The 72089-nt window shown below is 42.0% G+C and overlaps 1 protein-coding gene across 1 annotated transcript; it reads left to right on the forward strand.

Annotated features, from left to right (window-relative positions):
* Positions 1-862: 862 nt before the first annotated feature.
* On the forward strand, positions 863-57615 carry SLC7A14 (solute carrier family 7 member 14). Its single transcript, XM_069472934.1, has 7 exons — positions 863-1166; positions 24541-24777; positions 26683-26900; positions 40886-41032; positions 43457-43665; positions 45537-46414; positions 57293-57615. Exons 1-7 carry the CDS (start codon positions 863-865, stop codon positions 57613-57615), a joined length of 2316 nt encoding a protein of 771 aa, XP_069329035.1.
* Positions 57616-72089: the final 14474 nt, after the last annotated feature.

The raw sequence follows: 72089 nt of genomic DNA on the forward strand, positions 1-72089 counted from the left end.
CACTGTCCTACACATTCAGCATCTCAGAGTCCCCCTCCCTCAAATGCCAGGAGCACTCCCTGCCACTCCCAACTTTGAGCACAAAAGAATGACCAAAACCTTTTTCATTTCATTTGAAAGCCAAGTTCCAAAACAACCCCACGGGGTGGCATGGCCTCTTGAGACTTCTGGATCTAATTTTACATCTTATGTAAAAAATGAGGATGTTGTATCCCCTAAAACTATATCCAAGAATCACAGACCCAGTGCTCAGAGGGCCAAGTAAGAAGTACTTAGAGTTGAGTCAGAGGAGCATTTTCTATGTACCAGGCATTGTCTTAAGCTCCTTATAGACATATGCTCATTTAATCTTCACATCAACAATCGGAGGGAGGCTTCGTTATCCCATTGGACAGTTGAGACTGAAGCAAGAGAAGGGAAGTAGCTTACCTGAGGTCCCAGAGCAGTAAGTGGCAGAGCCCTGACTCAGATCATCCTTTTTAGAACGACTATGCAACACAGTGCAAGCTGCAGGCTGTCATTTAAGACTGAGGGGAAACACCAAGGGGAAATGGAACACATAGAACCCATCCATGTTATGAACACACAGGATAGACCAGTTTTACCAGTTCAGGACGTTAACCTCCAGTTAAGGACAGTAATTGTGCCTCCAAGTCATAGTTTGTTTCCCCTTGGTCTCATCTTCTCCTTTCTTGTGTTTTTCCTGCAGACATCCATGCCCAGGAGAAGGCTGCTTCAGGTCCCTCTGGACCTTTCCTAAGAGGGAGATCCCTGTTCACTAGATGAGTTCCAGAACCATCCATTAAGGCTTTTGTAGCCCTCTTCCATCAGCTGATCTCCACTGCAACCCCCATCTCTCAAGATGAGTGGCTTCCTGGCCTCACTGGATCCCCGGCGGGTGCAGTGGGGAGCTGCCTGGTATGCCATGCACTCCAGGATCCTGCGCACCAAACCGGTAGAGTCCATGCTAGAGGGAACTGGGGCCACCACAGCACACGGCACCAAGCTAGCCCAGGTGCTCACCACCGTGGACCTCATCTCCCTTGGCGTTGGCAGCTGTGTGGGCACTGGCATGTATGTGGTATCTGGCCTGGTGGCCAAGGAAATGGCAGGACCTGGTGTCATTGTGTCCTTCATCATTGCAGCCGTCGCATCCATATTATCAGGTGAGTGTCTCATGCAGGAAGTCCTGTGGACAGCAGCTTCCTGGACTGCTCGCTGTGCATCCCACTTTTCTAGAGTATTTAGTGGTGAGCTCTGTAAAGTGGCAGAGAATTGTTCATTATGTTCTCTGTTTTCCATGACTTCCAGGGAAATCAGGGCGAGGTTTTAACTCAATTATAGTAGCTTCCCTTTTTTTTTTTTTTTTTTTGGTTTTTCAATACAAATAATTATTCTGGTGTACAGACATCTCCCAACTTCTCATTCCCTGTCATGTTCTAATGGTTCTATTTTTATTTTAACTCTCCCTTTCACTGGAAGATAAGTCAATCCCTTTGGGGTAGGAGAAAGGACACCCTAGGATATAAATAATAAGGGATAGACAGAGTAGCAAAATGACAAGTCAATAAATCTGCTATGATTGGGATTTCATAAGCCTCAAGCTGGCATTGTACCTCCCAAGGAGAAGGAAGACAAGCTAGGAGATTTGAGGCCATTGTGAGAGTCACAAAGCACCATCTGTGGTGCCGTAGGTGCCCCAACAGACTGATATTCTGCAGAGGTAGGTCAACAGCTCCTTCTCTCCCCTTGAGAAAGAGTCATAAAACTCATTTTTTAAAAATAAGGTGCCGGGACTCCATGTTGATAATTTGTGAAAAGGCCCTCCTATGGCCTTTTCCTCTTCCCTCCCTTCTCTTGAGTTGGCATCCACAGTATCTTCCCAGAATTGCTGAAGTAGTCAATGGACAACTTGAAAAACACAAAATCTTCCTGATTTTTGATGACTGTATTGCAAAAGTGTGAGGCTTTGCTGGAGCTTTGGGTGGCAGATCATGTGGGTCAACGCAGGTACTGGCAGTGAATGTCTTGATCTCTTCAATTGTTTCAGGAGAAATAGAAATTCTAACTTATGTTGGGAGTTCTGTGTACTAGTGCATACTACCATAAGAAAAGCGCAAGATTAATATCATACATCCAGATTAAATAGCCCTCATCCATGTAAAGACAGATTGCAGATATGCAACCAGAAAGCATGCTGGTTTATAGTTGACATTGTTTTACTTTGATAAGGGAAATATTTCCAGACTGAGTTTATTAATCTCCAGTGGTGACTTACCCTCCCTGCTGGTTTTTACCACTATCCTCTTTTCCTGAAGTCACACTCTTGTATGTACTAATATCCTAATAATTGAGGTTTCTACAGAATAGAGGATTTTTCTCCTTTATAGATGAAAATAAATTATTGACATGAATGAATTTTATGGATACTTGAATTTCTATTAATATGATTGCAATTATTTCCAAACTTTTTTGACAAAAAAATTTACTTACCATGAGTTTATAGATCCAAACGTGTTATCCTATAGAATAGAATAGCAATGGTAGGAAAAAAGGCAGACGTATAACCAGGGGGTCCCACAGAGGGCACAGGGCAGATACATCAGGGTCCTGCCCAGTTAATGAAGACTACACAATTTTCTCTAGATCCCATCCTATTTTGACCCAGCCCCCATACCACAATGATTCCTGTGGATGAATCACTTCTGTCTTTTCCTTCACAGGATATATTATAGCTAGAAACCAGAACAAGGTCCAGTTGCATTCTGGGGACGTGCTCATAGGCACTGTATAGTCTAGACTTTTCCACTGCTCAGATGGAGAGCCCAAGATTGGCCCAACCAGTGTTGTGCTGGAGCCAGCTCGCAGCAGCTGCCAAGAGCCCTGATCGTTTCTACCTCTTTCCAACTTTACATTCAGCGATGTCATGTTGTTAACTTGAAGTCAGCTATGATGAGACTATGTGTTTGTTGTTGCGATTGCTGTCGTTGTTCGGAGAGTCAGTTGTTAAACATTTACAAGCACCTCATTAACCCAGCTCCACCAAAGACCCTGGTACTGCCAAGTAACTGGTGCCTTCACCACTACATCAGGCACCAGAAGAAAAAATGCTGCCTCTCCCCCAGTGCACATATGGCCACATCCATAACACTTCTCTATACTTTGTGACTGACTCATTTACCCACTGAAGCCAGCCAGAATCCTCCTATGGCCCCCAGCCAGGGCCAGGACCAAAATAACTTGTGCCAATGTTAGCATATGTAGACCAGGTTTCTTCAGCCAGGCCTCTCACTCTCATAATCCTTGGTCATTAAACTTAAGGAAGCTCCTCCACCCTCTTTTCTCCACGCCCACATCATCATCCCAGTATTGCCTCTCCCTTGGCCAAACTTCCCGCCGCTTCTCCATAGCACAGTAATCAAGCTCCCCTATATCTTACCCTTTCTAATACATGGTCCTTTTCTCCTGGTCTTAATTAAAACCTGGCCTGCCTGCCAGTTTCCACAGTCATGCATTTATCTCCAGCAATAATTGTTGCTTGGTTGCAAGAATGGAATAAAGAGAAAATTAGGATTTGCTAGATTTAGTTTTTTCTAAGCAGAAGGAGAAAAAAGCAATGGGGTTAAGGGTGTTTGCAAAGGAAGAGTAAACCATGCCGAACCACATAATCCAGGCTGAATAAGGAGGGAAGTGAAAACATGAGAGTGATGATGATTCATGAAAAGTGGGAGGATCTGTGGAAATTGGAGATTTCAATGAAGTCAGGAAATCATTGGGATAAAAATACTGAGAAAGTGAGATAGAGGCTAGGAAGTGACAGTTGAAGAGTGGGATGTTTGAAATATAGACTGCAGGAGTGGTGTAGTAATTAAGAATGCTCAGTTTGGACTTAGAACCTGGTTCAGCCACTGACCTTGAGCAAGTTCCATAACTTCACTGAGCCTCAATTTCTCCAATTTGAAAATAATAATATCTATTTCATAGAGTTGCTTATAAATGTACCTGCTATTAATATATTGCCTAGCACATAGCACTAAATAAGTGATATCATGAATATCATTTTGTGTCAAATCCTTTGTTAGGTGGTTGTCAGTATAACATTTAAAACTCATGATATCTCTTTAAGGGAGATTCTATTATCTCCAATTTTATGTATGTGGAAAATGAAGTTTAAATGACAGAGCCTAGATTCAAATCTGTTGTGCCAACAGTATCTCTCAACCCTGTGAATTTAAATCACTTGACAGCTTTTTTTCTGCAATAATGAATGAAATGGGGTTGGTTGTATTGAGTTATAATTACATATAGTAAAACACACCCTTTGTATATATAATGTGAGTTTTGACAAACACATACAGTCGTGTAACCTTCACCTCAGCCAAGATATAGAAGAGTTCCGTCACCCCCAAAGTAGTTCGCTCATGCTGCCTCTTTGTAGGTAACCCCTCCCCGACCCCGGCGCCTGGCAACCACTGATTTGTTCTTAGTCCCTATTGGTTTTCCTTTTCCAGAACATTATACCAATAGAAACATTCAATATGTAACCTTTTGAGTTTGCTTTCTTTCACTTAGTGAGATGCATTTGAAATTCATTCATGTTGTGTATCAGAGGTTTGTTCCATTTTACTGAGGAGCAGTATCCCACCATATGAACACACCAGTTTGCTTATCCATTTACCAGTTGGAAGACAACTGGCTTGTTTCCAGGGTGTGGCCAATATGAATAAAGTCACTGTACATATTCCCACACGGGTTTTTGTGTGAATACCAGTTATGATTTCTCTTGAGTAAATACCTAGGGGTGGAGTTGTTAGTGTGTATGGTAAGTGAATGTTTAACTTTATAATAAAAGACCAAATTTTTTTCCAAAGGGGCTATATTATTTTTTATTCACACCAGCTATATATGAGCATTCCTGTTGCTCCATTCCTTGCCAGCTCAGAGTCATCAGCTGTTGTTTTTTTGTTTGCCATTTTAGAAGGTATATAATGATATTTCAATGTTATTTTAATTTGCATTTCTCTAATTACTAATGATACTGAACATCTTTTTATGGGTTTATTTGCCATTCCTGGGTCTTCCTTAGTGAAGTGTCTATTTTTTTTTCATTTTTTTATTGATACATAAATAATTGTACATATTCATGGGGTACATGTCACATCTTGATACAAGCACACAACATACAATGAGCAAGTCAGGGTAACTGGGACATGATTCACCTGAAACTGAAGTGTCTATTTAAATCTTTTGTCCATTTTTAAATTAGGTTCTTTGCTTTCTTATTATTAACTTTTAAGAGTTCTTTATACATTTTGGATACAAGTCCTTTATTAGACACATGTTTTTGCAAATACTTTCTCCCTGTATGTGGCTTGCATGTTAATTTTCTTTTAATTTCTGTCTATTTCTTTATAGAAACACTGATGCCCAGGCTCCACTCCCAGATTCTAATTCAGATGGACCGGGGTGGAGCCTCGCATTGGTACTGGTTTAAAGTTCCCTAGGGACTTCCATTGTGGGGCCAGCTTGAGAACCGCTGTGTTACAGGAACCGGAACCTATCTTTTGCTGCAGCCATGCCCTATGAGAAGAAGAATCATGCTAAAATAGAAACTATTTGGACAGAAGACTCTTCGGAGATTTTTCTTGGCCTTATGGCATCATCCCCCACGCTATGCAAACCTGTTTATAATGTGAAACAAATCTGACTCAGAGAGAAACAGAGGAAAGAGAGAGAGGAAACACACTCTTTTCTTTACAATTTGACAAGACTCAAAGTTACGGCAACTTCCCAAGCTCCTCCTACCAGTCCTGCCCCAGCACCAGAATTGCCCACAGCCCTGTCACAGGTGGAGGGAAACTTATCAGAGGAAGCAGCTGTGTTTTGTCCGAAAGGCCTTATCTACTCTTTCATAGCTCAGGAGGCCACAACCGGACCCCATGCCCAAGCCAAACCTAAAAAACCCTTTTGTGTATGGCAGGTTATATAAACCACATAGAGGAAATCATTTTTTTCTTCCTGGTTTCCGCCTACAGCCTTGTGAAGAGACTGAGGGGTGGAGGCAGGATGGCTTACAGAGGGTCTCTGATTGAGTTGGCTGGGGATGAAACGAAGCAGGGACATCATGCCAGGGACATTGGGCCATTCAAAGCCCCAAGAGGCTCCTATGAATTTGAATGGCAGAAGAGTGGCAGGTTTGACTTTTTTCTAAGTTTATATCCAGTTCCCTTTTAATATTATTAAAATTGAATCTCAAACAGAATATAGGTCTGACTGTCTCCTAATCTTGTGCACTTTCTGTAATTACCCTTTAAGTCCATATCTCAAATGGTTTTTTGTAAGGATTAAATGACAAGGTCCATATGCAGCATCAGTCCCCTGCCTGGTACACAATACCCACAATACCAGTGATTTTTATCATCTACTTACAAAAAAAAATGGCAAAAATATAATAAGATATGGATCAGTAAAAATGTATTGGATTCCCACCATATACCAGTCCTGGGGCAGTTACTACAAACAGGCAAGAAATGGTCTCTATCCTAATGGACCCATTGCTTACTGATGGAGATGAATGCCAAACTTGATAAGTAGCTATCCCAGTAATAGTAGTAATAATAGTAATAGTAGCAGCAGGTACCATTTATTGAAGCACTTACTGTATACTGAAAGAGCTTGAAATGCTTAACACATTTTACTTAATCCTCACAACATCGTATGTGGTAAGTAGTGTTACACTTCTCAAATATTACAGGTGAGAAAACTGAAGCTTCTGAAAGGTTTGGTAACTTGCTTAAGGCTCCTCCTGCTTAAGAGGTGACAGAGTAAGGAATGGAGTAAAAGCTGTCTAACACCAGAGCTCGCTTCTTAATCATTTTGCTATTCTGCTACTGTATTAGCAGATTACGATTAGATTCAATCGCAGACAACAGAGAACCACAAATAAGAGATACTTTCATTTCTCCCCTGTGTGAAAGAAAGCTGGCGGGAGGCTGCTACTGTGGCCCAGCAGCCAGGGGACGCAGGGCCCTTCATGCTTCTGCTCCACTATCCAGACACTTGGCTTCCAGTGCAAGGTGTCTTCAAGGCCCAAGATGGATGCCAGAGCTCCAGTCAGTACGTCTGCATTACAAAGGCAGGGAGAAGAAGGGAAAGTTGAGGAAGGTCATTCTCCACCCTTCTGTCCCCTTTTGAAGAAGCTTTCTTGTAAGTTGTTCCCTATAGCTTCTTACATCGGCCAAAGCCTAGACAACTGGCCACCATGAATGAGGCTGAGGAATGGAATCTTCCACCTGGACATTCTGCTCACCCCACTATTACAGAGCTCTGTTGATAGGAAAGAAAGGAAAACTGGCTGTCACTGCCACATCTATAATGGATGCATAACCCCTAAGCCCTCCAGTTTGCTGAGGTCAATTTGTTCTGACATATTTAAATAAATTTGGCTCTGATTTCTAGTCAATTTACAACTGGAAAACCTAAAGCCCCCCGCAATAAATCCAGGACATCGTGAAGCCCACCTTTCCCTTATCCTCCCAGCTCTAAACCACTGCTTCCACAGTCTGTCTCTGCGTTTCTTTACCTGCTGCCCCCTTTTCTTTACCTCTTCACCAAACTAGAAGCCACCCAATCCCTCCTCCCCTCGAAGCATCAGTAGCACAAGGCAGTGTGTGCAGTGAACTGTATGGAAAATTTGTACCAGAGACGGGGGGCATAATACAGTCAGCCCCCATGGACAGCAAGCTCACACCCAACTATAGGGCACCCAGTTCTCCCTGCCTTTGGGGAGCTCTCTCTCTTGGTCTTGGCTTCAGCCTCCAGCCCCACTGATGGGCAGCCTTTCTCCTTCAACCTTACCTTCTATTACCTGGTCTGCTCACTGTCAAGCCCTAAAACTCTTGTCCATATCTTATTCAAGTAGTTTACTTATTTCTTCATCACCCTCCAAGTTCATCCTGGCCATTCTCCAAAAACTATCTTTCCCCAATCAAAATGGTCCTTCAGGATAATTCACTAAACAAAGAGGGTTCTTAAAGGAGGGCTTTGAGGGCCAAGCCAGGAAGGTTGGGTATCATTCTGTAGGCATTGAGCAGTTCAGGGACATGACCAGTTATACACATTAGTAACACAGTGCAGAGAGAGAACAGAAGTGGAAAACTGGTTGTGCCCATATTGTATAAAACAGGCAAGAGATGATGAGGCCTTCATCCCTGACAATGAAGGTTGAAAGGAAGCTTGGGGTGGAGAGGATTTGGGCATGGGTGGATGAGGGACAGCGAGGGAGAGGGAGAAATACTCTTTCCAGCCAAGAAAAGACACGTAATAAATGAGAATGATTCTGAAATAATGTCATTAGAATAGTGGATTTTACAACACAGTTCTCGTGACAGAAAGTGAAAGTAGAAACAGAGAACTCTAGCAAAGACGACCACCACAGAACACCATGGGGGACACAGGACTCATCTCTGTGTGCAGAGCACTACAGAGGTGCTTTATGTAGCACCTCCTTCCCGTCTCACCACCCCGGGAGGAGGGTGACTTTAGTTCTGCTCTACAGATGAGGAGCCAGAGGGTCAGAGGTTAGAGCAACTTCCTGAAAGTGGCACAGCTATTTAGTGCAGAGTCAGAGCTCAAATCTAAGACTATAGGACTCTGAAGCTCACACTCCTCCGTTTCAGCCTGCTATCTCTGAGATCTTTGAATCCAGGAAATCTGTCTCATTGATGTGGACTAATAAATTGCAATCAATTCTTGTTGGTTGGGTCTAAAAGGCAATAAAAAGCCATCACATTGAGTAGTGTTTTCTTGGCACCCTTAGTTTGTGGTTTAGCATTACGGTTTGTAAGTTGTATTTCCTGCCATTGTCGCTTGCTCTTCAGCACTCTCTGCTCCATCATCACGTGAGCCCTTCGAAACAAATCCTGGGGAGGTGGTGGGGGCAGAGCTCTGCCCAGCAAATGCCTTTCTGCAGGGATGCTCCTGGCCTCTCCACACTCCAGGCTCTGCAGACGCTTGCAGAACGCAAACATAGGCTCCCCGTTCCGGTACTCATCTCAGGTTGGAGTCTCATGACCAAGGAAAGATTTCTAAAGATTGGGAGTCTATATAGATAATCTGACAAGTTCCCTTTTTTTTTTTTTTTGTAGAACAATAAACCATTTTCCCTCCTCAACTCGAAGTCAGACTTGAGAGGTGAACCGAGAGAATTGGTCCTTTACAGTCCTTCTCAGTGAGCTAAGATCACTCATTCACTCCACAAACTTGCATTTGTTTGCTCCCACAACACTTCTTAACCACAGTGGGGGGTTGGAGAGGCAGAAATATTGAGAGGGTGGGGAAGAAATGTGAAGATGAACAAATGCATGCCAGTCCTCAAACCTCCAGAAGACTAGCTCTCCAAAATGTTGCCCAAATACACAGCCATATGTTAAAATCTTAATAATGATAGCAGCTACCCCTGATGTTTATAAAGTCAGGTGGGTGTTAGTGTCCCTGTTTTATGACTCATCACAATAACTAAACTCTTGAGGACTTTGATGTGCCTGGCACTAGCTGAACACTATTTGCATAATCCTTCCAACAAACCCTACAAAATAAATGTCACTAGTATCTCATTTTGCAGATTACAAAACTGAGGCTCAAACAGGCTAGGTGACTTGTCCAAGGCCACAAGGCAGTCAGCGCCAAAGGCTAAGTCTGAATATGATTCTGCCTGGCTCCAGGGACCATTACCCTCAATCTGCTTAATGCAGACACACACCTCCAAATTTAAAAACTCACTGAGGAGAATCAAATGATTCAAGGAAACCCTCACTCTTATTGGGGTTTCAAAAGAGCCTGTACCTCACCTATTCTATTGATTAGGAGAACACTTTTCTAGATCAAAACTTCTGTAAATCAGGTCATGAAAATGAATTCTAAGTTCAGCTTCTTTCTGTCACCTGTCAGCAGTGAGGAGAAAGCTGTTGTGAAGTTCATGTAGCTCTTCTATATAGGGCTCCCTTGACAGCCCTGTAGGAAGGATGTCAGTTACCAGTTCAGAGAAGGTGAGCACATGTAATAGAAATTTGCAAGTTTCTCAAACTGCTGGTGGTGAAAATGAGTTTCCTCTAGCAAAGCCAGGAAAACCTGGGCTTCTTTTTCATCTTCTGAAGCACCTGGAAGATTGGGACATGAATACCAAGAGTACCTAGTGTGACGGTGGGAGGGACTGATCACTTTCTCTGGGCTCAGCATGGCAGAAAGTGCTGCAGAACACAGGAAAGAACTCTGAGACAAAGAGCTTGGCGTCGGTGCAAAGGAACAAGACATGCACACGTGAAATAGTTGTGAGCACTACAAGAGACAACTAGGCCTGGGTCAGAAGTCAGAGCTTCCAAGCTCTAGTTCCAGCTCTGATCCTCAGCAGCTCAGGGCCCTTGGGCAAGTCGTTTACATCTCTTGACTTTGTTTTCCTCCTCTGTAAAATGAAGAGTTTGAATTAGATTGCCTGTAACTTGAGTTAGTAAGAAAAAGAACCTGGGGAGGGGAAAGGTTTATAAAGAAAGGCCTATTGTCTCAACTCCCGCCCACAAACACACACACACACATCCCAACCCCATCTAGCATCTGGGAACCAGATGCAATTAGTTCCCCTAGCTGAACTGCCTCAGTTCAAGCCCTGCCATTTACTTGTTATGTGACTTGGGAAATATACCTAACCTAGAGCTTCCCAAACAGGTTGCTGAAAGTTATAGCAAGGGATGGATCCCTCAGCCCTCAAGACACCTGGGAAGTGGCCCCAGGCTAGTCACCTCCACCTGTGAGCAGCCTCAGCTTTTTACACATTACCTCCTTCCCTTTCCATACAAATAGTATCATTTTCTAGGTGTGTTATTGGAAAAGGTCGGAAAGTCCTGTTAACCTGTTGAGATCTTGGGTTCGTCAACTGCAAATGGAAATAACAATAATTTCTGCATCATAACCATCTTGTGAAGACTAAGATTGTGTATGTAAAGTGCCTAATCTTGCCTATGCACAAAGCAAATGTTGTGTAGTGTTTGCTGTTATTGTTGTCACTACTACCACTATTATTGGCCAGTCTCCAACCTAACAAGCCTAAGTTCTTTCTTAATGCAAATGAACAGTTCCGATTCTGAAGCCCCTCAGCCCCTAGCAAAAAGATCCAGTAGGCCCACCTCCTACTCTCCCTTTCTCCAGATAAACCTTGTGCAAAGAGCATACTTTTAGCTCTGAAGGTATTTGCCAAAAAGAATTCTCTTCTTTACAGGAACAGCCTCCTATAATAAGGCTTAAAAAGGCTGTGCTTCAATTGTGAATTGTGCTGCAATGAACATTCGAGTATAGGTGTCTTTTTCATAAAATGACTTCATTCCCTTTGGGTAGATAACCAGTAGAGAGATTACTGGGTCAAATGGTAAGTCTATATTTATTTCTTTGAGGAATCTCCATCCTGTTTTCCATAGAGGTTGTACTAATTTGCAGTCCCACCAATAGTTTATTAGTGTTCCTTTCTTTCTGCATCCACACTGGCATCTATTGTTTTTTGACTTTTTAGTAATAGCCATTCTGACAGAGGTAAGGTGATATCTCATTGTGGTTTTGATTTGCATTTCCCTGATGATTAGTGATGTTGAGTATTTTTTCATAAGTTTGTTGGCCATTTGTCTATCTTCTTTTGAAAAACTTCTGTTTGTGTCTTTTGCCCACTTTTTAATGGGGTTATTTGTTTTTTTCTAGCTGATTTTTATTTGAGTTCTTTGTAGATTCTGGATACTAGCCCTTTATCAGATGTATAGTTTGTGAATATTTTCTCCCATTTTGTAGGTTGTCTATTTACTCTTTTGATTATTTCCTTTGCTTTGCAGAAACTTTTTAATTTAATCAGGTCCCATTTATATATTTTCATTGTTGCTGTAATCGTCTTAGGGTCTTAGTCATAAATTCTTTGCCTAGGCTGATGTTTAGAAGAGTTTTTCCTACATATTCTTCTAGAATTTCTATAGTTTCATGCCTTACATTTAAGTCTTTTATCCATCTTCAATTAATTTTTGAGTGGTGAGAGATAGGAGTCTTGTTTCATTCTTCTACATGTGGCTATCCAATTTTCCCAGTGCCATTTATTGAATAAGACTTCCTTTCCCTGGTGTATGTTGCTGTCTGCTTCGTCAAAGATCAGTTGGTTGTAAGTAGATGGTTTTATATCTGGGTTCTCTGTTCTGTTCCATTGGCCTATGTCTCTATTTTTGTACCAGTACCATGCTATTTTGGTTATTATAGCCTTGTGGTATAATTTGAAGTCTGGAAATGTGATGCCTCCAGATTTGTTCTTTTTGTGTAAGTTTGTTTTGGCTATTCAGGCTCTTTTCTGGTTCCAAATGAAGCATAGAATTATTTTTCCTAGATCTGTGAAATATGACATTGGTATTTTGATGGGGATTGTGTTGAATCTGTAAATCACTTTGGTCAGTATGGACATTGTAACAATGTCAATTCTACCAATCAATGAGCATGATATGTTTTTTCGTTTGTTTGTGTCATCTGCGATTGCTTTCCTCAGCATTTTGCAGTTCTCCTCATAGAGATCTTTCACCTCCTAGGTTAAGTATATTTCTAAGTATTTTATTTTATTAGCAGCTATTGTGAATGGCATTGAGTCTTTGATTTGACTCTCAACTTGACTGTTATTAGTATATAGAAATGCTACTGATCACAAAATAAGCTGTGCCTCAGAACACAAGTAAATAAATACATATAATAATTATAAATCATAGTAAGTGCCATAAAGGAAAACAAACAGGGTACCATGACAAAGTTCTCTCTCTGTCTCTCTTTCTCTCTCTCTCTCTGAAGTGATATTTAAGCAGCCTCAACTCTATGCACTGAAATAGGTGCTAGAGATCCAGAGGTATGTAAGGCACGGTACCTGCTGATAACCATGGGATAAACACCTGAGAGAAGAGTATTGATGGAAACTCATGAAGAGGAGTTATGCCAAGTGCCAGCCCTTGTCCTCAGAGGCCTATGCAAGGCAAACTTTATGTGTGGAGTCTAATCAGCTGACCACAGCAGCTCAGGAACTTTGCACGTGCCAGGCCATCTGCTTTGAACACTCTGGCCCACTCCTCACATTGCTAGTTCACAGAGGCTGGTACTAAGGAGCCACAGCCACCTGAGTGAATCAAAGGGCCCTGGCACTTGCCCTGGCAAGGAAGTGAGCTCACCAAAGCAGGGGGTGGAAGGAGAGAAAAGAGCTGAAGGCAGAACTTTGTGAAATGGCTACACACAGATGGAAATGGAAGCAACAATGGAAAGCAAAGAAATGGGCAGAGAAGAAGAAATAGAACTTAAGGAAGAACAGATTTTTACACAAGGCAACAAAAAGGGCATGAGCATTTATATCACAAACTGCAGACATGCTGATAAGAGGCCAATCCTACTGACAGCTTGTGGGTTGGAGAGGGCAATTTCTGGGATGCAGGGAAGGCAAACACCACAATGTAAAGAGTAAGGTGGCATGAAGAAGAGGGAAAAGCAAGCAATAGAATGGATTCTTTATTTAATAACCCAAGGAATGCATTGTCCATGATGCAAACTGTGCCTGGCTTTATTAAAAGCCATGAGTGTATGTGTGGAAAGCATTGATTTGCTAAGATGCATCACAAACATTTCGCACTATACATCACCACTGGCCATTTTCATAGATCTGACTCCAAAAAGTCCCTTGCAAAGTAATGGAAAACATATATATAATGTACACATTTATGTACATAAGCATATAGACACATACACACATACACCTTTAGATCCCATTCATTAACTCTTTAGGCATTTCCTACATTGGAATAAATTCAATAATAGCCCTTGGATATATTTATTTATCTTAAGACTTTGTTTATAAATACACCAGCTTATAATTTCTTAGACTTTAAAAAAATAACCAATATAATGAATTTCTCTTATATGTGAAACATAAATACAATTGCTTGCTCCCTTGAAAACATTTCTGAGACTGTTTTAATTATGAGAGTGTTCATGTGTCTGAATACTATAAATCCAGCCGAGAGCACCTGAAATTTTTGTTGGCAGGAATGCCTCTTTCAAGAAGCCACCAATGTATCCAAGAGAGTCACTGTTCCATTCACTGAGTTCCCTTGTACAAAATTCAGCTAAAAACCCACCATTGTCACTGCACTCGGTAGGGACTGCCTCGTTGGAAACACTCCACCAGGACCATCTAGGTGAGACTCTTAGGAAGGACAGTTCTTAAGAGTCTTGTCAGCTGTGCACAGAAGATACTGCGGCCACAGCTTACCAAGCACAGGCCACCCTTCCTTCCTTGTAGACAAGCAGGTGGCTACACTGACCCCTTAAAATACAAATGTAATAGTTAGGCCCTATGGCAGGTGGAATCCTCCTGGAGCTCTGAGGGCCACGCAGTAGAAAGGGGGAGGGAAGAAGGAGGAAGGAGAACATGGTAGGTGTTTGTATCACAAGGGGAGGAGAACTTTTGGATGGGGGAGAATCCCCACACCCAAAGATTCTCTCCTGAGTCTCTTAAATCCTGAGACTCTGGCCTTGCTCCTTTTCTCCCTGCGTGTTAGCCCAGTTTGGGAAAAGTTGAGCTGACATTGCTCTCATGAGGGGTCTCTCATGTCTTTGGGAAGGTCCTCCACAGAGAGGGCGTCCAGGCCCATGAGAGACCTGCTGTGTCTTACCCGCCCCCCAGCCTCCCTGGGCATCTGCTGAGACTGTGTCCCCTTTCAGTGAGGCCTCGGTCTCACTTCCTCCTCACCTGGGCTGAGGGGGGCCACAGCAGGGCTCAGGCGGGTCCCCTTGACACTCACCTTGAACCCTGTCTGTTATATTCCCAAGGTGAGGGGGCAGTGGCCTGGCCCCCCATGGAAGCCTCTCAGATCTGTCATCTCTGCCAGTGCCACGTTCATCTGCTGTAGAAATGGGACCCTGCCTACCTCCTGAGAGCGATGAGCTGAGAAATATTTGGGTGGGGGAGAATTGCTGGTTGTCATGTCAGCCCCCACTCTCCTTTCCTGACCTGCACAAAGTCTTTTAGCCCTGTTTTCGGAGTCACCTGGATGAGGGGCAGTAGTTCTCACGAAGAGAGGCGGAGTGAAAAAAACAAAACTTTCTCTTCACTCTCACAATTTCTAAGAGTTGTGGGAGTTGTGGGATAGAACAAGAAGTTTCCAGATCAAAGATTTAAAATCTAGGAAGAAACTTTTCCAGGTTCTGTTTTAGAAATGCGTCAAGCACACATAGGTCTCAGTCTAACTAGATTTCTAATATTCCTGCCAACGCTGAGTCTCTAAAACCATCAGCCAACAGCACTTGCTTCCAACCTCTTTTCTCCCACCTCTGAGGCAAAGGCTTCTGTATAAATACTCCAAAGCCTGCTGCTAAATAAAGCTCTCTGAGATTCCTTTTCCTCACCAATAAGTAATAGCCATAGCTCCCACTGACAGAGTGCCTGCTATACACCAGGAACTATACACATGTCTTTGGAAGACCTATAACAACCTGCACAGTAGATATCACCTTTTTCCAGGTAGGGAAACTAAGGCTCAGTGAATTGGGTGACCTGCCCAACATCACAGATAGTAATAATTTTAGTTGTCCTTTGTTAAGCACTTACTGTGTGCCAGGCACTGGGCAAAGTGGATCTGTGTGTACCATTGTATTGAATCGTCATAACCACTGTCTGGGTCTCCCCAGAGGCCGTGTGAATTCTGTGACACCTCACTTCCTGTCCTAAAGCAGAGTGGTTGCTGGCGCTGGCCTCAGCATCCCCACAGCTTACCTGAGGAAGCATGTACAATGAGCCTGGCACAGGCAGATGCCAAAAAAACATGTGCCTTTGCCTTTCCTTTTGTAACATCTTTTCCCCTCCAAGACAGCCTTCAGTGCTAACCTGAGGCCACCCACATAAACATGATAGAGGCAGAGAAAAGAGCAGTCCCAGCCCACCTGCCACCTCAGCAGAGAAGAAGGACTAATCTGGGCTAGAAGATTGGCTCAGGGAGCAGCTAACCTTGTGGATTCTTTAGTTTAAAGCAACCACATGAGCATCATCATCATCATCATCACCATCATCGTCTCCATTTGATATAGTAATCAAGTAAAATAATATGCATAATGATGATTATTAAAAATAGCATGACAAGACAATATAATACTTGAATTCATCATATTATGGAAAATATGTACCTCCAATAACCTCTAAAATATTTTTATAGAGGAAGATCTAGAGAAAATAATAAATAGATGGGCTGGTCACATTTAATCAGCAAATTATTTCCTTGACCTGTTTTAGGAGTCACTTCTCTGACTATAAGGACAGCTTCTTTCCTGCCTGATTATATGTTGATATATTAGTGCTGTGGTTCGAGGGACTTGAGAGCTCTCTGTTCCCTACCCAACTTTAATTGGAGCCCTGTCAAGTTCAATAACTAATGGTGTCATACACCCACTGATTAATGATGCTCCCATCCCCTAAAAACGGACAGCTACTGTCCACCTGGAGCCTGCTCGGGCAGAGAAATCATAAGTCTCTTCTTAGACAGAAAGAAACATAGGTGTTCCCAGACAAATTGCTTTTCCTCCAGACACATTTGTAAAAGTGGCCTGGGCTCTACTGACAGGTGACAGAGTGGACAAGGTTGCTCAGGTGGAAGACAGAGCGGCAGTGAGGCGGGAGGGGAGGGTGCCTAACAGTCACTCCCCGAAAAAGAAACCCACAATTTTCTTGGCTAACCAAGAGCATCGGGATGAGGACATCAGTGCAGGTTCAGTGGGTCCAGCCGCATGTGACAGGGGACTGGATAGACGATCCTTGGGATCCAGCAACCTGCTTCTCAAGAGAGACAACAATGATGGAGACACTGCATTACCCACCATCTGGAATTTGGCGTCACAGAGAAAACAAACGCTTCAGAAAGAATCTACACTCCATTTCTCTCTGAGGTCTTGTGATTTCTCCTTATACCCCACTCCCAATCCACATTAAGCAAGACCAGCAACCATCGCAGTATATACATGTCCTAGCCCTGCTGTGACTTCATAAAAGGAAGAGAGATGTTATAAGAACACTAAGAAAATGAGATGTCGTATCACTGTTATTTCTTATAGCTGAGTAATATTCCATGGTATATATATATACCATAATTTACTAATCCAATCATGAATTGATGGGCATTTGGGTTGTTTCCACATCTTTGTGATTGTGAATTGTGCTGCTATAAACATTCAGGTACAGGTGTCTTTGTCATAGAATGACTTATGTTCCTTCGGGTAGATGCCCAATAATGGGATTGCTAGATCGAATGGTAGGTCTATTTGAATCTGTTTAAGGTATCTCCATAATGCTTTCCACAGGCGTTGCACTAGTTTGCAGTCCCACCAGCAGTGTATGAGTGTTCCTCTCTCTCCACATCCATGCCAACATGTATTGTTTTGGGACTTTTTGATAAAGGCCTGGAGAGAGTTGGAACCCATTATATTAAGTGAAGTATCCCAAGAATGGGAAAACAGGCATCACATGTACTCACCTGAAAATTGGTTTCCCTGATCATCACCTAAATGCACATTTGGGAATGATACCAATTGGATATCAGACTGAGGTGGGGGCTGGGGGGAGGGGATGGGTGTATGCCTACATGATGAGTGCGTTGAGCACCGTCTGGGGAATGGTCACGCTTGAAGGTGCTGACTCGGGGGGGGGGGTGCGAGGAGGGGATGGGTGTATACCTACATGATGAGTGCAATGCGCACTGTCTGGGGAATGGACACGCCTGGAGCTCTGACTTGAGGGGACAGGCGGTACATGGGCAACGTATGTAACCTGAACTTTTGTACCCCCATAATAAGCTGAAATAAAAAATAAAAAATAAAAAAAAACACTAAGAAAATGAGAAGGAAATGGGTAAAAACCTTCCCAGCAGAATGCTATATTTGGTGAGGACTTTCTTAAAGGCAGGTTTGGGCCTAAGCGGTGAGTTGTATAGCATAGCCCAACCAATCCCATCCTGTGTCTGAGAGACAGCAGGTAACGGGCACTTGGGAGGAACTGACTTCATGGATGAGGAATTGCTGACCTCAGCCATTTGCTGGTCAGCCCACCCCAGCCTTCCTATTTCCCTAGTATAAAGTATAATAGACACAGTATGATCAAAACCATTAATTGGGCCTGATATCTGCAACCATGGCCCACCATAGCAGCTCTGAGCAACATTCAAGTTGTTGCTGATCTCAGAGGCCTGGATGAAACTGCAGAGTTAGCAAATTATTTTCTGAGATGCTCCGCCATTCCCTCTTGTATTTCTTGATGCCTTCTTTCCCTTTGGACAGTCCTTTTGTCTGGTTGGTTTTCTACTCTGTTTTCTCCCCTAGACTTTAAGGACCTTCCCCCAGAAAAAAAGACTGTATTCTTCCTATTGACCTCTGAGTCCCTAAAATCTAACATAGATGCATAGAGATGGTACCTTATAAATGTTTTTGATGACTGAATGGGAGATTGGAAAGCTCCTAGAGCTGGGTGTCAGGAGACCTCCATTCTAGCCCCTGCTCTGTCATTAATTGAATATTCAACTTCAGGTCTGGGGCTCAGTCGCATCATCTGTAAAACAAAGGAACAACCCCAATGACAGTGGACACCCCTTCCCACTCCCATGGGGCCCTGGGGACCACAGAGGAGGGTCGGGGGCTTTGGGGAGGTGTGGGGTGAAGGAGATCCTGAGCAGACCAGCCTCAGTTCTCCTACCCCTTCAAACAGAGCCACGCTGCTTTTACTTATTTACGTAGTGGGCTCTCAAATAAGATTTTGTGTGAAAAAAGGATTCTACAACTAAGAAAGAGCTTTAAAGCTACAGGAGAAGATGAACTATACAGTCCTTTTCAGCCAGAATCAGCCAATCTACTAAAAAGGTCCCGCCCCTTCAATTACTTGATCCCAGTTCTCCTCTGCAGACCCATCTTCCCCAATCCCCAAAGTAGCCTGCATGTGTCATTCTAGCTGTGCCCTTTTGTCTGCCTGGAACCACCCTTCCCCATTTTTTGCTGACTGCCAAAGCCCAGCTCCCCTTCCAAGATGCAGCTCTAAAGCTCCCTCCTCCAGCCTTTCTGTTTTCACAGCAACCAAAGAACCATGTCCCTAAGGATCACACTCACCCAGTGGGCTCCAAGAGCACTTCATAGATGCTCTATGGTATTAAATAGTGGCTGCATGGAATAAGTTGTGTACTAAACTCTTTCCTGATTGGAATACAGTTGCTTCAAAGGTCAGGAAATCTGCCTGCCTTACTGTTTGTGTGTCTGGTATTCACTACAGTGCCTGATTTAACAATGTGTGTCAAATAGAAGAAGGAAATTAGGAAGTCAGAAGTTATTTAGGAAATTGCTAAATTAGTTGATAAGTAGGTTAAGAAATTAGTCAAAGTAAGGTAAGCTACATGTTAATGGGAAAACCTCTGTTTATCTGAGTAGAGTAATTGACATTTAAGTGTGAATAACTGCTAGATTTAATCCTTCCAAGTGAAAGTACATTTATTTAAAAGTACTTATTTATCTAATGACTTTCTTTGGTGGAATGTGAAGGGAAATATATTTCTTAAATGGAGAAGCCCTTTTCCACCTTTTGCCTACTTGCACCTGGGTCTTTCTCCTTTATACCCTCTTAAGATGGAGAATCTTTGTTCTTAGAGGGTCACAGGGAGCCAGGGTAGGCTGTGAGTGATGTAATAAAGTTGGGTGGGGGTTCATGAAGTGATTACCTTTACTATTGGGCAGCATTGTATGAAGCACAGTTTGGAACTTTCGATGTTGTTTGCAGGCTCTCTGAGAGCACTGCACCCAGGGCGGGCTCTTTATTCCTATATATGACAGAACCATAGACTCTGACTTGGAAAGAAATTCACGTTTGAAAAGACCATATTTTTCTGAACCCCAAATTACACAATGTCTGGAATACTCTGATACTCGGATACCCTTACTAAGAGGGGATTAATACAGAATATTTCAAATAGAGAATCTCCTGGTATCTTGTCCCGATCCTCTTTTCAATGTGTAAGTCCTCTCTAAGTCTAACTGCTTTTTAGTCTGGCAATCTTTCAATTTAATCACAAAAAGTTCTGGGTATAGAAATAAAACAAAACACTAGGAATATGACAAAATGTAAATAGGAATATGTTTACAATATACTTGTGTGGTGGACGATTGAAAAGGTGTCAGAGTTACAGGCTATGAGGAATCACTTCTATTCTATCTAGTTCTGCTGAAGTGAATTCTTTACATTTCTCAAGGATCTAGATTTTCCATTTCTCACCACCTCTAATGGGAAAAGTTCCTTCATGTGGTCTGCAGCATGCAGTTACTCATGGATGGCTGCCTGCACCCCAATATTGATATTCTCCAGCTATATCAATATATACTTTTGGAATCAGTATGCCTCTCCCTCTCCAATCACATGATGGGTAAGCACAAAATGCAAAATCACTTTGGTAATAGGATAAGGCAAATATGAATATGAAGGTAACTCTGAGGCAAGAATTTTTTAATGGATTACCAAATTAAGTAAAGATTATTTATACAGCTATCTCTCACTTAGAATAGTAATTCTTCACCCTAGTACACCCAGGTCAACTTTTGGTAAAAAAAAAAATACTTTGTAATGCTTCCTTTACTATTCTGGAATGAAAACTAGAGATGATGTTACCTTCCCACACACTTAATTTTTTTAAAAAATCAATATGCCCTGAGTATGAAAGATAAATAAAGGAAAGTAATTCCTAATGAAAGCAATAGTTATCTCAACATGTGAGTACTGGGGCACGAGTACACTGGGAAACATAATGAAGTCGTCAGATGTTTGCAGTGACTTGTAGAACCACTATGAATACAACTGCTACAAACGCACACTCACGTAGGTGTGTTGTTTGCTGCTCAAAGACCATGAATAATGTTGCTGTTGATGATGTGGTTTTCCAAAATGGTGACCAACTCTTGGTAAATTCCAAACAAAAAAAATTACAACTGTCCCTCAATTTACCCAGTTGTTGCAGTCCTAGAAAATTCAATGTACATAAAGCCATGCAGAAAAAATGCTTTGTGTTATACATAAAATGGAGATAAATTCAGGTTCAAAAATTATAAACAGGTTTGTACTTACATGCATGCCCACTGGGACCTTCAGCAGTCATGTAAGATACAAGACAATGCTTAACTCTGTGGGATGGTCCCACACATCGCAGAATGTCTAACAGCCTAGGCCCCTGCCCGTTTAATGCCACAGTGCCTACAATCATCATATGAATCACAGACAGTCCCCCCAGGAGGCAGCACCACCTTTGCTGAGAACCACTGGTTTGCAAGATTTTCTACAGGGCTTCCCCCATTGATTCAGATGATGAGAGTTGACTCTAGTTGTGAAACCAAAGAATGATGCGCTGTAAGGGACACAAAAGCTCATCTAGTTGGCCACCTCATGTCACCCAGGTGAGGGTAAGTAACTTGCCCTCAGATGCTCAGTAATTTGGGACACTGGATAATCTAGGTAAAAACCAAGGTTTCCCTTTCCATGGTTTTTATTTTTTATTGAAATTAAAAAGATATCCTTGACTGTGTTCTCTTACATACCCAATATTTTAAAATAGTTGCATGATTGAGAATATTTTCTTCAGGATATTTGGGGTTGTAAACACTCAATCCTTACCATTGAGCTTCGGTGCCAGGCTAGATACTCTCTAGTGCTCACTAAAAGTCTGCTTTTCTGCATCAAAAAAATCAGAAAGATTAGAAAATAGAATAAGATCTTTTACAATGTGTCCAAAAGAACAATTTCTTGGAGCAGAAATTGTCTTATATGGTTAGTGGCTGATGGATTTTCTCACTGTTCTTCCCAAACTTGCAGTCCATCAGGATCGCAGCAGGGCCTTGGGAAAAGATTGACTATGATTCCAAATGCTCCTTGTACCATGCATAGCCAGGGCCTCTTCCTCTGACTCAGGACAGCAAGGGGCTGGTCCCTTCACAAAACCTAAAGAAGACTTGGCTATTTGCTAATTGCCCTTGGCACGTATGTTCTGGTGGTGAATTGGGTATTTTCACATTTAATTTGGCAGATCAAATATTATGGAGAGAACATTTGATTCCACAAACTTCACAATATTGGCTATCCAAATTAAAATTGCTCTCAAATCAATGCCTATTTCAAAAGCATCATTTGGAAAAATTTTACTTAGAAATCTTGTACACTATCAAGGGGGTAAAGACGGGTGGAGAGAATAAGCTCATAGGATATAGGAATTATTGGAAAATGCTCTGGATTCTATATCACAGAGGAAAAATTAGTTGCCTCCTAATCTCTTCCTCACACAGCACTAAAAGAGCAACGTAATCTCTATGTACAAACTCCATTCTCAAGAACCCCGAAGAGAATTCAAAAGTCCTCCAAGCATGCAAGAAAATATCATCAGGTTCTCATACTAAATTCTTGTATGCACTATACTTTCCTCACGGAAGAGTTCTTCAGGCCTTTCTTTGGAGACCATTTCCTCTTAATTTTAGACCCACTCTAACAATTTAAACATCAGGTGTTGGAAGCAGCAATTTAGAAAAGAGGTAGTCTGAGTGCTCGAGGTAAGCACTGTGGCAGCAAGAGGAAGTAACAACTGACAGTCTGACAACAGGAAGGAGATGGAAAACTATTTCACAAAGTGAGGGGAGGAAGGCTGACATAGGAACTCAAAGTAGCAGCCTGGGCCATTTAATGTAGGGACAGATGGCTTCACTATCCCAGAGAGCATCTCTATAATACAGGACAATATAGTAATTGATGTCAAAGAAAAGTTAAGTTATTGTCAATGGATTTTTCAGCAAAATTCAATACAACAGATGGAATCCTAGAGTTTCAGAGTTAGGAAATTCTTAAAGCAGCATCCAGTGTAATACTTTTCCTTCACAAATCAGGACACTGAAAGTAAAGTGGTGGCATTGAGACAGGAGCCCAGCCTGCCTGGTCCAGTGCTCCTTCCACATGGACACCTTGACAACTGGAGCTACCGTGGGGAAGGAGGAGACAGTACATCACCTTCAATCGCTGATTGTGGCATTGCTTTTGACATCTCTGTTTTTGCTTCCTTGCATTGATTTCACCCCCTTCAGAAGGAGAAGAAACCTGCTCTCTTTATTCACAAAAGAGTGAACTATTGTTCCCTGGTTTGTGATGAGAGAACCTCAGGGTTGACCCTTAACAAAATTGGGACTGAAGGTAAAGTTCACTTTGAGCTCCCTCCCACATTCTCCTCCATCCCACTCCTGGTGTGTTCCTTCCACGCTGTCCTGTGTCTGTCCTCCAGCTTGTTGCCCCACCCATGGGCCCACACCCAGAATCCCCAGCACAAAATAGGAGACTCTCCCAGCTCCCAGAAGTTTGGTGTATTCTCAATCTCTTTCTAATTTGATCTCTAATTATATCAAAGAATGAGGCAATATTCCAGTATTTTTCAAATACAAATGAACACATGCATTACCTGGGGAGCTTGTTAAAATGCAGGTTCCTGGTCCCTATCTCCTGAAATTAGGATTCAATAAATGATTCCGGTGGAAGTGGGCCCTGAACCCACTTTGGAAAACACACAACTTCTGCTTACCCATGTAACCTTGTCTTGCCTAATACCCCTCTGCACACTCCACTCCACCCATATACTTCATACTGTTTCTGTCCACCATGTCTTTGCCTCATGTTCCACCTTCTTTATCCAACTAATTCCTCCATATACCTCAAAACCAGCTGAGTCCATGTCTCTCATCTCTGCTCTCATTGATCTTATACCTTTCTGCATTGTCAAGTTTACATAGCCTACGACATGCACTGGTTTTCTGGCCTATCTCCCCTGAGGGCAGGGGCATGTGTCATTCATCTTTTTTATTCTCAGTCCTAGCACCCTGCCACGTGCATAGTAGGCACTCTAAAAGTGTTTTAAGTTATCTTTTGCATGTGCTGAATTTCCTTGTTAATAACTAGTAATTCATTTATATTTGCATCTTTTATCTACCCACTAGATATAGTACAGCATTTTCACAGATTGCTTGAAGCATCGCTCAAATGAGGAGCACCTTTTGTGATATGTAAAAACTGAAAGAGAAGAACGTTACTGCGGAATATGACCCTGGTGCCATCAAGGGTGGGGGTCATATTGATTTAGGCCCATGTTCACTCAGGATATCTGACACTTAAGGAATGCAAGAGAGATACACATAACAAGTAGGAATTTTTCTAAATAAAACTCAGTTTCCAATAGCTCAGTGGAATTATGCTACTGCTGTTGCTAGGCATTGAGGTTAAAAAGTTTTTCGGAAGTGAGGTTGGAAGAGATTAGAGTTGGCTTCGAATTGATTCATGCACATAAAACTTTGTGTATTTGTTCTAAGATCCCAGAGATTCTCAATATTTTCTACCCAAGATTGTTAACCACCAAGAGGCTAGCTCATCTCCTGAAGTCCACCATCTGTGTGTGCTTATCCTCGCAGGCGTCTGCTATGCAGAGTTTGGAGTCCGAGTCCCCAAGACCACAGGATCTGCCTACACCTACAGCTATGTCACTGTTGGGGAATTTGTGGCCTTTTTCATTGGCTGGAACCTGATTCTGGAGTACCTGATTGGCACTGCAGCCGGCGCCAGCGCTCTGAGCAGCATGTTTGACTCCCTGGCCAACCACACCATCAGCCGCTGGATGGTGGACAGCGTGGGAACCCTCAATGGCCTGGGTGAGATGGCCAAAATCTATCAAGAGCCTTAAATCTTTTTTTTTTTTTTTTTGCAAAGTAATTCTTTCTCTGTGAATCTATCCATCCTGAAAAAAGATTCTAATTTTCATGAAAGCATTATACAAAGAGATGTTCATCACAACCTTATTTACAATCACAAAAATTTAGAGACAGCTTAAATATTCTACAATGGGACAAATGATTAAGTAAACTGTGGACACATATTATGTAGCTCGCAATTTAAAGGATGATTAGGAAAACTTGTAATAACACGGAATATGTTTTAATGTAATGTCATATTGAAAAGACACAAACCATACAAGCACCACGACAATAACTATATAAAAATAAAACCAATGCAGGAAAAAGAACTGGTAGAACTTCTCCAGAAGTTTCATCAGAATATTTTTTTTTTCAAATGAAAAAGAATCTTTTATGGAACAAAATGGATTCTAGTCTAGCAGAGGTCCAAGAGGGATAATATAACTGGGTGGATGCCAAACGCCCAGACGCTCACATAACAAATGCCATGAGACCTCAGGCTCCTCCAGCACTTGCTGCCCACTCTCCACCCTGACACCTGATAAACTTCCATATTAGAGGGAAGCCAAACAATAGTTGAGGGAGCTTTGGAGTCTTGTCTCTGAATTTCCAAGGAATGCTTCTGTGGCTGTGTCGAGTCCTTCGATTTTGGTGTCTCTATTTCAGAAAAATTAACAAAAATGCTGAGCACACAGATACCATGATAAGATAAAAATATAAAGACCAAGCCTGTTCCCTATACTGATTTAGCAGAATTTTAGGTCTGAAAGGGCCCTTCAAAACCAGGTCATCCATGTCCTTCACTTTACAGGGAGATGAGGCAAGTTGCCCAAGGCCACACGGCTGGCTCCCGGCCGAGTACGCTGACTGCCGAGGCAGTGCCGTCTCCACTCTGTAGAGGGCAGGAGTCCACTGGCCGACGAGAGAACAAGCAGGCAGGGCGTGTTCACTGGTTATTTGCTCTCTGCAACCACAGACATACAAAGGAACAGAAAACCCCTCTTACAATAGTTTTCAAAGACACACATTCTTAGATTTGCTAATAAAGAAAAGTTTGTTAGAATGGAATGGAAATTTTATAGACCATAAATTTCCCAATGATGAAAATAAAAATAATTTTCAAATAACGTATTAGACCTCTCTATATATCCCATCCCAGGACACTTTTGACTTCAAATGTCCTGTGCCAGGCCAGGCGCAGTGGCTCACACCTGTAATCCTAGCACTCTGGGAGGCTGAGGCGGGTGGATTGTTTGAGCTCAGGCGTTCAAGACCAGCCTGAGCAAGAGCGAGACTCCGTCTCTACTACAAATAGAAAGAAATATGGACAACTAAAAATATATAGAGAAAAAATTAGCCGGGCATGGTGGTGCATGCCTATAGTCCCAGCTACCCGGGAGGCTAAGGCAGGAGGATTGCTTGAACCCAGGAGTTTGAGGTTGCTGTGAGCTAGGCTGACACCACGGCACTCTAGCCCAGGCAACAGAGCAATACTCTGTCTCAAAAAAAAAATAACATAAAATAAACAAATGTCCTGTGCCATGGTTCCACAGGCACTGTTGTAATTGTCACATCACATATCCCAATTTTTGGTCCAGGATATCAGATCCTCTTATCTACCCAAACTTGCCCATTTGCAACTAGACACAGCGTAGATATGTACAGGGACCTGTGTGCGCGCGCACGCGCGCGCACACACACACACACACACACACACACAGTTCCTCCTCCTGTCTCCCTAACAGACTGACCACGCTTGTCAAAACTGAGTGAGGAGGCACTGGGGGGGGGGGGGCGGGGACTAGGAGTTTGCATGGCCCTTTCTTCCCTGTGGATGGTATTCACTCATGTCTTTCCCTCTAGGGAAAGGTGAAGAATCCTACCCAGACCTTCTGGCCCTGTTGATTGCTGTCATCGTGACCATCATTGTTGCTCTGGGGGTGAAGAATTCTGTGGGCTTCAACAACGTCCTCAACGTGCTGAACCTGGCAGTGTGGGTGTTCATCATGATTGCAGGCCTGTTCTTCATCAATGGGAAATACTGGGCTGAAGGCCAGTTCCTGCCCCATGGCTGGTCAGGGGTGAGTTCATTCCTAAAGCCTGGTGCACCTGTCACATGCTCCACCTTTCACCTAGTGACCAGCTAAGATATATTTTCAAAAACTGCTGCTCTATTCCATAATCACTGTGATGTTCTCTTTATCACCTTTTAATATGAATTTAGTTGGAATGTTCTGAAGAAGTGGTTCTCTTTTTTTCTTATTTGTTTCACCAGCATTTGTTGAGATCCTATTTTATACAAACAACGATGATAGATTCCATGGTGTTGGCCACTTACAATATGCCTAACACTTTGCCAAGTACTTTGCATGTAACATATAATTTAATCATCCCAATTAAATGAAGAAGATATTTACACTCCGGTCTTAAAGATGAAAAAGACTCCCATTCAGAGAAGTCAAATGACTTCCAATTAAGCACACAGTGTAAGTGGCAAAACCAATAGCCAGTTCTGTCTGACTCCAAAGTCCATCCAAGAATAGCTCAGTTCTTCAGGCTGTCTCTACAGTCTAAGAGAGATACACAGGTCCATAAATAGACAAGGAGGTCAGGGAGAGTAGACAGGTGGGGAAGGAATGAGTTTTGCCTGGGTATGGAACTAGGGAAAGAACAGTTTTTAAATCCAATGTCAACATTTGACCCTAGAAGGAGAGTCCCACTGGGGTCTGAGGGCAGTTGAGTGGGTCCAGTGGAGAACTAGTTATAAATCCCATTCCAGAGATGTGGTTCATGGCTGAGAAGTCTACCTGGTGTGGTCTGGGGGTTGGTAAGAGAGTGAGCTGGACCAAAAGGACATTTTCAGATCTCACCCCACGATCTGGGTGGTGTGTTCTATGCTAAAGAAAAATAGGAAGATCGAAGTGGCAAATGCTTTATACTGACAAGTGGTTCTGAGTTGCTCCTGGTGTCTTTCTCCAGTACAACTAAAAATGCTTATTTTATGGATTTATTGGTGAAACTCATTAGTCTATCTAAATAGAACATAAATCAGAGAAAATTTTGTGCTGGCAGGGATCTTAGAGGTCACCTGGTCCTCTCTGCTCATTTGACAGGTGAATAACCTGAGGCCTAGCGAAGCAAATCTGTCTAAGACTGGTGGCAGAACACAAGTCCAGAATTCCACACGCTTTGCTTTTGCACTTTTTGCTTAGACTGGTTTTCCTCCAAAATGTCCAGGGATCAGAAATCTCTCTTGGAGAAGACTCAGAATAACTTCTGCTTATTCTGAACCATTCCATGATGTTCAATGCAGAGAAATAAGCAAGGAAGCAATTGAAGCCAAGATTTCCAGTCTTCTGCTTATCTGTAAGAATTCCACAGAACCACAAAGTTCTTCCCTCCTCTTTGAAATGAATAAATACTGAAACTGGTTAAAACCAGAAGAGACAAAGAAACACTGTTGACTCCATTCTAGATCCCCATATCTACGTTATCTTATGATACAAATTGTTCCTTTCCTATCATATAAGAGAAACAACAAATTATAAGAAAAAAAGAATGGAACTCAATTGCATTTTCATCATAGTACAGGAAAACAATCTCACGATTTTCTTAACAAAATAAGAAATTACTGGGTCATGGACTTACTTTGGTCATCAGTTAACTTCCGTGCTTTCAGCTTTTTTCATCTATCAAGTGGGAAAACTAATTGAACCAAATGTTTGCAAAACAAAACAAAATTTTGGAATTTTTATGTGCACTTTGTTCTGGTTAGCAATAATTAAAATGACAGGAGGAAGGTGCCAGTATTTAGGTGCCAGGCATTATACTCTATAAACACTATCTCACTCTTATAACAAAACTTTAAAGCTGGTGCTATTGTTCCCACCTTAAAAATGAAGACTCCAGGGCTCAGAGAGGCTGAGTAACTTACCTGACCTCACTTAGTGCCGGGGCTGAAATTCCTACCCAGGTCTGTGTGATTCCAAAGCCCTTTCCACCACGTCCAGTGCCTTGTGTGGATGACAACTCCCTTCTGAGCCCTTTTTTAAAAATTTTTTTTAAAGTAATGAGGTAATGAATCTGACATGTTACATTTCCTTCAAACATCCACCCATGCACCTTTTCATGTCATGGCTGTTTTGCAATGTTCCTCGGAGGAACATTAAGAGACAGTCTAGTCTCTTCTTATCTTCAGATGGGAGTATAGTTAAATGGACCCAGGCTTGAGTGTGCATTGTTTATGAAGATGTCCTGTCAATGCAACTGAAAACTTTGCTTAATTACACAGTTCATGTTTAATTTTTAAAATCCTTCTAACAACTCACCCAAATGTCATGCACTATAGTTTAGACCCCATATAAAGATTGGAAAAAGTTAATATCCTCTGTGTAAATGCCCTTTTACTCATTCTGAAGAAGATGAAGGACTGTGTTTTAGCCTTTCCTGTCACCTTGTGTTTTGTTCTGAGATCTTTATTCTCTCTGGGGATCTCCCCTTCCCTTCTCAGGGACTCCATATCCTTTCTCAATCAGGAGCCGACTTCACCAAGGAAGGAGCTAATCAAGCCAGCCTTAGGGGTTCCCCATTTATACATCCTGGGTTCTCACTAGTTTTCATAAAAGAAGATCAGAAGTCAGGCATAAAAAAGGAAGGAAGGATGCCTTTCCTAACATTTAACATTTTCTTTGTGACAAACTCTTTCATATATACTTTTCATTTAATCTTCACAACAGCCTTGCAAAATAAGTACAATGATCTCCACTGTTACATGGAAATAACTAAAGCTTATAAAAATTAAGGTCACAGATCTAGATGATAAGTAATAGAGCTGAAACTTGACCCCAGTCCTGGATGACCAAAGTCCTTATTTACTCTACTCCCCCTGAGTTTGGAGCCATGGGACCAGTCATCTTTTTTTGCATTTCTGCTCCCTGTCCTCACTCCAACCCAAGCCTACTGCCTTCAGTAGTTTTGTCACTGGCCACCAAAAAACTGACTGGGATTCTGGAGTTTTTGCTGCAAATCCATTATCCCTGAAGGAAACTCAGGGATAATGTATGTCCTAGTGGCTGTGCCTAAAAGTATCATTTGAGCACAAAGGACAGCCCAGTGTGAAGATGTTGCTGATTCATCCTGTCTGCTCTCTGCCTGACCTTGGATTTCTGCATAGTACGTTTCCTCTCTAGTGAATGGGCCTGGACCTGTTCCTTCTCTACTTTGGTTTCAGGTCACTTTTCCAGTCCAGCAAGGTCACTTTGAATTTAGATCCTATTTTTTTAAGGTCTGACACTGTCTCATGGCCATGTAATCCACCAAGGTAATCAACACATCCCCTGCTTTGTCATCTAACAATTGTCAACAAAAGTATGTTGCCCAGTTAGCAGCTACATGAGCTTCTTCACTCCTTAGGGACCCCTACCCTTGACAAGTAGACTAGCACAGAGTTCCAATCCATTCATTCTTCAATCGCCCTAGGTAGGATGGAAAGGAAGAAACTATTGTGTAAGAGGTGATTTATAAGAATAGCATTGCATGACTTTACACGCAATTCTCAAGTACTTTGAAAGAGTTAATGAACAATCCATCCTCTGGCCACGGACCCCTCATAAGCCTACTCTTCCCTCTGCTCCAAACACTTCCTTCCAAAGAAAATAGCTTAAGGAATGGTTTACTCACTTACAGGTTCTGGGTCAAATGCTTCTTTGGTCTTGAAGAGCTTACGAAAACAAACATTTTTTCCTATATCAAGTAACTCTGGCCCTCAGCTGAACCCCTGCCTCCATCTGCAATTCCTCAGCCGCTGGACATTGTTGGATGTGTGCTCCCTTTATGTTATTTGTTCTTGATGCTATCTTATGGTTTTTCTTTAACCAAATAAGACACTCTACCAGCACAAATAGCTTCCAGGAAAATGGTCCATAGCAAGCATTTGTGGGGAATTGTGACAGCCTCCAAACAAAGGAAAAGTTATTTTTCATGTTCTCCACATCTGAATCCATTTGTTGGAACCTATTAGCACATTCCACTGTCACCGTGGACAGGTTGCTAATAGAGCTGGGGCATGGGGGTGGTAGCAAATGCTGTTAAGTTGGAATTTTGTCTTGTTACTTTGGGAGTAAGTTATGTAAAGGTGCCTAATTATCTCCTAGGCATCTGGCAGCCTGGCCAAGGCGGAAAATATGAGATGGCTGCCTCATCCTAATGCCTCTCAAATATCAGCAAGGCACAGGGGGCCAGCTTTTAAGGACCCCACACACTGAGTAGTAGGCCACTAATGACATTGCTTTTGACAACTAATTAAGCAGCAGCCCTCCAGCAACTGAGGCACGTGCTGCTTCCCTGCAAAGCTCTACAGAGGGATGGACCCCGTTCTGAATTGCCGGGCTGAGTATCCACACCAGGTTTACTTTGGAAAACAATCTCAGCTATGTCATCAAATTAAACAGTAAATTCTATTTTAACCAAGTAAAACATTAAAATAAAGAGTTAGGATAAAGTACCAATGAACCCAGAAACACACATCCATGTGCACACAAGTGCACACACATACACACACACACACTTTACCCACCAATTTTATTGCTAGTTGCTCACTCCTGGATACCACATACATTCTTTCATGCATGGGAGGATATCCTAATCATAAATAACAGTGGCCAGATCTCATATCTGTATAGCATGAAGTGGAAAACAGTTTTGGTGGTTATTTGGGTAGAGACACACCCATGCATCCTTTCATTTCATGGCTTTTTTTATTTTCCAATCAGGGACCATTTGCTTACAAGGAAGAAAAACTCACTCAAACTAACTCAAGTATTTAATAAAAAAATGATCCTTTTTGCTAATTTCATTATCTTTTCTTTGATAATCTGTTTATTTAATGTATGTCTTGTTAGGCCAAGGTCTGTTTGACCTTGATAGGTGGGCCAGCCATTCTCCATGTGCCTCCACTCCCAGATCTATTCTCCACCCTTCATACTCTGTTCTCTGCTCCAGAAAACCCCTTGCTGGTTGCTTCCTGTTAGGTTTAGCTAATGGGAAATATTATCAGATCAGAAGGTGAGGAGCAAGTGAGGCCTGGGCATTTCCTCCTTGCTGCCTCGCAGCCTGGGCACCACACTGGCTGTGCACCTCCACTGAGACAGCTGCTCCTGGGCAGCTCCAGCTCCCTCTGGATTCCAGGAACACCACCCACCCTTTGCCCCAGGCCTTGGGATGACAGCAACTTCTTACTGTTGTCGTCTCTGATGCCGCCACATCCCTAGATGGCTACTTTAACCCTGCCTGTACACTGCCCATACCTGCCTACAGTCCCTCTTTGAAATTGTGTCATTTGAATCACCTGAGTTAAATTCTGTTGCCTGCCTAATGTAGTAGAACCTCCAAACGTCCTCCCTTCGATCTGACCAGTCTTTCTTCAACTATAATTGCTTTCTAGTTCTACGTATGCAAATTCAGGCTAATATACATCCTCTCTGCACACTTATTTCCTCTCTTCCTAACTTGATCATAGTTAACTTTCTGGTAGCTAATCATTATCAGTAATCACCATCCATTCTATCATTCATTTGGAAAATAGTAGCATTTGTGTTTTATGTATAACATAGATGCTCATTAACCTTGTTCACTTTGTTACCACAGTCAAGGTTGCATCTGGGGTCCTGCAGTATCCTCTAGACCCCAAGCCCCACGAGGTCACTCTCAGAGTACTTTTTGCTTGTGACCATATCCCCATCACCAAGCACAGTGCCTGGCACATGGCAGCATTTAACATATATGTATCAAGTTCTGAAAGAGGGAGGAGGATGAGGTGGAGGAAGGGTGTGGGAGGAGGAGGGGGAGAAGAAAGAGAATGAGGAAGAGGAGGAGTTTGTGTACTTGGGCTTCAGCTGCTCTAGAAAAACTTATAATGGCAATAACAAAACTGTGGTATGATCTACTATGTATTGAGCACCTACTGTATTCTAGGACTGTAGTTTACTATGTTGTCTCATTAATCATTATGAAAACCCTATGAGCTAAGTGCTATTATTATCTCCATTAAAGTGATAATGAAACTTAGGCTCCAAGAGGTTAGGACTTGCTCTGGGTCACCAAGGTCGTATGTGGCAGAACAAACGTAGGTCTGACAGTCTACAAAGTCTGCACTCCTAACCAAACCCAGCTGTGCCATGTGCATGGCTCTAGGATTCCCTCTGGAACCTACAGGACGCCTCTGCTCCAGCTGCCAACTGCTGGTAATTCACATATCTGAAGGTGTCCTTCATGTCTTCCACTGAGTCTCCTGCTCTTCAACTTAGACATCTCCAGGTTCCCAGTTATTCCTCACATGGCGTGGTTCACACACCTCTCACCTTTTTCTAAAGTAGCTTTGCCCCAGATCTACATAGTTGTTGCTCCAGGTCACCATATGATACAAGAAGGGGGTGTGTGTGTAGGTATATGTGTATGTGTATATGTGTGTCTGTGTGTATGTGTGTCTGTGTATATATGTGTGTGTGTTCGTGTATGTATGCATGTCTGTGTATACATGTGTGTGTTTGCATGTGTGTATGTGTGTATACATGTGTATGTGTGTGTGTGTTCATGTGTTATGCATGAGTTTGTGTATGTGTGTGTTTGGAAGGGAAGAAAGATGTTGAAGGAAGAGAGAGCAGGACCTGTTTTCTGTAAGCTGTCTTAAAGCAAGGCTTTCCTTTTTCAGGACAGCTTAGCGAGCCTGCAATCCTAGCATCCTTTCATCCTTGAAAACCAGTAATATTTTCTAGATAAGTAAAAACAAGCACAGTTTCAAGCCTGTGAAACTTCATGTATGATGAAGTGAAATCTGTTTTCTCCCCTTGTCTAGAGGACAAAGACATTTTTTATACTTTGATATGAAGGACTTTGCTGGAAGTAAAGTAAGAATTCTCTTCTCTCCCAGAAAGTGGCCCTCTGGAGATGGGACTGCTTATGTTTGAGAAGTTCTTTCTACCTGATTTATTAGAATGGACTAGGAGTTCTTAAATTTTTTTTGTGCCATGGACCCCTTGGAAGTCTGATAAAAATTATGAACCCCTTATGAGAATGGTGTTTTTATTTATTTTTTTTTATTTTTTTTTATTTTTTGTTTGTTTTTCAGCTCATTAAGGGGGTACAAAAGATCAGGCTATATACATTGCCCATGCCTCCCCATCCCCCCGAGTCTGAGCTTTAGTTGTGTCCATTTCCTAGACAGTGCACATCACTCTCATCATGTAGGTGTGCACTCCTCCCCTCCCCCCACCCCATCCCCCCCAGAGAGAACTTCAAACGTGTCCATTCCCCAGGCAGTGCGCATCGCACTCATCAAGTAGGTATACACCCATCCCTTCCACCCAGCCCCGACCTCTGTCCAATACCCAATTGGTGTGAATCCCAAATGTGCACTCAGGGAAACCAGTTTGCTGGTGAGTACATGTGGTGCTTGTTTTTCCATTCTTGGGATACTTCACTTAATAGAATGGGTTCTAGCTCACTCCAGGAGAACCAAAGAGATGCCATATCGCCATCATTTCTAATAGCTGAGTAATATTCCATGGTATACATATACCACATTTTGCTAATCCATTCATGAATCGATGGGCATTTGGGTTGTTTCCACATTTTTGCGATTGTGAATTGTGCTGCTATAAACATTCGGGTGCAGGTGTCTTTTTTATAGAATGACTTTTGTTCTTCTGGGTAGATGCCCAGTAATGGGATTGCTGGATCGAATGGTAGGTCTACTTGAATCTGTTTAAGGTATCTCCACATTGCTTTCCACAGGGGCTGCACTAGTTTACAGTCCCACCAGCAGTGTATGAGAGTACCTGTCTCTCCACACCCACGCCAACATGTATAGTTTTGGGACTTTTTGATAAAGGCCGTTCTCACTGGAGTTAAGTGATATCTCATTGTGGTTTTGATTTGCATTTCCCTGATGATTAGAGATGTTGAACACTTTTTCATATGTTTGTTAGCCATTTTTATATCTTCTTTTGAAAAATTTCTATTCATGTCCTTTGCCCACTTTTTGATAGGGTTGTTCAATTTTTTCTTACTGATTTTCCTGAGTTCTAAATAGATTCTTGTTATCAGTCCTTTATCTGATGTGTAGTATGCGAAAATTTTTTCCCATTCTGTAGGTTGTCTATTTACTCTTGTGACTGTTTCTTTGGCTGTGCAGAAGCTTTTTAATTTGATCAGGTCCCATTTATTTATTTTTGTTGCTGCTGTGATTGCCTTAGGGGTCTTCCTCATAAATTCTTTGCCTAGGCCAATGTCTGTAAGAGTCTTACCTACGTTTTCTTCTAGAATTCTAATAGTTTCTGACCTAAGGTTTAAGTCTGTTAACCACCGTGATTTGATTTTTGTGAGGGGTGAGAGCTGTGTGTCCTGTTTTAGTCTTCTACATGTGGATATCCAGTTTTCCCAGCACCATTTATTAAATAAGGAATCTTTTCCCCAGAGTATGTTTTTTTCTGCTTTGTCAAAGATTAGATGGCTATATGAGGACGGTTTTATATTTGGATTTTCTGTTCTGTTCCACTGGTCTGTGTCTCGGCACTTGTGCCAGTACCAGGCTGTTTTTAGAACCACAGCCTTGTAGTAAAGTTTGAAGTCTGGCAAATTAATACCTCCCATTTTATTTTTGTTGTTTAATATTGCTTTTGCTAAACGGGGTCTTCTCTGGTTCCATACAAAGCGTAAAATTATTTTTTCTATGTCTGTGAAAAAAGATGTTGGTAATTTAATAGGGATTGCATTGAATCTGTAGATAATTTTGGGCAGTATAGACATTTTAACAATGTTGATTCTACCGATCCATGAGCATGGTATGGTTTTCCACCTATTTACATGTTCTGCGATTTCCTTCCTCAGAGTTTCATAGTTCTCCCTATAGAGGTCCTTTACTTCCTTAGTTAGATATATTCCTAGATATTTTATTTTCTTTGTTGCTATTTTGAAGGGTATTGAGTCCTTAATTTGGTTCTCCGTTTGACTGTTATTGGCGTATATGAATGCCTCTGATTTGTGTGTATTGATTTTGTATCCTGAGACTTTGCTGAATTTATTAATCAATTCCAGGAGTCTCTTGGTTGAAATCTTGGGGTTTTCTAGATATAACATCATATCATCAGCAAAGAGTGAGAGTTTGATCTCTTCTGTCCCTATTTGGACTCCCTTGATTCTTCTCTCTTGCCTGATAGCTCTTGCAAGGACTTCCAATACTATGTTGAAAAGTAATGGGGACAGTGGGCAGCCTTGTCTGGTTCCAGTTCGAAGTGGGAATGCTTTCAGTTTTTCCCCATTCAGTATGATGTTGGCTGTGGGTTTGTCATATATGGCTTGTATCATTTTTAGATAGGCCCCGTCTATGCCTATTTTTTTGAGTGTTCTTATCATAAAAGGGTGTTGAATTTTGTCGAATGCTTTTTCTGCATCTATTGAGAGTATCATATGATCTTTATTTTTGCTTCTATTTATGTGATGAATTACATTTATAGATTTGCGTATGTTAAACCATCCCTGCATCTCTGGGATGAAGCCCACTTGGTCGTGATGGATTATTTTTTTGATAAGCACTTGGATTCGATTTGCTAGAATTTTATTGAGAATTTTTGCATCTATATTCATAAGAGAAATTGGTCTATAGTTCTCTGTTTTAGTTGCATCCTTTCCTGGTTTTGGTATCAGGGTTATGTTGGCTTGGTAAAAAGTGTTGGGGAGAATCCCATCCTTCTCTATATTGGAGAATAGTTTATGTAGGATGGGCACCAGTTCTTCTTTGTAGGTATGGTAGAATTCAGGTGTGAACCCATCTGGTCCAGGGCTTTTCTTTTTGGGAAGGTTTTTTATTGCTGTTTCGATTTCAGATCTAGATATCGGTCTATTTAGGAATTCTACTTCTTCCTGGTTGAGCCTGGGAAGGCTGTGTGTTTCTAGGAATTTGTCCATTTCCTCCAGGTTTTCTAATTTGTGTGCATAAAGATTTTTGTAGAATTCATATATGGGATCATGTATCTCTGTGGCATCAGTCGTGATTACTCCTTTCGTGTTCCTGATGGAGGTTATAAGAGATTTTTCTTTTCTGTTCTTGGTTAGTCTAGCCAGAGGTGTGTCAATTTTGTTTATTTTTTCAAAGAACCAACTTTTGGTTTTATTAATCTCCCTTATGGTTTGATTATTGTCCTTTTCATTTAGTTCTGATTTAATCTTAATAATTTCTCTCCTTCTGCTGGGTTTGGGATCGGTCTGTTCTTCCTTCTCCAGCACTTTGAGTCTATTCATTAGATTGTCTAATTGTAAGTTTTCTGTCTTTTTGGTATAAGCATTTATGGAAATAAATTTTCCTCTCAGGACTGCTTTAGCTGTGTCCCACAGATTTTGATAGGTTGTATCTCCTTTGTCATTTAATTCAAAAAATCTTTTGATTTCCGACTTGATTTCTTCATTTATAAAATGGTTGTTCAGGAGAAGGTTATTTAGCTTCCATGACTTTGAGTAGAAGTGAGGATTTCTGTTAGGGTTCATTGTTACTTTTATTCCACTGTGATCTGAGAAGATGCATGGTATAATTTCTATATTTTTAAATTTTTTAAGGCATGCTTTATGACCTAAGATATGGTCAATCTTGGAGAATGTCCCATGAGCTGATGAGAAGAAAGTATATTCAGTGGTTTTTGGGTAGAATGTCCTGTAGATATCAGTCAGGCCCATTTGATCGAGCGTTGTATTTAAGTCCACTATTTCTTTGTTTATTTTTTGTTTGGAAGATCTGTCCTGAACTGTCAGTGGCGTGTTAAAATCTCCGGTTACTAACGTGTTGTTATCTATCATTTGGTTGAGATCAAGTAGGGTTTGCTTTATGAATCTGGGTGCACCTAGGTTGGGTGCATATATATTAAGTATAGTTATGTCTTCTTGTTGAATTGTACCCTTCACCAGTATATAGTAACCATCTTTGTCTTTCTTTACTTTTGTTGATTTAAAAACTACGTTATCGGAGATTAGAACCGCCACGCCAGCTTTCTTTTGGGTTCCATTTGCTTGGAATATTGATTTCCATCCTTTTATCTTCAGCCTAAATGCATCCTTGCAGGTTAGATGAGTTTCCTGAAGACAGCAGATACTTGGCTTATATTTTTTTATCCATTGGGCCAGTCTATGTCTCTTGAGTGGGGAATTCAATCCATTCACATTTAATGAGAGAACTGATAGGTGAGACAGATTGCTTTTCCTCAAGTTGGGTTGAATTTCATTGATCTGTTTTCTCTCTTGAGCCATTATGATAACTGGGTTTTTATATTTATCTCTTGATTAGTGTTACATTCGAGGTTCCTTCTTGTGCTGGACTATGTGTAACTCTGTTTTGAGTACTTCTTGGAGAGCTGGTCTTGTCTTGGTGAATTCCCTAAGTTTTTGTTTATCTGAGAATGTCTTAATTTCACCTTCATATATAAAACTGAGCTTAGCTGGATACAGGATTCTAGGCTGGGCATTATTCTGTTTCAGAAGAGTGAGAATGGGGCCCCAATCTCTTCTTGCTTGTAAGGTTTCAGTTGAGAAATCTGGCGTGATTCGGATGGACTTTCCTTTGTATGTTACTTGATTCTTTCTCCTTACAGCTCGAAGAAGGGCCTCTTTAGTGGATATTTTGGTCAGTCTAATGACTACATGACGTGGTGTCTTCCTATTTGGTATGAATCTCCCAGGGGTTCTTTGAGCTTCTTGAACCTGTATATCTAGAGATTTGGCTAGGCCTGGGAAATTTTCCTCAATTATATCTTCAAATAGTTTATTCAACCCTTGCTTATTGTCTTCTTCACCCTCAGGAATGCCGATAACTCTGACGTTAGGCTTCTTCACATAATCCCACATTTCTTGTAGACTGTGGTTAATTCTCATGTTTCTTTGTTTTAACTCTGTAACTGACTTATTTAATTGGAAAGTGTTATCTTCGATCTCTGAGATTCTTTCTTCTGTTTGATCTACCCTGCTCTTGAGACTTTCCACTGTGTTTTGTAGCTCCTTGAATAAATTCTTCATTTCCAGGAGTTCAGTTTGATTTTTCTTCAGTATTTCAATTTCTTTGGTGAATTTTTCTTCCAAGTCCTGGATCTTTTTTGTGGTTTCTTTATGTTGATTATCCATTTTTACTTGCATGCTGTTCAGCGTGTTTATGATCCATGTTTGAAATTCTTCCTGTGACATGTTGCTATTTGGAATCTGATTTGTGTTAATTGGTGGTGAACTAGTAATCCTCTTTGAGGGTGAAGTTTCAGCTTGATTCTTTATACTTCCAGAGTTCTTTCGCTGAGCCCTTCCCATCTGGATGAATCCTTAAGATTCCTTCTTTCAGCTTTAGTCTCCGCTCGAGAATGGTGTTTTTAAATGAATAACCTAATTATTAATACTTAGGAATTCAAAAGAAATCAATTATACCAAAATGTAGCAATGAATATTTTTAAATTGTGATATAATAACAATGGGTTTCTTTATTGGGCTTTAAATATCAATATCTACATCTGATAACTATCAGAATTTGGAATTAGTGATAAACATATTAATATTTTAAGATCTCTGCAAGAACTCTCATATAATATGAAAATATCTGATTGCTATTGGTGACAACAGCACAGGTGCTATTGGTTTGTCACCTACATGCATAATTAAAAGAAATGCTAACATCAGGTTAGAGGTTGGTAAAAAAAAAAGTACAACACAATTATTTCCCAACAAAATTCTCAGACCCTCCTGAATTCCATGGATTCCAGGATTAGAACCTCCAGATTAGGAGATGGAAACATTAGAATCCTAATTGGGAGAGACTGTAAAAGACACCAGCTCACTTTACAGACCAGCAAAGGTTGCTTTTGAAGGTTTGTGATCATTGAATGTGTGATGTACCTTACAGGTTCTAGTATTTAGTATTTTGTCTGTTCCTTATTGAGAAGTCATTGGGGAAAGTAAGAGTGAAAATTCTGGACGAGTATCTACTTGGCACATATTTTGAATTTCATCATTTATAAACTGAATGTGGAAGAAAGGGGAAAAACAGGTCCAGTCTACAATGGGTCTCACCTCCTGGACCCCTGGCTAGAGTTTGCATTTTATTCCCTCAGCCCATACACACAGGTCCAAAAAACTTTTGACTTCCCCTAAAAGGACATCCCTAAGCATTCAAAGAGGTACCTTTTTCACTTTCAGCTATTAATGAGAATACCAAGGTTGGGAAACTTCATTTAAACTTCAATAGATTATTTAAAAGAAAGTAACACACTCCTCCATGGAACATTTTCACTGATATCTTGACTTATAAAGTCCCCACCTCCCTGCAACAGACATCCAGCAGATGTTACTGCGTATCACCTCCTCAGCTTTACTCTGACCTCCTGCTCTATGCCCAAGTAGGTCATTTAAGCCCCAAAAGGAGGAGAAAATCAAATTCTATCTTTACCCTGTCTTTCCAGACAATAGAAGCTCTGAAGAGCTGAAAATCTCTTATATCATTTCAGATCAGGAAATTACCATAGAGATAATCCATCAGGGGCACTAATGGTCATTTGGGCAGGATAATTCTTTATGCACAAGTATCTGAGCCCCCTACACTAAATTACAGAAGCATCCACCCCATGTCTGTGAGGTGAAAAGTATCTCCCCGAATTTCCAGACATCCCCTAGGGGTGGTCACACAGCCTATGGTTGTGGTTGAGAACCACTGGATGAAAACAAAGCACAGAAAGGTATTAGTTCCCTAAGACATAGAGATAGCCAACATACTGATTTATTCATACTCCCACTTATTCCCAAAAAGAACTTGAATGTGTTCAACGATCCAGTTTGCATTTCGGCATAATTCTTCATATCTCGACTTTACACATGAAGGGACTGACCACAGCCACACAGCTAGAAGGTAGAGGTCCTGGGGTATTTAGCACCAGCTCTATTATGTCCCCTGCTCTGCCACTCATGTCTGCGGTCCACTGTGCAACTGTGGGTACCATGTTTAAGGCCCTGGTGCTGCCCTGACCTTCTGAGTCTGACAAATGCATCCATACAGGTGCTGCAAGGAGCAGCCACATGTTTCTATGCTTTCATTGGCTTTGACATCATCGCCACCACTGGAGAGGAAGCCAAGAATCCCAACACGTCCATCCCTTACGCCATCACTGCCTCCCTGGTCATCTGCCTGACGGCGTATGTGTCTGTAAGTACCAGACGCTCACGGGACCCTCCTCATGATGTGGCTCTGGGCCTGTGTTCCCTCCTCTGTGGGGAACTAGTCCTTTCCCTGTGCCTTCTTGGGGTTGGTGTACCTGTGTGGTGTGCCTCCTATCGCCCCACCTCTCACCCATGACAAGAAGAAAATCAGGACTCCGAACTGGAGAGAAGGAGAAGCCCCAGGCCCTCACTTCATCCTGGGCTCCCTCCTGCCGCTCCCCGCGCACAAGCTCTCAGTGTCCGCGCTGCCCAGGGGACTGCGGCGGGGAGTGGGCCGCCGTCCAAGGAGCCCAGGTCATAGGCTGGCAGTAACGGGTGGGTGTGCGAGCAGAGGCATTGTGGGCCTCTGTGCACATTCCTCAATGCTCTTCTGTCTTCTGGGAGCTTCCCGGCAGCAAAGAGGCGAGGCTCCCTGCAGAGCCGGGAAAGAGACTATATTGTCCTCCAGAGACTCGCTTCCTCTCAAATCTGGGGAGGAAAATGAGATTTCTTTCGGCCGTTGGTCCCTCTTTGGACACTGGCTCAAACTCATCCTTCGGGTTTCCCTGCCTGGGGGAGTCCTCAGAATGAAGCCTTCAGCCTTGTCTCCTCGGGATCACACCCCTGAGAGGTTGAGCCTCTCCTCACACTTTGATGTTTCATCTCTCTGCTCCCATCCCTGACTTTCTGTCACAGAAACAGCCCAGCCACATCCAAGATCCCCCTCAGCCCCTGTCAATGGAGAGATCAGCTGATAAGCCAATGAGCGTGTGATTATACCCCCCGGGGCCTGAGGGCCCCACTCGCTCAGGTCACCACGATTAGGAAAGAGGCAGCTGCTGGGGGTGCACCCATCAGCCCTGCTGTTTCTCCTTCCCAAAAAGACATCCTCAGCAACTAATTAAGGAAGCCAGACCAACCGATCTTAAGACAAGCTGCAAAACAGAATTGTCCTAGAAGCCAAACACAAACACAGAGCAGCTTGGATGTGGTGTGTAAACAGTTAGTTGCCCACCCAGATGTTTTATGGGTGGGTCAATTATTGCCTCCTCCCACGCATACACACTCAAGTGCCTCATCCTGTCCATGCCCTGGTCATCCTTGTGGACAGTGTTGAGGGAGGGGTGGTGGGGTAGGGAAGCAGCAAAGACCCTCTATTCTGCATTTCCCCTTCCCCTCTCCACAGCACAATAAAGTCCACGATTACAGTTCCTTTGTTAGAATAGCACTTTATAGACTACAAAGTACTGCTATGCATCTACCAACGTTTTACCTGCCCTGATCTACCACGGCCAGGAGACTCACCCCTAATTGCTGTAAGAATCAATCCTGCTCTCCTCCAGTCCACTGCCCCCCCCCGCCCCCCCGCAAAGGGGATGTTGCAAGTGGTGATGTTACTGGGAAACCTTCTCTTTTAGACTGCATGGGTCTTAAAATGTCTCAGAAGCTGTTTAGTCTGGCACTGGTTAGCAGGCAGCCACTCCACCACGAGAAGAGCCTAACTGCGGGGCTGTGGCGGTACATCCTGCTATCCTCCCTGGCAGCCCATGGAGGAGCTTAGCTCCTGCAACAGGCAAAGAAGTGGTTTACACATGACCACCATCTCCCTTTTAGCCTTTGAACTCCCTTCTTGGTAGCAGGCTGGAGCAGCCCCACATCTGGCTATATGACTGGTGGCTCCATTGCCTCTGCCCAATTCTGAAGGGAGGGACATTTGGAAGACCTATGACATGTGAAGTGGGTAGGTCCCAGGAGCTCCCAGCCAAGTGGTTCCTGGTTAAGCAAAGCGGTGGTGGTCTTATAGCCCTTGAGTAGGACTTGATTCATCCTGACACCACAATTCGTTTGTAGGCCTATCTGGTTCCTGGGATTAAGCTAGAGAGGAAATGGAAATATGAGTCCTCGTCTGGGTCCCATCAGTTAAATACCTAATGACCTCATCAGCACTTATCTTCGGAGTTTTGATCTCTGGTGTTTGGAGCGAGAGGGAGTACAGATATGACCCTATAGGACCCTGAAAGTGTAAAAGAAACGAGAGTCTTGTCCATGTGGGCAGGGTGCTCATGGTCACTGCCAGGCCCTGGCTGCAGCTCCTTTTCTCTGGTAGTATCTGCTCTCCATTGAACTGTCAGTGTAGCTCTGCTTTCATAGGGCTGAAATGCCTACAGACTTATCCCTCAGACATCAAAGGGCCACAGAGAGATATTAGAGGTTTTCTGGTCTAGTCCACTAAATTCACATGCAGCAAGAAAATATTGGGACCCAGAAGCCAAATGACTGGTCTAAAGTAAAGGCACATGCCAGCAAGTGGCAGATCCAAACTGCCGTGCAAGCCCCCGCTCCAGAGGCTGGGCTCTTTCTTCTCCTGTGGGGCATCCATCCATGCTGTTCATCCCCACACCTCCAGCTATGCCTTCTCTTGTTTTAACAGGTGAGCGTGATCTTAACTCTGATGGTGCCATACTATGCCATTGACACGGAATCCCCGCTCATGGAGATGTTTGTGGCTCATGGATTCTATGCTGCGAAATTCATAGTGGCCATTGGGTCAGTTGCAGGACTGACAGTCAGCTTGCTGGGCTCCCTCTTCCCAATGCCCAGGGTCATTTATGCCATGGCTGGTGATGGGCTCCTTTTCAGGTAAGGGCTACGCTCCATGAAATTTATTCTACTCTGCCGCGTCTATCCAGAGACTGTGTCCACTGCTGTCAGCCTGACTGTAATTTTAATGTGGATGGTATTCACACAGACTGCAGAACCTGCTGTGTGTCCTGGGAAAGAGTTTGAGTGAAAAGAGCTCAGGCCCTGAAACAGCCCCTCAGTTATACTCCGGGTCCCTCAACCCAGCACAAATTGATATGTTCCCCCAGCTGCCCTTCTTGTGTGACATAGTGTGCTCCTTTGTGAAGATTGACAGGTGCCAAACTGCTGCACTGGGTGGCCTACAGAAGGAAGATCTCATCCCAGGGACATCACATGGATGCCTGGTAACTGCCCCTCTCTCCATAACCCCTCTCAAGTTGAAAAAATCAATAATTAAAGAGAAGATAAGACCCTCTGAAGAGAACCTAATAATAGCAGCAACAATAGCCACTACTTATTGAACAGTTGTGTATCCTGGGTGCTTTGAATACTGTATCCTATTTAGTCCTCACAATAATTCTATTTTGCAGGTGAGTACACTAAAACTCAAAGAGGTGAAAAAAACACTTGCTGCAAAGCCCCCAGTTTCTGAGTGGCAGGTCAGGATTTGAACCCAGAACTATCCAATTCCAAAAACCAGACTGGTAACCACACCAATAATTGACAGTTCTTGTCCTCCAAGTTGCCCATGAAGTGGCCTATCTGCCCGTGGTACAAAGGGGATGTGGCCTCATCTCTTGGTTTCCAGCAAGAAGGGCTTGCAGGGAAAGCCTTCTTCAAGCGCACAAAGCAAAGAGTAAACCGTGGAGGCGGAGGAGCTCTCAGGGGAGCAGAGGAGGCTGGCTCAGGGACTTTATCTCTGTGGCTGTCATATTCTGCTCCATTTCCTCGGGCACCTTCTGAAGCCATCACCAGGCCAGAGCTACTGCATTTGTGTTGCTGGACAGATCAAGAAGGGTCTATGTTGATGGAGGTGGGATAACTCCACACATCCAAAGGGTTTTTCTGCTGTCAAAGAAAATTAAGAAGAAAGATGCTGGGACTTCAAGAACACTTACGGTCTGTGTGAATTGTGAAAATAAAGGAGGAATGGAGGAGGAGGAAGGAGGACAGACCAGGAGAAGAGAGAGGAGGGGAGAGGGAGCCTGTAGGAACTGCTAACGAAGCGCCCGCTGTTTCATCGGCCTTGTTGGTCTTCTATTCTTCAGTTGGTAACTAGCTGGACTTGAGCCTGTATCTATGAGCACAGGTTCTTAATCTTTGTGCAATTTTGCCAACTAAATCCCCGTACATTTGTTGTAGAGCAAAGTTTCTCAAGCTTTGGTATAAATCAGAATCCTCTGGGGATCTTTTAAAGCATAGTTTGCTAGGACCCACACCCCCAAAGATTCTGATGTATTAATAGTAGATCCTGGATGACACCTGAGAATCTATATTTCTAACAAGCTCCAGGGCGACACTGCTGCTGTTAAGCCACAGGTCTAGAGGACTCCCAAACAGGTGTATGACTCCCTCCAACCATCACTTTTTCCTGCAAAGCCTGGACTTCAACGCAGAGCTCTGACAGACCTCCTAGATTGAATCAACCTTTCCCCTTACAAATGAAGTGGGCACTTTAATATAAGAATTTTGCCTTAAAACCAAAGAATTTAAGTGAATTCCCTTTAAATTATATTCCAGGAACCAAATCCTGGGTGAGAATAGCAGCTGGATTTGAAGTAGTGAATGCAGAATGAATTGGAGGAGTGGGACCAGGAGGAGTTAACGACACCAGCCTGTGGACAGTTCCAGCCCCCTCTGTTGGCCGGGTTAGAATTGGTCACTGTCTGTTGCCCTCCATTAACCCTCTGCTTGTGCCTCCCCTCCAGGTTCCTGGCCCATGTAAGCTCCTACACAGAGACGCCAGTGGTGGCCTGCATCGTGTCGGGGTTCCTGGCAGCCCTCCTCTCGCTGTTGGTCAGCCTGAGAGACCTGATTGAGATGATGTCCATCGGCACACTCCTCGCCTACACCTTGGTCTCCGTGTGCGTCTTGCTCCTTCGATACCAACCCGAGAGTGACATTGATGGTTTTGTCAAGTTCTTGTCTGAGGAGCACACCAAGAAGAAGGAGGGCATTCTGGCTGACTGTGAGAAGGAAGCTTGTTCTCCAGTGAGTGAAGGGGATGAGTTTTCTGGCCCAGCCACCAACACATGTGGGGCCAAGAACTTACCATCCTTGGGAGACAATGAGATGCTCATCGGAAAATCAGACAAGTCAACCTATAACGTCAACCACCCCAACTATGGCACTGTGGACATGACCACAGGCATAGAAGCCGAGGAATCTGAAAACATTTATCTCATCAAGCTGAAGAAGCTGATTGGGCCCCGTTACTACACCATGAGGATCCAGCTGGGCCTTCCAGGCAAAATGGACCGGCCCACAGCAGCGACAGGGCACACGGTGACCATCTGCGTGCTCCTGCTCTTCATCCTCATGTTCATCTTCTGCTCCTTCATCATCTTTGGTTCTGACTACATCTCAGGGCAGAGCTGGTGGGCCATACTTCTGGTTGTTCTGATGGTGCTGCTGATCGGCGCCCTGGTGTTCGTGATCCTGCAGCAGCCAGAGAACCCCAAGAAGCTGCCCTATATGGCCCCTTGCCTCCCCTTTGTGCCTGCCTTTGCCATGCTGGTGAACATCTATCTCATGCTAAAGCTCTCCACCATCACATGGATCCGGTTTGCAGTCTGGTGCTTTGTGGGTAAGCAACTTCCTCTGGAGCCTTGAAAGTTCCCTTTTAGCAGCTTAAACATGCTTATCCCAAAATTACCTCCTAACTGGACTAGGCAACTCCATTCCTAGAGAATTCCAGCTTGCATTCTGCATTAGAGCCAATAAAGCCAGTTGTTCCTTCTCTGCCTGTCATGGTCTTGGTCACTGGCTCTGGAAGAATGATGCTGATTAATCCATCACTTCACTGAATACGGAACTGCTGAAAGTTCTTTCTATGTTAGGATCATCAGTACCAGAAAAAGTCCACTTAAAGTGAATCTACACTTTTTTAAAATGGACAAAGATATTATAGTAAAAGTGAGGAAGGGAAAGGTTGATTGATTGGAATTCTATCTTAGAAACTAAAAATTGTGAAACAAAGAATTATGAAAACATTTATTTATCTTACATTTGACAAAATTACATTAAATTAGCAATCATGGTCTAATTTTTAAAATGAACAAATTATGAATTCAGTGTGGACTTTGGCATTATTTTTCTGACAGATGTGCACCATTTAACATCTCTCACTTCATACTGACTTTTGTAAAATATTCAAAGGTTTTTCATTTTTTTCCCAAGGTACTTTCTTCATCCTTTGACATTCCAATCATTCACTTGGGAAGTACCCATCCTGCCATCGTTCTTGTTGACTTTCTTTCGCTGTTAATAACTGTTATGACTCTGTTAGGTCCTCAGTTGTCCACTGCTTTGAGTATGAATTCAAACTGTTCTCTAAACCCACTTACATGGACTTCAAGAAGTCCTATACCTTTTCTGAGATTTCTAATTTTACTTTGGGATCAATTTATATTGTATTTTCCTTACATGTTTATCATCCCTGACAGTCACTGCTATTTACGAGGTGCCGGGGATTGATGCTAATGATAACTTGAGAGGGATGTTTAAGTGAAGACTAATTTCAAAGTTCCTGAGTCGCTGTTTTAACGTGGTAACCCTGGGGTCTCTGGTAACAACTACTTATCTGAGGAGGATCCTTAGGAGCTTGGCGGAATAGAAGAGTAACAGATAGGCAACCCCTGCCTAAAGGAGGTGAGACAAATGCACATGAATCAACTAGCTTGGGGAAGGCCACAGAGACTTACTGGTCAGGAGCCTCTCGGCTCCTTGGGATCAGGGACATGGGAGTTCACCGTGCGTCCTCTGTGCATGGAACAGAGTGCCTGTGCTGTGTGCTCAGTGAATACTTCTTAAACATTCTAAAGCACTCTTCAAGGAGAAAAAAAAAAAAAGACAACTTCCAGTCAGAATAGCCAGAAAGGACTTTGAGGAGGTAGAATTTGAACTGGGCCTAAAAGGTAAGATTTAGATAGAGGCAAAAACAGAGTGAAAGGATATACGTCTTCCTTCAGATTTCTGGCCACTGAAGGCCATTCTATGCCTTCCTGTAATCATTTTGCCCCAATTTTACACTCTTCTAAATCCCCCTTGTTGAATTTTAGGAAGATTTCTTGAGAGGACCCCACTGACTCATCAAAATTTTAACCATTTATATGATTTATTTACAATCTCTTATCTCCAAACATTTTTCCACTGGAACATGTAGCTAACCAGTGGAAAGATTCTACTGTGGACAGAAGTGACTGAAGTGGGCAGAAATATTTTAGTCATGTATTTTACAAATGAATGAAGGCACAGACACAAATACACATAGACTTTTTCATTCAGTCACAGACTATTAAAGCTGAAAGGGGCTCCAACATCTAGTACGCAGTGGGACCCATGACATTGGTAATACTTCAGCCAATTTTAGAAAGTGTATGAATGAACTTTTAAAATATTTTATAGTTATTGTACATTTTCACATTGTATTAGAAAAACCATACATACTCACTTGTGAATCTGGTGATTTTGCAAATACATTTGGATAGGAAGAGACTATATAGATGATTTTTAAATTTAAAAAGTGAGTCATATTAAAGAAAACCATTAGTACTAGTACAGGTACCATATGATTCATAGTAATAATTAATACTTATATAGCATTTATCACATATCAGCCATTATTCTGAGGGCTTTACTTATTTAATTTGCTTATTTAATCCTCACAACAGTCTTCATTTTGCAGATGAGGAAACTGAGGAATTTACCTGAGGTCACCCAGCTAGAATATAACAGAGCCAAGATCAGAACTCAGGGAGTGTAGGGCCAGAGTCCATGGTTATAGCCACCACACTATAAAGAACTGGAGTTGCAAAACACTGATGTGTCCACCACCTTCCCGCTCCTCTTTCTCTCCATTTTACAGATGAGTAAACTAAACCTCCAAGAAGTTAAATAACATGCTCAAAGTCAATGGGAAGTTATTCAAAGAGCTATTACTAGAATTCAGTATACCCATGCTCAGATCTGGGGCTCCTACCACCCCACCAGGGTATTTCTGAGCAGACTTTATTGATCAGAACATTTGATGAGGATTAACACATAATATCAGGACTGGCTTCATGAGCCTACAACCTGTGCAAAGGGTCCCATGCTTGGTTTAATACTCTGCTACTGCTATCTTGAATTCTTAATAATTTTTGAACAAAAGTCCCCAAGTTTTCATTTTGCACCAAAAATTCTATAGCCAGTTCTGCATAATATCTATGGTTTCTGAAGCACCAGAGGCATTTTGCTAAAATGGTAAGGGGCCCTTGACTGTGGAGTCAAACAGTGCCAAGTTCAAATCACAGTTCCACCATCTCCTTTGTCTTGTGACTTTGGGAAATTCACTTATTTGGACCTCAGTTGACTCATCTGTAAAAAAGCAGATAAGTCTATCAGCCTTGAACTGGTTGCTGTTTGGGGCTTAAATGAGAAAAATGTTGGAGAAAGCAATAAGAAACATTTATTTCCTGGCTTTCTTTTAAAAATCTGATGTGATTCACTGTCCGCCCATATAGACATACTAGCTATCATATGCCAAAGCACGATGTGAACCTCTGCTGACTCAGGCTGCCCTCCTAGTTATCAGGCAGAGGAAAACTCCCCGAGTGCCTTTTGTAATTTCGCTGAGAGCACAAACTCCAAACTCCCTCCAGAAACTGCTACTCGCTAACTCAGAGGTATGCTACCCTGCAGCCTGGGGCTGGCCGGGCAGAGGGCACAGGTGTCTGTAATTCAACAGGCAACAGGTAATTCTGATAAGCAGCCCACAAACCACATTTGGGAAGGATTGCTAGTATTTCTGGGCACCTGCTGCTAACTGCTTTAGTATCATAATTTTCGAAGGCTGCCATATGACTAAGTTTTACCCGGAACAAATATTCTCAACCCTGGCTACAAATTAGTACCACCCTGGGTTGCTTCTGAAAAATTCTAAGCCCAGGCTCCCCCTACAGAGATTTTCTGATTCCATTGGTCTGGTGTGGCCAAGTGCTGGGAAATTTTTAAAGCTACCCCAGCTAATTTTAATGTGCAACCAGGTTTACAATAATCTAGATCAGTGGTTCTCAAAATGTGGTCCCAGATTAGCAGCATAAATATCACCTGGTAACTAGCTAGAAATTTGAGTTTGAACTCCATCCCAGATGTACCAAATCAGAATCTCCAAGAGCAATTTGCTCCAAAGGCAATTTAGGGCTCAATCACCTGCAGGTGATTCTAATGCATGCTCAAATTTAAGAGCTACTGCTCTAAAGAGAAGACTAGATTATCAAGCAGGGCAGATAATCTAATTACAAAAACTTCCTGGTTTTCAAAAACAAATTTTTGCATATATAAAATATATCCATCCCACAACCTCAAATTGGCTTATAAAATCTTTAATGATCTTATAAAATAAAGATTCCACCTCTAAACTTCTGGGCTTCCAAAATATCAGATTTTTCTCTATATCTGAGATTGCTTTATACATAGCATAACTTTCCTGGGGAGAACATTAGAGATATTTTTAAATGGAGCTTCTTATGAAACATCAGTTAACTTTTTAAAAAGATTTACATAGTTAGGCTGAGTCATAACTTGATAATCTTCTTAGACACATTTTTTATCCAACCTTTTCTAAATGAATCTTAATTACAGCATTTTTGTAACAATGTTTTGCTAAGCTTTTGACCTTCAGAAGAGCAAACTTGGAGAGTATGAGGAGGCACAAGCCCCAATGAGATTTTCCATCACGTTTCTTTTCCTTCAGACAAGAGGAATAGTTCAAATAGCAAATGTTTATTAATCCCAACACAGTGAACATAAAGCAGCACTCTTTTTCCTTTTCTCCCAGCTGATGCAGTTTTGTGAAAGAACATCTGGAGGGGGAGGGCAGAGCCTCAGGGAATATGAGAGCAGCAGGGCTCGGTGAGAATACCAGGGCATCTTTCAGGTCTACTGCTCCCAGTGGGCCTTTATTATAAATTAATCATCTGTTACAATAGCTCATGGCACCCTTACCCTGGGAGCTGCCAAGTTGTCATCTGGAATTTTTTCAGTCCCTCTGAGGAAAATGAATTCTTGTCTATAGGTTTAGAGAACAGACAGAAATTGTGATATGGGCAATGGACCTCATGAATCCTATCCCAAAATATAAATATTCTCACGTGAAGACACCCCATATGGTCTTTACCTGAGCCGTCATCTGAAATCCTGTTGAAAATTGACCCAAAGCAGCCATTGTGAGAAAGGGAAGAGGAGGAGAGAAAGGGGTCATGAATCGTGAATCGGAACCTGATAACTAAATTCTTGATGGGTCCCATCAGTAAGTGTGAAATTCTCCTTGGAGGCAGAGGAGAAAACAATTGGCACTTTCACCATCAAAATCATGCTAGGAAGAGCAAGAAAAATCCCGAAGACCGGGATGAGGATGGCAGGAGGGCTGATGGGATTCCAAGGAGAGAGTGTGGAAGTGGATCCTGCATCTGGCAAGCCTGCCTGCTGGCAGAGGGTGCGTGCTGGACACAGACGTGTGGGCAGAGGGAGCAGCGCCCCTCAGCGTTCTGCAACCAGTGGCAGCTGAAATGGCGGCTCTCCCGTGAGCCAGGATGAAGGGAGGCAGGGCGGTCGCAGAGGTGGAAGGCGCTGGAGCTGGTATGCGGAGGGCACCTGGGACAGACTTTGAGGCACACAGAGGGGCATCTGCCTTCTTTCCCTAAACACTATGTTCATGAAATTCAAGCAAGTTGTTGCTTGTAGTTTCAGTTTGTTCATTCTCATTGCTGTCTAGCCTTCCACCATGTCAATATACCACAATGTATTTATTCACTCTCGAGTCCATGGACATTTAGGTTGTTTTCAGTTTGGAGCCGTTACGAACAGAGCTACTATGAACATTCCTGTGCATGTTTTTGGTGGACACATGGACACGTTTCTCTTGAGTTTCTGTTGAGTTAGAAGTGAAATTGCTGGCCCAGATCACTAGATTTGTTTCACATTTTTATAACAAGATTGCACCGCCTCTCATGGCCGTTATACATCTCAAATATAATAAAATAAAATCCCAATTTCATTTTGCAGATAGGAAACTGATGAGACATAAGGTAACATGACTTCCTATTAGATCAGTTGCAGGGCCAGGAAGAGAATCTCCCCGCAACTCCATGCTACGCCTGCTCTTTCTGGCCACACCATGTTAAACAAATATTGCTGTTGTTAGAATCAACAGGGCTCTTGGTGGTATTTATAAAAATAATCAGCAACAGTGGGAGTTGGTGGGTACTGCTGTGGGTGGGGAGGACACTCTCATTACCATCCAGTCGCCGTTTCTGCATTGGCAAGTGTCTGTTTTGGAAAGTTGATCCCAGAGTAGTCAAAATAAAAAACCCTCTGGGCATAACAAAGTGCCTCGGATATCTGCAGTAGGCAGGGCTTCCTGCTGGAAAGTGCACCCCAGGAAGAGGCTGCTCCACCCAGCCCGAGGTCAGGTGGCCCACGTCCCCTCGGCTCTGGGTGTGGAGCCGCATGCAGAGGCCAGGGAGCTCCCGGGGACCCTGGACATCAGGGAGCTGCTCTTCAACCGGAGTTTGTGCCCTCAGAGTCGGAAATCTGCTGTTATTGTTTAGGTCACCCAGTCTCTTTTTAGAGTTGAGTTTTTGTTCTAGGTTTTCTCCCATATGATTGAGACCCATCTCCTGCACCCCTCTCGCTTGTAGGTTTGGGGCCCTTTGCTTAATTTGCACTGGATGGATCAACACAATTAGATGAGTAGGTGCTTCATCCGCTGACACTGTGGGGCCCCAGCATCTGAAGGCACGCTGGACATGCCTAAACCTTCCCTAGAGGCACCGGGTGGATGGGAACCGCCCTCAGCTTAGAGTCCAGAGATGTGTTCTAGTGCTATTTCAATTACTGATTTATTGTACAGTTCTTAACTACTCCAGGATGATGGAAGAGAAATTGCTTTTTTTTTTTTTTTGTAAAGGGCTCTATGATCACAAAGTGTTTTATTGCATAAAGGAAGCCCATTCAATTGTTAAAGACATGATTTTTCATCTTGTCTAGCCTGAACCACCCATAGGCACATTTTCCACCAGGGAACTATTCTATGGAAAAGATGCCAAAGCCTCCCTTTGAATATTTCCCTTAACTGCAAACAGACTTTCACAGGACTCACCTTTGACCAGGGCTGGCATTTAGCCTGAGTGCCCTGGTCCAACCATGTCTGTTGTTAAAATACTGATACACTTCTGTGTTTGCTGCTAACTAGTCCCTGTCCTGGCCACACCAGGCACCCCCCACCATGACCCATCAACTAAAAAAATAACTCCAGCCCAGTAGGGGAGCCTTCAGGACCCTGCTACAGCATCAAAGCTGACTCCTCTCTGATTTTTAATATCACAACTGTGTTTAATTTATTACACATATACGATGTGTAACTCCAAAGCAATGGATCTAAGTCATCTGTTTTTAAAGAACAGTGGAATTAAACATACAAATAGAATAAATAATATTATTAATTAGCCATCTTATTCTTCTTGCTTGGTTCCAAGTGACTTCTAGCTTATTTCAAAATAAAATCCACCCTCAAAACATAAAATTTTGACATCTATAAGTGTTTATAAAAGAATATGATGCCAGTCCCAGTGACAATCTTAAATAAGAGTGCCCCAAAACTATTCCAAGCAACGATGGCATCACTGAAATAAGTGTGTAGCCTCATAAGGTGAAGAGTTTTTCCCCATATGTGTAACAATTCAGAGAAATTTTAATACCACTGGATATCAGATATTAAGAAATTATTAATTTTTAGATGGGCTAATACTTATGTTCTTTAAAGGAGTCTATTTTAGAGAAACATAGTGAAATACTCACACATGAGACCTATGATAGAAGGATTCCTAGAAAGAAGGTGCCAGGGCTGAGGGTGTGGGGGGAGCCGGTGATGAGTACATGGGATTCGTTATACTATTCGCTCCCCTTTCTGTATATGTGTACAATTCTTCAAAATTAAAATTGAAGCAAAATTGTTTTCCATCCCTGGTAGATGGAAGAAATAAGAGAGATGGAAGCACCCTGCGTTAGGGCATGGAGAGCCCTGGAGGATTCCCTGTCCAACCGCTCACCATGTTGCTGTGGGCAACCCCTTATTTTTTCTGTGCTTCAGTTTTCTGTCTATGAAATGTACATAATCATACACACACACACACACACACACACACACTCCTTCCCCAAATAGGTTTAAAGGATTCTAAGCAAGAACCATTTGTATAGCTCTGGAGCTCTTTGGGAGAAAGGTGCAACATAAATGATGCATTAATATTGGACCTCAGCACACAGAGGTGTTGTGTGAAGTTTAGTTTAGATGATTCAGAATTCCCAGAAACCCTAGAGATTTTTCAGAAACTACCTCATGCTTAGTTGTCTAAGCCAACTGGAAAAAGGAGCAGAAACAAAATCCCCTGTTCCCACACAGGAGGCGCTGAGCAGCTCTGTTTACTTGCCTGACACAAAGCCCTTGTTTATGTGTGACAGATGGTAGTACTTTCTCTCTCTCTCTTTTTCTCTCTCCCTCCCTCCCTTCGTTTGTGCCTCTCTGTTTCTTTGTCCCCCTCCATTTTTCCTTTTCTCCAATCCTTCTCGGCCTCACACCACTCTTCCTGAATTAGGCAGACAGAATGCCAAGACCTAGGAGAATGCCCTTCCTGAGAAACTGCTGACCCTGCTGGGCTGCCTGCACACAGCTTCTCAACTCGCATTCGAAATGTATTTTGGAAGACAGAGTGACACACCTTTGAAACTGTAGGGGGCTCAGAGCAAACATTAAAAGACCCACAAATATTTATGTGCAGGTTTCCATGGGTCGCTTTCCCAAAGTAACCATAGTCGATGTATGCACATACACACACACACACACACACACACACACACACATTCCTTCCAGCTCTGGCCACTCCCAGAGACAAATGTAGACCTAACCTCTTGCTGAATATTTACTGCAGTAAGCACAGTCTTTGAGCCAGCCGAGGGGAGAGAAGATGAAGGACTGGCTATGCAAGAGACTTTTCTTTCTTCATATAAAAGGCTGGTTCTGCCCCTCTCAGACTTGGGCAAGTCACTTAGTCTTTCCCAGCCTGTTTCTGCTTCTATAAAATGAAGGTATTAGAAGGCATAAATGATCTGTAACATCTTTTCCAGCTCTAAATAGCTATGTTTCTATGAGCAACCACACCAAGGTTTTTAGTAGGGGCAGGGAAAGTTCCGTTGGAATCGATGTCAAACCAGTGATTGAGAGATGACCTGTGTAGTGGCAGAGGAGAGAAGTTAAGGATAGGGGTATTTTTTGAAAATACCATTTCAAAAAATGGTATTAAGTTCAGTAGACAAATATCTCGCCTATAAATAGGGTCAGAGAAGGAGATTAGAAAGGAAAGAACTGGCATAAAAGACACCAAGCAGGAGTAAGAGGCGAGATTTGGCACCTGCCTAGATGTCTAGGAGAAAAGATATCAAGAAAGCAAAGCTGTGCAAACAAGATATGTGCCTGCTGGCTCTGCTTGGTCACCTGAAATTCATTCTCAGACCTCAAACATGCTTCAAACAGAGGCACACTCCCAGACCCAGCACACTGGCATTCTTAGAAGAGGCCTTAATGTGATGCCTTGTTCTGCACAAGGATAATAACTATTCCACATGGCCACTCCCCACCCCCAGACAAAAAAGAGTAAATACTCATGCTCAAAAAGATGAAGCCGCTATTTGAGAAGTAATAGCTGCATCTGCAAATAATTAACTCCAGGATTTATTATCAATTAGGACTATAAATCTCTGCTTACTTTGGCTCCTGGAAAGCTGATTTCACTGGGGGGGGGGGGGGGTGCGGGGAAAGTCATCTGAGACAAGAAGGGAGAAATCCGAGCTTGAAAAGACACACTTCAAATTCAAAAGGGAGCAAGATTTCTCAAGCACCAGAGCAGCAAAGCAGGCTTGACTTGTGGTTCTAAGCAAACAGCCCAGCAGATGTCCACAGGGTTAGCAAAGTCAAAGTGGCCGGTGTCACTCAGAAGAGGGCATTGGGGCCAGGAAGGAGATTGAGTAGCTGAGTGGACCCCAGTGGCCAGGCCATAGCATGGCCTGAGTAAGTGGCAGAGTTGCATCAGGTGCATCAGGCACAGTTCCTCATCTCAGGGGTTCTCTGACCACTGGAATCACCTGAGGAGCTTTAAAAACATACCTATGCTTGGGTCACACTGTAGACCAATTAAATCAGAATCCCCAGGGATGGGGCTTGAGTATCAGAGTGGTTCAAAAACTCCCCTGGTAGCTCCCAAGTGCAGCCAGGGTTGAGAACCACTGCTTATCTCATTTCATCCTCAAGCAATCCCATTGTATAGGGTTGCTATAATCTCATGGTTTTACAGAAGAGAACATGAGGCACAGAGAGTCTCGGGTAACAGGACCAGTGTTGCACAGCTAAGAATGACGACGGCAGGATTTGAACCCAGAACCCACACTCTTACTTCTTATGCCTTATGGCCTCCAATGCTGTGGTTCTCAGCTCTCCAGGCCCTGAAACTTCATAGGCTTTGCAAGATTAAAAAATAGGGGCTCTCAAATTATTTTTATATAGTATTCCAAAAAAATCATAAAAATGAAGCATTATCCCATATTAATGATACATATTAACTAGAGAGGCAAGTTTCTTTCCTTTGGTTGGAATGACATCAACACAAAGAGGTTGTACTGGACATATCATGCTCATCAAGAGTGCTCACTCATTCATTCAATAAACATTAGGCACCAGTTTTCTGCAGAGACTGTAACATAGTACTACCCTGTGCAGATAACCATACAACAGATGTTCTAAGGGCCATTACAGTGGCGTGCACTAGCCACTGAGAGCCCACAGAAGAAAGTAGGCAGCTTGGAGTGGCAGTGTTATTCCTCTGGTGAATGAAAAATGGTGAAATAAATCAGAGGATAATACCTGCATGTTGCTAAGTGGTGAAACAAGAGATGGAGTCCCTAAGTATAAGTAGGGGATAATAAAATGTTATGAGAAGGTTGGGAATATACTGTTGCGGATCCATAAATATTTAACCCAGGGTAGACAATGCGAATTCCTGGCTGGCAGCTTTATGGGTGCAGTGAGCTGGATATCACCATGGGAGGTTGGGGCTGAGGTGACCTAGAGAGCCCGTATCCTGTCTAAGGAGGCAGCTAGTTCTCACCTCCAGCCAAAAATTTCCATGACGAATGTGGATGCAGTGTTGTCAGACCTTTCGACTTTTTAGGAAAAGCTGTAAATATGGGTTGCCTAATGCAAGATCTCCCGATTTTTAAATGGCATCTAATTCGGTGTTTTGAAAAGACACCATTTAGATCAAAGAAAACACATCTTCTCCAGCTTTGATTTCACCATTGAGGGTGATCTCCCTGCCAGTCCCATGGATTCCCAAAGCAACTGCTTATTCACCTGTGCCCTTCCCCTCCCCTGCAGGTATGCTCATTTATTTTGGGTACGGCATCTGGAACAGCACCCTGGAAATCAGTGCCCGAGAAGAGGCCCTGCACCAAAGCACGTACCAGCGCTACGACGTGGATGACCCCTTCTCGGTGGAGGAGGGTTTCTCCTACGCCACAGAGGGCGAGAGCCAGGAGAACTGGGGCGGGCCGGCCGAAGACAAAGGCTTCTCTTACCAGCAGATGTCAGATGCGAAGGCAAACAGCCGGACAAGTAGCAAAGTGAAGAGCAAAAGCAAACACAAACAGAACTCGGAGGCCCTGATCGCAAACGATGAGTTAGATTACTCTCCAGAGTAGGAGTGAACGCACGAGAGGTAGAAATGGTGATGCCTGATTTTCAGTAAGTTAACCTGTGGGCTGGAAGGTGAAAACCTTTCTGGCTCTCATTTCACAACTCCAGCCTTTCCCAAAGTCAATCCCCAGTCATAGCCTGTCATTTACTACTTTTGCTCTTCAGGATAGTTCTGTAGAAAGGCTTGACCTGGGTCCCTAACTGGTCCTCTTATTTAAAAACTAAACAAGAGGCTACACAAAGTTCCATCTTAGGCGCAACCATCAGAGCTGATGGTAGCAAATGTTTCCTAGGCCTTTGCTTTGCTGGTTGAATCTTTTTGCTACTTACTGAGACCCCAAGAAGCAAGGAGCGAACTTTTTGGACCACTGAGGCGGCGGGGCAGGGGCGTGTGGTGTGGGCACAAGGCAGCATTTCAACCCCCTGAGACACGAGGGCAAAGCTCTGTTCTCAGCTTGTCGGGTGAGCGCTGCTCCCCCAGGTCAGGGTGGGCAGGTGGGCACTGGCACTTCCTCAGCAAGCAACATTTTGTCTTGAAATCTCACCCAAACAAAATTCATGGAGAAGACTTATGCTTCTTTTTATTCCCCAATGTTCTCACAGTTTCCAAACTATAATTTTAGGCTCCAGCAAAAGTCAGGGACCCTGAGACCATTTCCCCAGAGATTTCAGATTCACCATAAAGCAGTCATGCAGACCCAATAATATAGTAAGAAATACCATCAAAGCCCTACTTAAATGCCCAGGAAAAAAAATTAAATCACCATCCCTTGCAGTGAAGGCCAGAAGGGCACTGGCAGAAATTAACTCTCTGTCATGCCTTCTCTTACGGCAGACGCTAAGCCCCTGCTGACACGATGAAAAGAGGGCAAAGGTGGAGCATGATTTCATGGCGCTAATATGCCTTGAAGAAGTAGGCTGTTTGTCTTACAATCAGATAAAAATCTTTACAGGGAGCAGTGACCCAGCCACTGAGATTATATTGCAAATTCTATTCCATATCTCTAAAATTATAAATTCTGCAGTTGTTTGAGATATGCAGCCACTTGATTGGTGGGTGCTACTCTGAAAATAAAAAATGTCGAAGCACAGCTACTTAGGTGATGGCATTCCACAAGATCACATTTCACTTCTGAACCTTATTCCTCTGAGGTAGCTCACTTTTAGAGGTGAATTTTTTCTGTTACTTCCCACAGCAGTTTCACTGAATCCCAGAGAAATATCTACCTGGTAAGGTCTAAATTTGGGCCATAAGAGAGGTTCTTAAAAGAATTTTCTCAGAAATGGGCCATATGAGAGAATTTACAACAGGCAAAACCACACGGGCTACACATTCTACTCTTGGGTTACAAGGATTCCTATGGCTGCATAGAGATGTGTTTGCACATATGAGAAGGCACCATTTGAATCAAGCTAAAACCTTGGTGAGAATTTCCTGAAAGGGGGTGCAAAACAGCCAATTCCTTGCCCTCTCTCTCTTGGATTTATTGTTCAGCCAAAAGTTTTCCAGAACACATCGACTAACATTTGTCTGCTCTTTCTTAAAGGTTGAGGTTCGTGCCCTCTTGGCATGATTTAGGGTTACGATGAGGAGACAAAAGTCCATATTTTCATTCAACTAGCACTGATTGAGAATATACCAAGTGCTAAGTGATGGGAATGAAAAGAGGTCTAACATCTGCTCCTGGGGGCTCACAGTCCGGGGATGAGCAGCACTGGAGCATGATAAGAACAGAGAAAACAACCAAACTGACAAGTCCTCGTAACAGTACACAAGGCTTTAAAGTAACATATAAAGACCAACTGAAACTAGTTTTTTAAAAATACTCATTAAATAAATTGCATATCACACCTATGGCCAATGAATATCATTAAATTCAAATAACTGCAGTGTTCTAGATCTTCTTTTTTACTCCTCTGTATTAATTATTTAGAACTCTGGTTTGCTGAGGTCATTTTGTCATTTTAATGTAATGCTTGACAATGCTGTGTTTTCTCTTCCCTAAACTTAATCGTAAAGACATAGTGCCTGGTCTGTGAAATATATCCCTGGGGATTAATCGTAAACTCATTTATCAGTAACCTTTGTGAAAACAAAGTTTTGAACTGGTTGCAGGACTCAACAAATCTGCCTACTTTAAATACAGTCTGCTAAACTTGATATACATCTAGATACATGGGATGGGGTGGTATTCATGAATACATTCAAGAGAAATGAGTACAAAATAACAAAATCTTAATGTGAGCAAAAGAGCTTCCTTTTACTAGTGAGGTTTAGTTACTAAAATAACAATAGTCTGGTGGCAGATGTATGCATTTCATAACATGAGAAGAGAGAACACATGCTTTGGTTAATGCTGTTGGTATTGATTTTACACATATCCTACAAACCACTCTCATTTTGAGAGCCATTTTTCCTGAATAGTATCTTTATATTTTTTGGCCTTTGCTCTCTTTATTTGTCTAAAGTTGATAAGTCATCTCCCTAGCAACCTTGATTCAAAAAAAATTTATCAATATGATACAAAATGTCTTTTAAGGTACAAAGACATGTTTTTTTCTCATATTTCCCAGCTCCTGTGAAACAGTCCCAGATTTCACAATGCAGTTTGCAGATTTCATCAATCACTAGAATGACTATACTAGCGTTTTCCTAACAAGTTTGTTAATATCATATTTGTGGGACCACATTAAAAGTAAGCTCACCTTACAAATAATTATCTTAGAAACTTAGCCCCTGGAACGGAGTCCAAGGAAGACCTGCATTTTATTGAATTCTTCTCTATAGCAAGAGCTCTTTGAGTGAGATTTCACTGTGTGTATTCGTGGTTTTGAGCTAGACACACTTGATTTTTTTAAATTTTATCCTGTTTATTTATTGGTATTCTGCTTCAGTTCAAAAGGATTTGAGGAAGCTATTAGAATACATAGGATATAAAACAAAAAGTGAGGAACTCACAACAAATAAAAGTAGAAATAGAAAGGGTGAGACAAAGCTAGATGTGTATTTAGTCCACAAATACAGAACCGTGATATGCTTTACCAAATTTGCCAATGAAGGGCGCCTTGAAAAATAATAGAATTGGTGATAATAATAATAAGTATTCTCCTGCATGATAAGAACAGATCTTTCCCCACGAGGGCAGAGGATTGAAATAGCATGGATCATTGAAATCCATAGATAATCTTCAAACCAGATTTTACTAGCTACATGTGCCTGGCATATTGTGGGTATTCAACAAATATCTGTTGATTGAATGAATGAATCAGAGGAAAATGAAGTATTTATTCAACCATATTTTTGGAGGGCCTTTTATGTGCTATGGCATATGCTGCTACAATAAGTAAGATAGACATCAGTTCTTAAGAAATAGCAGAAATAGGATATATAAATAAAGAACAGTAGTGAAGATGTCAGGTGAGATGAGGGAGTTATAATGTGCTGTGGAGGTTTAAATATGCAAAAGGCTTCTTCCATTGGAAAGACCATAAGACAAGCAGCACTTGAGTTGAGCCTTGTGGAATGGGCAGAATTTTACTAGGTAAAAATGGGAGAAAGGCATGCCAAGCAGAGGGCCCGCATGAATGAGGTGGAGACTGTGGCTGACAGCTGTCCCCTAATAATGTGTACTCTGCCCCCATCAAGGGCAAGCATGGAGCTAGTTTGCCTGGAGCTTATGATTTATGCATGATTTATACATGGAACAGTAAGAAATAATGTTTGGAAGGTAGGTTAGGGCTCACTCACAGGTAGATGTGAATGTCAGCTGAGCTGTCTGGCTCTCCTTGGTTGAGGAATAATTGGGGAAAAGATGAAAGTGTGACTCAGGGAAAGCTGGACTTTCAGAAAGCTGAGCAGTGGCTTCCTCGCCTATGCAAGGAGCTAACAAATCACATACACGCTCCAAGTTAATTTAACACAGTAAGGGAAAGCATATCCATACTTAAAGCAATGTATGATTTTTTGTTTGAGTCCTACGTCTGATTTCATCATTAACCTAAGAGAAATTTAGTCATTTAACACGTGGACAGACAACACAAAGTTATTTACAGCCACTTTGAAATTTTCAACAGTAAATTTCAATAACTAAACCTAACAACTTTTTATGCTTATCTAAACAGTGAAACCTCAGCTCCAGGTTTTACTCAGCTTGAGTGCAAGGCTACTCTGAACTAGTAAAAGGAACTGAATGATACAATTAGGTGAGATTCCAGTTCTACTTCTTAGTAACAAACTAGTAGCTAATCAAATTCCTGTATAATGTCATGATGAGCCTGTTTCAGTAAGCAGGAAAAAAAGTTGTTGAATTTAACAATCCATCTTCCACCAGAACCTATGCGTCATTCAGAATATAAAGCAAATAATTATTGGGAAACAAAACACAAAATCCTTCAAAGAAATATCTTTCCTCTGCTCTGCTGAAAAGGGTTGATAAACTTGGTATCCTTTAAATGCCGCTTGTGGGACGTCTACCTTAAAGGTACTACCTCTTTTCTGCATTATAAAGAAAAGCTACCAACCTGGGCAACATAGCGAGACCCCGTCTCTACAAAAAATTAAAAAGTAAAAAAATTAGCCAGGGTGGTGGTGCACACCTGTAGTTCCAGCTACTGGGGAGGCTAAGCAGGGAGGATCGCTTGAGGCCAGGAGTTTGAGGTAACAGTGAGCTGTGATTGGGCCACTGCACTCTAGCTTGGGCAACTGAGCGAGCAAGACTCTGTCTTTGGGGGAAAAAAAAATAGAAGCTACATCAGTTTGAAAATCCACCTCTAAGACTAGAGGAAATTGCTGTCCTCTTACCCACCAAATTTTACCAGGGGCCCAAGATGTCAGTGGGAAGTCCACTGGGCGTCAGCCACAGGTTTACCGAATTTTGTATTTCAGATTAGAATGTCTCGTTGTGTGGAGAAGTCAGGAATCAGGAAATGTATCTGAAGCCAGAGCTGGGATCTGCTGACCAGTCCAGGCTGCAGTTAGCAGTCCACTCTTGGATTTAAGCCTCAGGGCAGTGAGCCATCCAGAGGCAGCCGTATTTTCCTGTAGGAGGGACAGGGAGCACAGCAAAGGAAACGGCATTCCGTTCTCATGCTGTGTGGAACAAGACTTGTCAAGGAGGGTGTTTCTATACAAAATTTTCAGGGAGCTTCTGTTTCCCCAGTACACATGTGCCTCCCTGACGCCGAGGACCCACTTGCCTAGAGAAGCTCTAGAGACCCTAAGAGAGAGAGGCACCAGCAGGTTCCTAGTGCTGGCCTGGCCGTGGAAGAGCCAATGTTTGTAGTTAAGCAACGTGCGGGCCCCACCACAGCAGGAACCAGAATGCTGTTTCAGCGAGTTTACTTTGCATTTCTCACTTGGAATGGTGGTGGATAGCAAAAAGCCCTTTTCATGTATGTAATTGTCCTCCTTTTATTTTTCTCTAAGACTTTTAGAAGAGAGGTGGTTTTATTTATTTATTTTTTTCCCTTCTCAGGAGCAACTTCCTTTCTAAAATGCATTCCTCTTCTTTCTCTATCTGAAGTATTTAGGCAGGTGCCTTTGGTGAAAATTACTTCTCTGAGGAAATAGGTTCTTGTTTTCAGGACTTAAAGCCCAAAAGGGATTAGTGGAAGTTTTGAAGCCCATCAAAGGTGAATATGTATTCTGCAGTATCAACTAAAATTAGTGTTAGAAATCATTAAACAGTATTCCACATGCTTGGAATTACAAAATCCTCACAGGACTTCCACAAAGGCAGCTTTGGGCTTGAAGTCTTCTGACAGCGAATAGTTCTAATTTCTTACTCTTTCAGAACATTTAGTGCATGTTGGTACACATAAGGAAAGAAAATGGCTTGTATTAGAACTAGGAATCAGGGGCAGCCTGGATTTTTATGTTAGGGACTCCTTCTGTTTTTTTTTTTTTTTTTCTATTAAGTTTTCCTGACATTGACATTGGTGACATTGGCTAGAGGGAATTGTGAGTCATGTGAATTTTGCCAGAAGCACAGGCTTTGAAGGACTGTGTTCATTCTGATATTGGGAAGAAGAAACTGTTCCATGCACATACATCTATTGGTTGGTCTTGGCAGTTGCTGATACACTTGTCTCGCTCACACCCCTGCAGGTGAGAATTTACGCTGGAAATCATAAACCCCTGCTTTCCAAAGCAAAGACTGTATTAACGTTGTTGTGATGGGCATCAATACCTCAACTGTCAGGGCTGAGATAGGGGCTGCAGGTTTTTAGGAGAGCAGCTATAGTCCTCATTCCATGTAGTCACACCATCTGACCACAGGACTCCACATTCTAGCTTTTCTCACCGTGGAAAAGAAATGTTACTGTTTAATTCATATCCAAAGTTATAAATACAGCTTGTAAATTTTACTTGTTTCTTTTTTCTGTTTGGTCCTTGAGAAGTACAACTTACATTTTGCAGATGGTAATTTCTAGTGTCGTTCTCTGCTATTTTTTTTTAATATGAAATTGCTGTATTTGTTAAAGTTTGTTCGTTTTGTGATTTTTAATTCCTGTTGGTGCACTGTACAATGTAGTGTATCATGAAGAAAGAAATAATATCCAGATGTGTTACAGAGTGTGTTTTATTTTCAAATGACTGTGGTGTTGACAATATATTGATTTATCAAGAAACTAAGAGAAAATTCTAAATTCACCAAAATGTGTATATTTTAATAAATGCATAAAGCTTTATTGTGTGCCTTTAAATTTAAAATTAGTGTATAAAGAAAGTCAGAAACAAAAGTGTCTTACTATAAAAATATACATAGTAATGTAAAGCTTTTACACAGGAGACTACCAAAAAAAGAAAGAAAGAAAAGAAAAGAAAAGAAAAGAAAAAGGAGCTTTCCCATATTTTGTTAATCTTAACCAGTACCTGAAGTCTGTTACTTTTTTCCATTCCTACATGGAGATGAATACGTGAATCTTGCCTTAAGTGTTTCAATTGTCTTTTGTAGAAAAGCCAGATAAATGAGCTCATTTTGAAATGAATTGCATTATTGTGGAAAATTCATTTTCAGAATAAAAATATTTTAAAAATTACAGCTAATCGACTAATAAAATTTAAATTTGAAGAAAGTCAGTGCCACACTACCTTTTTAAATTTACTTTACTTCCATGAGAAGAATATAGAGTTCCACTTTAGTAGATCCTTGGGAGAACCTGAAGTGGTTCTACTCACCCTCACCATGTTCTTCTAACTAGGGCGCAGGGCAGTCTCTGGGACCCACTGACCACACTGCGTCCTTAATTAGCCCATTCTCGGTATCAGCTCCTGCTCAGGCTGCTGCCCCTCTTCACCCTCTGCACCACCTTATGGTTAATAAGAAACATTCCATACTTTGCCCCCATGCATTTTAAAGACAAATTAGAAGAACATTACCTGCCCACAGTCCCAAACCCAATTACCTTAGCATTAATGGTGGCTTAATTTATTTTACTGTTTGATGGTACTGATAGTGATACCTGGAGAAAAGGTAACGGATATAGCAGGGTCACATATTTTCCGCACCACATAAGATGCAAAGAACCTGCCACATCCTTATTTCCTACAGTTCACTGATCTCCCTTACAAAGGTCCATCTCCCTGGGTAGCAGGGGAAGAAAAACAAACCTTAAATGTATTAACTTACAGAATCACGGTTGTGTTTTCTGGTGTAGTCTCTTTTAGACGATTGAGTCTCATTGGGATAAGTACTCAGTCTTTTGGATTTCCTCCCCTCCCCCTTGGTTCTCTCCAACATGGCTCTGGAAACAGAGATTATATGATCCCATAGGGGGAGGAGGTTGTGGCTGCAGGTGAGAACTAGGGTGCTCTGGGCCCTTAACAGATGCTTTTGCAGAATTGCTACCTGGACTCTTCAGATACCACTGAAGAGCACCCCCTCGGGCTCCATCCAGGATCTAACCACTTCCTTCACTATACGCAATTATTTCTGGGCTCTGCTCCTTGAGGCTTAGAGCCAGTGACGTTCTGCAGCCTGCTTGTGAAAATGATCGTTAACTCTCATGACTTTTGTGAGTCAGTTGCTAAACTTAATATTATTAAAACTTAAGTTCTATAAACTTACAATTAATTATATTGGAAAAAAGGTAATAAATAACTCAAAACTAATTATTTTACTATGTTTTACCATTATCTGTGTTTTTGAAGTTATTTACAACTATTGTATCTGTACGGGGGAAACATAATATAATGATGATCTATTGCACATCTCTCCCCGACTCCATGTTTACTGAATTCACATTGGTAGCTTGAAATCAGCCATGGTGAGAGTATTTACACCATGGAAATTGGCAAATTCAACAATATTAGAGCTTTTATTGCCCCCAGAGAGCTGGCTGTAGATATTTACCAGCACAGCACTGCTTATACCCTTTCCAGTTAAGGATACCATTAACCCCTCCAAAGTTCTCAGGCTTTCACACTCCTACCACACCCACACCCACAGAGAGTGGAAAGCCTGGACAGTACTTTTTCCCCTCTCTATGCTACATCTATTTCTCTTCCCCTATCCACCATTCAGCAGGACCAGCAGGGGCTAGATTTCCACGCTTCTGTCTGACAAGAGCTCCCGTTATGTATTATCCTACATCTATCCCCTTGAGAACAAGAAGCTTCATACTAGTGGAAGGATTGCCCATTTTTTTCCATGGAAGAGACTACAAATAGTATCCAAGGAGTCCCAGGACAGCTTAGAACTAGGGATTACCAGGACCATTAAAAATTGGATTAATATTTCAAAATACAACCTCATTACATGTGTCTTAAAATTAAAAGGTTAGTCAATAACAAGTGTTGGAGAGGATGTGAAGCAATTGGAACCCTTGTACACTGTTTGGTGGGAATATAAAATGGTACAGCTACTATGGAAAACAGTATGGCAGTTCCACAAAGAATTCAAAATTAAATCACTATATGACCCAGCAATTCCCTTTCCGTGTGTATATTTAAAAGAATTGAAAGCAAGGTCTTGAAGAGATAATTGTACACCCACGTTCACAGCAGCATTTTTCACAATAGCTAAAACGTGAAAGCAATACGTGCCCATCAATGGATGAACAGATAAGCAAAATGTGGCATACACATACAAACGAATGTTCAGCCTTAATAAGGAAAGACACTGTAACATATGCTATAGCGTGAATGACCTTTAAGGACACTATGCTGAGTGAAATAAGGCAGTCACAAAAAGATAAATAGTGTATGATTCCACTTATATGAGGTATCTAGAGTAGTCAAAATCATAGAGACAGAGAGTAGAATGGTGGTTGCCATGGACTGGGGGAGGAGAATGGGGAGTTATTGTTTAACAGATGCAGAGTTTCAGTTTTGCAAAAAGAAGAGTTCAGGAGAGGATGGTGGTGATGGTTGCAAAACAATGTGGATGTACTTAATGCCACTGAACTGTACACTAAAAAATAGTTAAGATGGTAAATTTATGTTATGCGCATTTTACCACAATAAAAAAAATTAGAAAAAAAATTAAAAGGTTATTCTGAGTGTCAAAGCTGCTTTGGAGGCATCTCCTCTCTCAGCCATAACTCAAAATATTTTAAAAAAAATGAATACTCAATTAGAAATGCAAGGGATCCTCATATCCCAAACAGTAAATTGACAGCTTCTCCACATTATATTTCCAGCTATCAACAGTTCACTAACTGGCAAAGAGAGTCCTTTCCGTGCCCGCTTCCCTTCATCTCCTTCACCCACATGCATGGCTTCCCCTACATGCATGGCTTCCCCCACATGCATGGCTTCCCCCACCTGGAGGTAGAGCCTTCGGTTCTCGCATTGGCCTCAACCAAATCCAGGGCAGCAAAACACTCAGCTCTGCGGCTCAGAGAGAATGCCACACACCCCCATTTCCACAACCTAAAATTCAAACTCTTCAAGCTTTTATTACATATATATGTTAGCCCAGTGCTTATGGAATGAGCCCTTTGTAAGTCCATTAACTGGATAAGATAAGTGCTGTGGCAGGCTTCCCTTCAGAGAAGGGAAATACAAATGATTTGTGACTCTAATTAACTTCAAACAGCAGCAACAGGAATGCAATTTGGAACAGAATCCAAAGAGGAAATAGTCCCTCCAAATTCAGTTCTGGTGGCTGGAAGACCCTGATTGAATTTCCTTCCGAGCAGAGACACTCCTCACAGGGTAGGGTAGAGAAGGGGAAGGGGGGTTCCTGGCACTGGGGTTTCCCTATTCTATGAAGCTCTATTTCCAAAGCAGCCCCTTCAACGTACTGGGATTAAGTCAGTTCAAGGTGTGAATACAATGTCCTTGGCTTCCGCACTGGGCCACGGCAATCTTAGGAGAGTGGTAGGAGAAGGTGGAGACTGGAATAGACAACCCTGATGGAAAGGGGAGGGAAGGAGATGTCCTGCCAAGGATCCTCATAGCAAGCTGTGAGCCTTGAGGACCAGCAGAGGAAAGCCCCTCTGCCCTATCTGCTGTCTCATGCCCAGAATTCCTCCATTGGAAACAAAGTCTGGCGTTCCTCAATAAGGAGGAGATTTTTAAATGTTTTCACAGTTAACTCCCCCTGGAAGAAGGAACACAGCGTCTTAACTCATCCACACTGAGATATGAATGACTGGCATCATCAGTCCCATCTCCGAAAGTAGGTTTTCACAAACTGTGAGAAAAGATTATGAGGTCCCTGGGTGCTGGAGAGGGGGGTGAGGGGACTTGAGGAGGGGAAGTGGGCACAGAAGGGAGAAGCGAGGGTACCAACGACACACTTGGCCCCATTCACTTCACAACCTTTGCCAAAGCTGGATCTAAATGCAACGAGGGCTGGAAAACACCATCAACCTGCCCTGAACTGCAGCCGCAAGGACCCCTCTGAGGGGAGAGATGGTTGATGGGGTGCAAAGAGCCTTGGAATGAGAAAGCGAGACCCAGCTCCCGACTGCTGTCACGTAAACTTGGTCGAGCCACTTCCCCTGTTTCCTCATCTGTAAATGAGAAATTGGCCCATGATTCTAACTTCCCAGATCACTGCCAGGAGAGCAGTTGACGAGTCTCTCTTGCGTCCTGCTGCATGCTGGCACCTGGTGCAGAGCCTGGGACTCAAGAGGCATTCAATAAATGGGAATGAATTAATAGAAGGTAAGATTTTCCCCTCATCCAGAAGCCCTCACTATGCTTTTGCCAAAGTAGAGAACGGTTTCAATCACTCGGTTTAAATATTCAACAGTTCACCTATCTGACAGATTTCAGATCTTTTGAATCACTTTTAGAAATTGATCCTAAGAAAATAAATAATCAGAGATATGGTCAAAGGTTTATGCCAAAAGATATATCTATAATTACAGAGGGAAAACACCAAAAGCATTGAAATCAACCTAATGCCCCAAACTGGAAGTTGTTTAAATTAATTATAGTGTAACTATAAACTTCAATACTGTACAGCCATCTAAAAACGTGTTTTCAAAGAACGTTTAATGAGGAATATTCATTAATTATGTTAAATTTTAAAAGTAGGATGCAAAGATTTTATATAGTATGTCTTTAGTTGAATAAATATATATACTTTACGTAGCATAGAAAAATATTTGGAAGGAGATTATATAAAGTATTAACTATTACTACCTCAGAGAAGTCTGATTTGTAGTGGTATGCATTTTCTTCTTTATACTTTTACTCATAGATGGTTTTTCTTTTCCCCTCTCTCTTTCGCCCAGGCTGGAGTGCAGTGGCACTATCATAGGGCTCAAGTGATCCTCTCACCTCAGCCTTGCCAATAGCTGAACAGCTGGGACTACAGGTGCAGGCCACCACGCCAGCTAATTTTTTTAATTTTTTTTTGTAGGGTCTCACTATGTTGCCCAGGCTAGTCTGGAAATCCTGGCCTCAAGTGGTCCTCCTGTCTCAGCCTTCCAAAGTGCTGGGATTACAGGTGTGCACCACCATGCCTGCCTTACATTTTATTTCTGATTATAAAAGTAAAATATGCTTAGAAGAACATAGACAAAAAAAAGGCTGAGCACAGGGACTCACACCTGTAATCCTAGCACTTTGGGAGGCTGAAGCAGGAGGATCACTTGACACAGGGAATTCAAGGTTACAATGAGCTATGATTGCACCACTGCAGAGTGCTCAACAGAGTGCGATTCTGTCTCGAAAAAACAAAACAAAACAAAAAAGAGAATGTAAGTAATCTTTATTTCCTAAGACATAAGGGCCTTTTCAAATATTTGCCATGTCCTAGCTGGCAAACCAAGATGGCATCTTGGCACCTTTGTCCAAGCAATAACAGAAGCTATCTTCTCGAGGCCACACCATACACAGGCCACTCTCTCTACATTGGCACATATAAATTTAGGATGCTTTTATATTCCTTCAGCAGGAATCCACACTCAAATAGAGTTCATGAGCTTGAATGCTTGGCTCACATATACATTGGATCTTTTTTTTTTTTTTTTCAGGATGTAAGCATGATTTTATCATTTCCTATATATAAATTCTCAATTAGAGAAAAAGTATGTTTGAGATTTTGGAAAATATGGTAAACCAATGATAGCACAGAATTCTATAGCTATAGGTCAGCCTTGGGCTTTTAGATTATTGATTTCTGAAGAATGTCATGATAACACTGCCTCATTCATAACATAGGGCCACACATAAACCCCAAACGTATATATTGTTAAGTATTAAATACTAGTTAATATGTTCCCGATGTCAAAGATATCAAAAGAAATCACCACTTTAAAGGACAAATGCATATATTTGTTTATTTCATTGTAAATATTCAGCTTAATCCTTCCATCAAGTAAAATATGCACCAATATACCTTGTGTTGCCTTGGGGTTATTGCCTGTCACAAAGGATATGGTCAATAATTATTTGTTACATTAGATTGAACAGAATTGCATCCACACCTGCCAAAAAAGTAATTATTTTCAAAATGTATATAGAGCTCATGATTTGTAAATGAAATCTATCCTTCGCTAAGGTCAGGCCTCTCCTCAAAATCCCCAGTGGCTCCCTACTGCCGTCAGAACAAAGCCGTTCCCAGCCTGCGAGTCTCCTGTCTAACCCTCCCCCAGGCGTCCTATATTTCAACACCAACTTCCTAAGCACACTGTCTTCTTTGCTTGTGTCTTGAATGTCCTTCACCTCCTTGTCGGTTCAGCAAACTCCCATTTATTTTTCAAAGTTTCTCCCAAATGTATTTTCTCTCTCTAAATTTCTGGAATTTACCCTCTCCCCCACCTTCTCCTTCCCCAACCTCATGCCACCAAAGCATTCTTCTTTTCACATAGGTAGCATTCTACACGTTGAATACAGTTATTTGTTTATATGTCTTTCTCTCCATGCAGATCAAAAGCCTCCAAAAAGATACCAAAAAAGAAAATATTAGAACTTCTATTTTTCTAAAATGTTTTTAACCTAAGAGTTAAGAAAAATGAAGTCTTATATTTAATATGTAAGGCTTACTTTGCATTGTATTGTGGAGCTTGTTATGGATGCTATACGGAGTCACACCAGGCATCTCTCTCTGGGTCTGATGGTCACGTGGGTCTTTAAGAGCTCTGAGGACAGAGGGTGCTCCTCAGTGAGGAGGGGTAGACAGTGTCACTCTCTTTCATTTAAGATATGATATTGTTTAGATTACAAATATCCATTTAAGTGGATTTATACACTGCATTGTCTGTTTTTACTAAACTAACCCCACAAAAAGAGCTGGTCATTTTTTAAAATTCCTGCAAAGACACCATAAAATAGCCACTGCAGCAAAAACAGTGAAGCCAAAAGTACAAAAATTTGCCATGTAACAAGAATTTAAAAACAAAATAAACACTATTAATCTGTGATCTTATGAGAAATAATCTGTGAACTCATGAGAAAGTATTTGCTTTTCAAAGGAAATTAGTCCCGTGGTGAGACCATTTTGAAAAGAGATATTTGGATATGAATATGATCTTATTACTGAAAATAATATGTGTCAACTATAAAAACAGTCCTACTATATAGAGAGAAAACTTAGAATTTTTAAAATCTGGTTAAGTAATCTTACAAATCAAGTCTCTATGAGTTTTCAAACCATTTGTTAGAAATACAAAAATGCAATATATTTTGATTAGTTTGTAAAACAACTGAAAATCATCAAGAAAAATAGAAAGCCACTGCCAAATTTTAATATAAATCTTTGCAAAATTAGTGGAGGAAGTTGACACAAGAGTATAATGATTTAATGATGTATTTCTCCTATATGATTCTGTGTATTCATATGAGATATCTTTTTTCAGCCAAAACAGCTAAGACTAAGTAAGAAAATTAACTGAACTAAGAATCAGACCTTTGAATGTTTTTTCCCAAATATTAAATAATGAAGTAGGTTCAAACTCATTGCTTTCACTAAAATATTATTAGTAATGTAAAAAGAAAAAAGTTTGTATCATTAATAAATAATATGAAATAAAATTAAAATGTTGTTTTTTCCTATTCTTTTAATTTTCTGTGTATAAT

This window comes from Eulemur rufifrons, chromosome 7, assembly GCF_041146395.1.
Source record: "Eulemur rufifrons isolate Redbay chromosome 7, OSU_ERuf_1, whole genome shotgun sequence".
In the NCBI taxonomy this organism is placed as follows: Eukaryota; Metazoa; Chordata; class Mammalia; order Primates; family Lemuridae; genus Eulemur; species Eulemur rufifrons.

What these genes read in the sequence shown, in the direction of transcription:
- SLC7A14 (XM_069472934.1), top strand. Translation starts at nt 863, where the DNA reads ATGAGTGGCTTCCTGGCCTCACTGGATCCCCGGCGGGTGCAGTGGGGA. An exon ending in GGGAACCCTCAATGGCCTGG is followed by an intron (nt 24,778 to 26,682) that starts GTGAGATGGCCA and finishes CTTTCCCTCTAG; the next exon opens with GGAAAGGTGAAGAATCCTAC. An exon ending in GGTGATGGGCTCCTTTTCAG is followed by an intron (nt 43,666 to 45,536) that starts GTAAGGGCTACG and finishes CCTCCCCTCCAG; the next exon opens with GTTCCTGGCCCATGTAAGCT.